The sequence below is a fragment of the Sorex fumeus genome, unplaced genomic scaffold (genome assembly GCF_029834395.1).
Source record: "Sorex fumeus unplaced genomic scaffold, SorFum_2.1 ptg000155l, whole genome shotgun sequence".
Lineage (NCBI taxonomy): Eukaryota > Metazoa > Chordata > Mammalia > Eulipotyphla > Soricidae > Sorex > Sorex fumeus.
In genome coordinates this window covers 217331-269124 of record NW_026606212.1, presented here as the reverse complement: position 1 = coordinate 269124, position 51794 = coordinate 217331, and the positions used below count along the sequence as shown (strand labels likewise).

Genomic DNA, 51794 nt, shown 5'->3' with positions numbered 1-51794 from the left:
AAAGTACGACGACGAACCACTCAAGGATGGCTACAACTTGCACAAAAAGGCAGCTGGGACCAAGAAGTGCTGCTCGGTGTGGGGTGCCGCAAACTTCATGCCCTGTGGGAATGAGACAGTCCAGGGGCTCCTGCACCGGGACTTCCTTGTGGGTGTGTGTCCACAGGCATCCCGAAGGCTGGCTGGACACTTGCACCATTACTCACGGGAGCCAGACACAGAAATAGCCCACAGGGTCTTCAAACTAGTGGGAGGGTTAAAAGGAATGTGGTCTAGGTCGGAGGAATAGTACAGGGGAAAATGCTTGCCTTGCTTTCAGATTACCCATGTTCTGTTCCGCAAGAGCCCCTGAGCACAGAGTCAGGAATATCCCTGAGCACAGAGCCAGAAGTGAGCCCGACTACAGAGCCCGGAATGATCCCTGAGCACTCTGGCGCCCAAACAACCAAAATACAGATTCCCAGGCCCAGCCTGGACCTATTCAACCAGAATAGATCAAAGCGAGCCTGGGGCCCTTTGCAGCGGGCACGCAAGCCCCTGGAACGGGCCATGCAGACCCAGATTTGGGGGTTGTACCCCAAAAAAGACAGGCGGGTGGCTAGAGAGTAGAGGAGTGTCACAGCATCGGGGACCCTGCACCTCGGAGCTGCCAGATGGCTTTTGTAAGAAGTGTTAGAGGCCCACGGTGGTGTCCCCAGCCAGAGGTTGAGTCATCCCCAGAGTTCTGGGCTTTGGGGGGAGTAACGGGGAAGAGCCAGAAGCTGCCGAGGCTGCGGTCTCGGGTCAGCACGACAGAACCAGGTCAGAGGCAACCCTAAGCCTCAGGGGGAGGAAGGTGGGGTCAGGACTGGTGGCCCCCGCCCATCCCCCAGTCGGGGCTCACTGCACAGTGCTCCCCCTAGCAGTTGGCCCCCCACCCACAGCTCCAAGTCACAAGCTCCCATCCAGAGTCTGACCAGGTTGACAGGCAGAGAGAGCACAGTGGTTCGAGGGGCTTGCTCTGCTTGCAGCCCGCCAGGGTTTGATCCCTGCCTCCGTATGTGGTCCTCGAGCCCGGCAGGAGTGATCCCTGAGCACAGGGCCAAAGACAAGCCCTGAGTAATGCTGGGAGTGGCCCCCAAACAAAACCGAATCTGGGGGCAGCCCCTTCCTTGACCCAGAGCAGAGGAGGCGCCACGGGGGGGGGGGGGGGGACAGACGCCATCTGCCCTGCCCGCGACCATTGGACAGGCCACATTGACTGGTCTTTTTTTTTTTTTTTTTTTTGCTTTTTGGGTCACACCGGCGATGCACAGGGGTTACTCCTGGCTCTTCGCTCAGGAATTCCTCCTGGCGGTGCTCCGGGGACCATATGGGATGCTGGGAATCAAACCCGGGTCAGCCGCGTGCAAGACAAACGCCCTACCTGCTGTGCTAATGCTCCAGCCCCCCTCACTGATCTTTCTGTCCTCACAGCACCATCTTGTCCCTCGGCGGCCCCCCGCCCCCGTCACTCCCCCTCCACGAATCCCAAAACACTTCAGGGAGGGAAAAAAATGCAGCAAGACCGGGCAGCTCTGTTTAATAATTTAATAATTTATTAAATAGGATACATATCTCAATTCAATAATTTATTAAATAGGATACACACCTCAATATAATAATTTATTAAATAGGTTCCCAGGCCCCTCCAATAAATCTGATCAATTGATCAATTAACCTGGTGGTCTGAGCGGCTGAGGCTGCTGCCGTCGCTGGAAAGCCTTTGAAGCCTTCGAAGTCTTACTCAGCTGAGTCTGCAGCTTCTTCCCTGGGTGAGGCTCCTGGGAGACGGCCCTCAGCCGGGAGTCGTCTTCCCACACGACAGGGATGTTCCTGCAGGTCCCCCTCCTCTCTGCAGTGGATCGCACACACATCACCAGCTGCTTCAGCACGGACAGCACCAACCACTTCTTACCCAGGGAGTTCATGGACGTGTTCACGCTCTTTTCCTGGACTTCCCCAACCTGGAGTCGCCCTAGCACGTCGATGATCTCGTCCACGTCGTGGTTACGTGGTAAGGACTTGAGCACAGTGGGCTTGATGTACTGGACGAAGGGCAGGAAGCTGCTGGGCTCCACGCTGCCCACGCTGGGCTTGACGCAGTTTGGCAGTGGGGGGCGGGTGCTGGGGCACGGCTGCCGGAGGTCTGGGAGCTTCTCCTCCCGGCTCTGTGGGGTACGAAGAGAAACGGGGGAGCGTGAGGCCCATGGCCACCCAGGAGGAGACCCTCCGACGGCTGGAGTCTCCCTCTGAATGGCCCCAAGCTCCCCATGCAGTGTGCCCGAGGGGCTATGATCGCCTTGCCCCCAGGGCCAGCCCCGGTCAGTGCAGAGCAGAGCCCGCCCTCTCAGGCCGTTCCCAGGGGTTCAGGGGTGTGAGAGGCCAGGAGAGGGCTGGAGCCAAGGCCTGACAGCGTTTGCCCCGGGGCCCACCCATACCCGCCCTGGCTCTCCCCGGGGACTACAAGTTTGGGGCTCACTGTGACCGTGCCAGCAGCTGCCTGCTGACATGCAGAGCAGAGCGGGGGCTCAGGGGTGAGGGCCTGCAGAGAAGTTCCCCTCCCAGGAACCCAGGAGAGACCTCCCCTCCCCTCTTGGATTCAGGCGATGCACCCCAAGAGCCTCCACCCTCGTCCCAGCCCCGGAAGCACAAACACAAGCGCTAAACTCACGGAATCCCCCAAAATACCCCCACAGGCTCCCCAGGTTCACACGAGCACTCTCGAGTCCCACCCAGGCTGGACCCTGGTTTCAACAAGGGGCTGGGTGTGGTGTGCTGTGACTGTGGGGGACCTCAGGGGACCGCCCCATGTCTGGGGGATTCATTCACCAGCTGCTCGGTCCCTCCCAAAGGGGTCAGTAGCCCTGCTTGAGGGGGGTTGGTGGCCTCAGGTGCAGTGAGGGAAGCGGGGGACTTTCTGCTTGCCTTCAGGAGGCAGGCTCGGGCCAGGGGCCGATGCGCAGAGGGGCAGAGCACTTTCTGTTATGCAGAAGCCCCAGGTTTGAGGGTTTGATCCTGACACCCCAGAGGAGCCCTGGAGCCTCCAACAGCAAAATCCGTCAAGGAGCCGTTTGGGCTCTGGCCCCGGATTCCTGCTCAGACGGGGAGGGTGAGGGTGGGTCCCGCAGGCACTCACGTAGTTGGCATAAAGCGTTGACGCCGAGTTCCACAGCCAGCAGAGCAGCTTCTGCTGGTGGTCCTCTGAAAGGGGCTGCAGGGGCGCCGCGTGGGCCGAGAGCGGGGTCCCCGAGATGCAGAGCAGGATCAGGACAGGAACGGCGGCGCCTGCAGAGAGACGGGCTGTGAACCCACAGCCCAGAGCCTGCCTTGCAGGGGCCTCCCCTCGGCCCCGCGTCGCTGAGGGAGGAGGCGCAGCGGTAGCCGTGGGGGGGGCCATGGAGAGCGTCGGGCCTGCCTGGCACCTCTGAGGCCCCTGAAGTACAGGCCATGGTGGCCGGAGCCTTATAAAGGGCCCGCGTGAGGAAGGAGGGTCGGCTGTTCCGTCGCGGTGAAGTCACCACACGGCTTTTCTCCAGAAAAACGTTTTCAGATTTCTTCCACCTCAGGCCGGTGGGGGAAACGGCTGGAAGGAAATGCAGAAACTCTGAGGTTACCCTCAGGCCGAGCGGGGCCTGACTCAGGGCGATGCGCAGAGATGTGCTCAGGAAGGCTACGCGTCTTCACCGCTTCTTCCTGGAAAGAACTTATTGATCTGACGACAAGAAATCTCGACGCCCAGACCTCACAGCACGGCCGCCTGTTGTGAGGGTCCGCGCCCCGCAGGGAATTTCTGGGGAGGGTCCCAGAGAAACACGTGTGGGCGTGCAGCAAGCTTGAGGTTTGCGGAGTGCATTATCTCTGGAAAGTTCTGCAGCTTGTTCGTGTGAACGCACAGGGATGGTTCTGATAACCAGGGCAAAGTGGGTGAGTCAAAGGCCTTATCGCCACCCCCTTGGGCCGAAGGCATCACTGGAGTCTCCAGCTGGGATCAGGAACGGCCCCTGGCTGTCCGCGTCACTCCCTCCCCCCCCTCCCCCCGGGCCAGGCTCTAGGGCTTCACAGAGATGACAGGGGCGCAGAGTGAGGGTCTCATGTGAAAGCAGCTGATGCCACGGGGGTGACAAGTGAGTGTAGGGGGACAGTTAAGCTGGAACAAGGTCCCAGAGAGGGAAAGTCTTGGCAGCTGGGGCCAAGGAGGGTGCAGAGACTTCCGGGGCCTTGCCTTCGCTCCCATGAGCAGCTCCCTGAGACTGGGCTGCGGGGACAAGTGGTCTGAGGCATTCTCCAAAGGGACAGGGCGGCTCAGAGAATGGGCCTTAGGGGCCCAGGAAGGGGCAGGCCCATCGGGAGGGGTGTGGCTGTCCTGGCGAGGGGAGAGAGGCTTGGGCGGTCCAGTGCTGGCTGTGGATGGATGGACATGAGAGTCCGTGAGAGCGGCTGGCCGAGCAGAGAACAGGAGTACGGTGGGGGGAGGGATCCGGTTTCTGGTGGGAGTCGTGGGGGACAGGTGGCACTGCGGACAGAGGGTGACAGAGGTGATGAAGTTCAAACACAGCAGGCAGCTCGGGGGTGCAGGGGCTCTGCCGGCCAAGGACATGGACATGGCCGCTCAAAAGGCCACCTCAGTGGACACTGGGCTGCGTCGGAATCTTGAGGACTGTTGCGCTGACGATCAGGACTGCCTGAGGCTCCACGCGCAGGGAGGGAGAGTAGCGCTGGGTGGACACGCTGTCGTGGACCCAGATGGAATGCGGGTTTTTGGAGGGAGGTGCTGGCGGCAGCGTGGCCGCGCAGGGGCACAGGCTGGAGACACCAGGTGTGTCGGCGTGAGGCCACAGGACCTCGAGTAGGGGTGTTTGATGCCATTGCCAAAGGGGGATATGGAGGAGCAAGGCAGGGTGTCCAGAGCCTGGGGCCCCGAGCACAGAGCCTCAGGACGTGGCCTTGGGATCCAAGGGGCTGGGGACCCCGGCCGATGCCCCTGCTTCCGGGCGCCAGCGAGCGAATGAGCTGGAAATCGTATCTGGGCACCCTGACCATCACATGATCTGAACAGGCCCGCCTGGGGCCACACCCTGTCATTCTGAGGGGCTACTCTAGGTGGGGTGTTCGGGACTTGTTCCCTCTTGTGGCACCTGGGGGACCATGGCAGGTGGGACCCGGGGCTTCCGCACGAAGAGCACATCTCAGCCCGTGAGCATCTCCCCAGGCCCAACGGGACTTCCCGCTTTCTCCAGGCTGGCCCCCTCCGCTTGGCACCCAGCTTGCTGTATCCATCCCAACATCATGCCAGATGCAGCTTATGGTGGTTTTTGTGGTTTTAATTTGGCGGGAGTGGGCGAGAGGTATCACTGTGAACTCATAGATATTTGTTTCATTGTTTTTTATTTTTATTTATTTATTTTTTTTGCTTTTGGGGTCACACCTGGCAATGCACAGGGGTTACTCCTGGCTCTGAACTCAGGAATTACTCCTGGTGATGCTCGGGGGACCATACAGGATGCTGGGAATCGAACCCAGGTTGGCCACGTGTAAGGCAAATGCCCTACCCGCTGTGCCATCGCTGCAGCACCTTATTTCATTCTTTAAAAATAATTCTGTCTTATTTCCAGTCTTAGATAATTTTTCTAACAATTATAAAAATGTTGGTACCGGAGAGAGTATGGCGGGGTGGGGTTCTTGCCTTGCATGTGACTGGTCCAGGTTCGATCCCCGGCATACCATATGGTGAAAAAACATACCTAGACTGGGCGAAAGTGCCTCACAGATCTGAGAGACGACTCGTGAGCTCATTATGGAAAGTGATGAACTCAGCGTTATGAACTAGACATAGACAAAGAAAGACTAAGTTTCATTTCACCAAAATGTCCAGCATTATCTCCTTATCTCCCGAGAGGGCCTTATCTCCACTCCCTTGGCCTGAAGTCACCACCGACTCTCCAGTGAGGCTTGGAATGGCCCAGCTTGTTCCCGTGGAAAGTGAAAAGACAAGCGACTGAATGGAAGGAAATATTTGCCAATAATTCCTAACACGGGACCAGAGTGATAGTACTGTGGTGAGGGCATGTGCTTTGCATGCAGATGACGTAGATCAACCCCCAGCATCCCTTATGGTCCCCGATTACTACCAGTAGTAATTCCTCAGTCCCAGAGCCACGAGTAACCTCTGAGAATTGCTGGGTGTGGACCCCCCAAAAAAGCCTAAGACAAGAGGCTAGCACCTACAGCATATAAAAGATTACCATAACTCAGTAATTTTATCTGACATCGCTAAAAGATTTGAGTATACATTTCTCCAAAGAAGACGCTTACATGACCAATAAGCACCCGAGAAACTTCTCAATAATCATAAAATAAAACCCACAGTGCGAGTCTCTCCTGTTACTAAAATGGCTATATATGTTTGTTTTTGGGCCACATCTGGTGGTGTGTACTCAGGGATCCCTGCTGGATAGTGTTCATGGGGGACATATAGGGTGCCAGGGATGGGACCTGGTAATATATATGTAGCACTGTCCTCCCGTTGTTCACCGATTTGCTTGAACGGGCCCAGTAACATCTCCACTGTGAGACTTCTTGTTACTGTGTTTGGCATATCGAATATGTCACGGGGAGCTTGCCAGGCTTTGCCGTGTGGGAGAGATACTCTCGGTAGCTTGCCAGGCTCTCCGAGAGGGGCTGAGGAATCGAACCTGAGCCAGCTGTATACAAGGCAAATGCCCTATCCGCTGTGCTATATGTACGGTCACAGTCACGGTCTTCCTGTTGTTCATCGATTTTCTCAGCAGGCCCAGTAACGTCTCCATCGTGAGACTTGTTACTGTGTTTGGCATATCGAATATGTCACGGGTAGCTTGCCAGGCTTTGCCGTGTGGGAGAGATACTCTCGGTAGCTTGCTGGGCTCTCTGAGAGGGGCGGAGGAATCAAACCCGGCTCGGCCCTACCTGCTGTGCTATCTCTTAATATATATATATATATATTAAAGGTAAAGGCCCTCCCGTTGATCGTCGATTTGCTCAAGCGGGCCCAGTAATGTCTCCATTGGAGACTTTGTTGTTACTGTGTCTGGCATATCGAATACTCTTGGTAGCTTGCCGGGCTCTCCGAGAGGGGCGGAGGAATCGAACTCGGGTTGGCCATGTTGGCCGCTTGTAAGGCGAACGCCCTACCCGCTGTGCTATCGCTCCATTAAAAAATAATTTAAAAAAACACTAGGTGTTGGGGCTGGAGCAATAGCACAGCGGGTAGGGCGTTTGCCTTGCACGCAGCTGACCTGGGTTCGATTCCCAGCAACCCATATGGTCCCCCAAGCACCGCCAGGAGTAATTCCTGAGTGTATGAACCAGGAGTAATTCCTCTGCATAGCCGGGTGTGACCCAAAAAGCAAAACAAACAAACAAACAAACAACCCCCCCCCCAAAAACCTAGGTGTTGGAGGGCTGGATCGATACCACTGTAGGTAGGGTTTTACTTTATATGTGGCTGACCTGGGTTCAATTCCTCTGCCCCTCTTGGAGGGTCCGGCAAGCTACCGAGAGTATCTCTCCTGCACGGCAAAGCCTGGCAAGCTACCCCTGACATATTTGATATGCCAAACACAGTAGCAACAAGTCTCACAATTTGTTGTGAGACGTTACTGGTGCCCGCTTGAGCAAAATCGATGAACAACGGGAGGACAGTGCAGTGCTACTTGATGTTGGCAAAGACCTGAAAACACTGGAAGCTGTGGTGTCTGAAAGAATGAGAAATAATGGTGCATCTTTGTGAAGGTCTGAGTTTTTAAAACATTCCTCAGAGTGACTGGTCGCTCTGACATGTCCCGTTTCCCCAGGAGTGTCCCGGGAAGAAAGGAAAGAGCCCGCACCTACAACGAGAGTGTTGCAGCAGCATCATTTTGGGTCGATTCCAATGAACTTATGTACAGGACGTGGCCCAGCCACTGTGGGTAAGGTTGTGTCCATGAAACTCAAGGAAGTCTCCTCCCACCCCCGACCCCAGCTCAGGCTGGAAACGCTGCTGCAGGGAGGGGCCGAGGCCCAGGCCACTGCTAGCTGGGCTCCATTCGTATCAAACGACTGGGGGTGAGGGGTGGGGTGCCCAGAGAGGCAGGCGGCTGAGTGTTCCGGAGGCCGTGCCCGCGACACGGTGATGAACTGCAACTAGGCCGGCAGTCGTGCTTCATAGCGGCTGCTGTGAATGAGCGAAGCACCCCTCGACTCTACCCTGTCAGTGGGTGGGTCGGTCGCATGGGCTGTGCAGCAGATGCGGCCGGCAGAGAGCCCCCTGGCCCCGACGCCCCCGGGTGCCCCTTTGGGGCTCCGGCGTGGGGCCTGGGTAATGGCACTGCAGGGCGCGGGCGATGCTCCCGAGGGAACGGCCGTGCGGACAGTTCTCAGAAGCCAGCCCCGACTGGAACGGGCCTCGACGCGCGCACGCACCCCCCCTGCAGGGATTTAACCCGGGTGCTCAGAGGGGCGCCTGCAGGAGGGACGGGAGCGAGCAGCACTGAGCACGCGGCGTGCACGCGCGGCGGGGGCCGGCTCGCGCCCGTCCGGAAGTCGCGAGCCCAGCTGCGCCTGCGCCGTCCCGCCTCCCCACGTACACGCATGCGCCGTCCCGCACTGGCGCCGGCGCCGCATCTCATCTGCGCCTGCGCGGCCCCGCCCCCACCCGCGAGTTGCCCGGCAACCGGCTGGACGCGGCGCCGGCGCGCGCGCCATGGAGAGACCGGGCTGCACCGTGAGCGAGGCGGTGCAGGAGCACCTCCAGCAGCTGTGTCTGCACGACTTCCCCTGCGGCACGGGCAGCTGGGTGCGGAGACCCGGGGCTGGCGGCTGGCGGGGGCTGACTGGGGTCCCGGGGCCGAGCTCGGGCACGCCCGGGTGCTGGAGGTGGAAGAGGCAACCGCGCCTAGCAAGATCAGGTCCCGGGGCTGAGGACGTGGACCGTGGACCCTGCGGCGGCGGCCCGAGAGCTGACCCAGGGGCCTCCGACGTGTCGGCCGGTGCACGGCCCCGTCCTGAGCTGCGCAGACGCCAGGCTCCTTTTGGGGTGGAAAGCGCTTCCTGGGGTCCGAGCGTGCCCAGCCCTAGCTGACCCTGGACAGGAGCCTGAGGCTGGGGGGCAGGGAGCGGGGTCTTCCTGTCCTGCACGCCGGGCGCGCAGCCCAGCCCCTCGCCCCGCTCCGGTTCACGCCCGGCTGGGGAGCTGAGGTGGTTCAGGAAAGCCGAAGGGAAGCGTCGGTCGCGGGATACGGGCAGCCAGCGGGAAGAGCACGGCCTCCATCTAGAGGCCCCTCCGGAGGCAGCCCAGGTGTTGAGAGTAGGCGGGGTCCTGCCGGGCTGCGGCCCCCGGGTGAGAAGGTCCTTTGGCCTGGCCCGTGTGGCCTGCCCTGGCTGCACCGCGTCTCTGCTCTGAGCTGAGAATTCTCTTCCTCCCGCCTCAGAACAGGTCCCGCTTCCTCCCTCGGATTGGGCAGCGACGGCCAGGTCCCCAGGAGGAGCCGTTGCACGCCCTGCTGGACCTGGCCAGCAGCCCGCTCTCGCCCTGGGCCCTGCCCGAAGGCGCCAGCAACGAGGACCGCTTTCTGAAGGAGCTGGCCATCCGGAAGCCCAGGAAAATCAAGGACAGCTTTTTCTACTCCTACTTCACGTCCCTGCGCATGGTGGACAAGAAGGCGAGAGCCGGCCGGGGTCCCGAGAGAGTCCGTGTCCCCAAGGGCCTTAGGAGTTTGGGTGCAGACACTGCGTGAGGCTGGCGAGTGTGGGGAGGTCAGATCCATCTGTGGCCCTGGACTCTCACCTCCAACAGCTGACCGCTGGTTGCCCCGGTTCCGTAAGAGGTCTTGGCCCCGTCTACTCTGGCTGGCTTAACCGCGTGAGCCCTTGGGGTTCCTGACTTTTTTGGGGCGCATTGGCCCAGGAGCAACCGGCTGAGAGGGGCTTTCTGCCCTTGGCACCTCCCAGTGCACCGAGGGGCACAGGCCTGGTCTGGCACCCACAGTGCCCTGCAGTGCTGAGGGCACGGGTGCGGGGTTCCCCCTGGAGGAGGCGTCTTGTGCTCGGGAGCCCTGCTTCCGGTCCCAGAGCTCCCAGCTCCCCTTCCTGCCCTCCAGGTGAGCCTGGTGGACAAAGGGCTCCTGAGATTCCTGAGGCTGGAGGAGCTGATCCTGAGCGCCAACCAGATCCAGGACCTGGACAGCGCGCACCTGCCTCCCACGCTCAGGGTACGGAGCAGGAACTGCCCAGGCAACGGGCCACAGCGGGAGGGAGGGCCCCGGGGCCTGCAGTGGCTGGCCCCAGCGTCCCTGGGGCGCGGGAGGCTGTGGGAGTCAGATCCTGTGGGGGTGGCAGAGTTTTTGGCAAGTGCATGGTGGCGATGGTGGCAGTGCTGTGCGTGTCATTGTGCCGTGGCACTGTGGTCCTGAAATGCTCAGAGCGGGGGGTGGGGGGGCTGGGGATAGGGCAGGGGTGAGCCCGAGCACAGCTGGTGAGAACCCCCCAAAAAGATGAATTTATATATAAAAAAAGTTTATTTTAAGCTTTTTTTCCTTCTTACTTTTTATTTTTTTTTGTTTTTGGGCCACACCTGGCAGTGCTCAGGGATCATATGTGGTGCCGAGGATCAAACTTGGGTCACTCATGTGGAGAGCCAACGTTCTACCCATTGTACTATGGTTCTGGCCCCTCTTTTGCTTCTAAAAAATACATATATGTACAAAACACTGTCACTGCCTTCCTGCTGTTCATCGAGTTGCTTGAGCGGGCACCAGTAACATCTCCATTGTGAGACTTGTTCTTACTGTTTTTGGCATATCGAATACACCACGGGGAGCTTGCCAGGCTCTGCCGTGCGGGCGAGATACTCTCGGTAGCTTGCCGGGCTCTCTGAGAGGGGCGGAGGAATCGATCTCGGGTCGGCCATGTTTGCCGCTTGCAAGGCAAATGCTCTACTGCTGTGCTATCACTTCAGCCCATATATACATGTATATATATGTGTGTGTATACACACACACACACATACATATACATATATATACATTTTGTTGTTGTTAATTTTGGTTTTTGGGGTCACACCTGGCAATGCTCAGGGGTTCCTCCTGGCTCTGCACTCAGAAATTACTCCTGGTGGTGCTCGGGTCCCCCTGGCATATGGGATGCCAGGGATCGAACCCTGGTGGGCTGTTTGCAAGGCAAACACCTAACTCTCCAGCCCCAATAAAACACTTTTTAAAAAAGACCAGGGCCATGGCGACGGCACAGAGGGCTGGAGCACATGCTTTGCACGTGGGAGCCCAGGTGTGATCCCCAGCAGCACGGGAACCCCCATGCCTGGGGCAGAGTGGCTTAATGATCAAACTCCTACCAGGTGATCTTCCCACTGAGGGGTCCCCAGAGCGACCCCTGTGGTGCTGGCCCCGCCAGGCGCCCCCCGGGGAGTTAACCCTGATTTCCAGGAATTGATGGTCCCGGAACCGTGGCTCAGGCAGAGGCTGGTTCGTGCCCTTGGTCTGTCCAGGAGCCCCTGGGCTCTCCTGAGACCCACGCCCTCCCCAGAACTCCCCTGCCTCCAGCCCTGTCCACCCCTCCCGCTTCAGATGTTTTCACTTTGACGCCTGAGATACTGGCTGGGCAGTGCCAGGGATTGACCGCAGCCCCCGCCCCCTGCAAGGCCCGGGCTCCCACCCTCCCGTTCTGAATGTCCAGGAAAAAAGGGAGAAACTCCCATCAGCTCGCGGTCAGCGGGGCGAGGGGGCGCGAGGACCGAGGCTGGTGGTGCCCGCAGGTACTGGAGCTGTACGGGAACCGGCTGCGGAGCCTGGAGTGTCTGTGCGCGCACCCCCCGCCCCGCCTGCAGCACCTGGGCGCTGGCCACAACCAGCTGCTGGGCCCTGCCGAGAGCCTCTTCCTCACTGCGGAGCACTGGTGACCCGGGCCCCGGGGAGGCAGGGGTGGGCTGGTGAGGGGCCCCACCCCAGAGGAACGACCAGGCGTGTCTGCCCAGTGCCAGGCAGGCGGGGTGGGGGCCCGCGGGAGACCCCCGCTGATGGGTTGGTGTGGGACACTGAGTCCCTGTAGCGAGGGAGGGGGACAAGCCCCCTGAGACCCAGGAGCCCCGTGTCCTTGGGACAGGCAGCACCTGTGGCCCTGCCCGAGTGCTCTGAGGTTCCACCCAGGGAAATCCCCAAATGCCGAGCCTGGTACCCTGCGCTCAGGCCCTCAGACACCCCCTTCCACCTGCCCCCTGGACCATATCTTATGCTGAAGGCGCGATGGGGGGACCCTTCCCCTGGGCTGGTGGCGAGGGGGGAGTTCTCAGAGCGGGGGTCCGTGCTGGGGAGCAGGCCGGGATTCGAGCACCTCGCCTGACCTGCGCAGAGCAGAGGCCGGGAAACATTTCTGAGCCCCAGGCCCAGGGCACCCGCTGGTCCCCGTTTTCACCCTCCTCTGCCCCCCATGTACTCCCCCACCTGCCAGTCTGTCTCTCCTGGTGAGGAACCTTCTGGACACTGAGCTCAGCTGCTCAAGGGACACTCGGGGTTTCCCTGGGAAGAACCGGGCTGTGGAGGAAGTTGGGGCAAAGGGCTCCCCGAGGGCCCCACCCACCTCAGCATCTGGCCACGGTTGGCCGGGACAGGGCCTGGCAGAGCCCTGATGCCTGGACTGTTCCCCGTGCCCTGATGGCTGGACTGTCCCCGGGCCCTGATGGCTGGACTGTCCCCGGGCCTGACTGCTGAGCCGTCCCCGGGCCCTGACCACCAGGCCGTCCCCTGGGCCCTGACCGCCGGACCGTCCCCTGGGCCCTGACTGCCGGGCGGCCCCGCTCCCCCAGGCCCAGCCTCGTCTCCCTGGACCTGAGCTTCAACAACCTGACGGACCTGCACGCCATGACGGCCGCGCTCCGCACGCTCAGGCAGCTCCGGCTGCTGCTGCTGTTGGGCAACCCGCTGGCCCTCGTGGCGCATTACCGCGGCTTCACCATCGACAGCCTGGCGCCGCTCTGCGTGCTGGATGACCTCACCGTGACGGCCAGTGAGAAGCATCAGTTCCGGGGGCTCAGCCGCGAGGCAGGTGAGGGGACGTGTGGGTGTGGGGCCCAGGGCCCTCGTGGCCCATAGGAACTGGGTGGAGATTTTTCTCTTTTTAGTTTAATTTTATTTTTATAAAGTTGTTTGCAGTATTCGATTACATTCAATATTTGGACACCAATCCCACCACCATTACATCTTCCCACCACCATATTTGGGATGTTTCCATCCTGAACCCCAAATCCTGCCTCCAAAGCAGAACTGAAATAATTTATTTTGTATTGCTTGTCATGAATAATCTGCTAAGAATGATCCACAAAAGGTTTCTTAGAGGAAAGTGTGTGAAGATTGTTGTATTTCACTCAGGGGCCATTAAGCCCTGGAGCGACAGCACGGCGGTAAGGCGTTTGCCTGGCGAGCAGCCAGCCCGGTGAGCTGGGTTCGATTTCTCTGCCCCTCTCGGAGAGCCTGGCAAGCTACAGAGAGCATCTCGCCTGCATGGCAGAGCCTGGCAAACTACCCGTGACGTATTTGATATGCCAAACACAGTAACAACAAGTCTCACAATGGAGACGTTACTGGGCCCACTCGAGCAAATCGATGAACAACGGGAGGACAGTGACAGGACAGTGTATTTGTGTTACTACACTTGATCTTAGCCAAAAGGCCGAGATAAGAGATTACTAACCTGTTAAAGGTTTAGGCGTGTGTGCGTGCAGAGATTATATACATACACACACACACATATGGGCAGAGCCTGGCAAGCTCCCTGTGGCGTATTTGATACACCAAAAACAGTAATGATAACAGGTCTCATTCTCCTGACCCTGAAAGAGCCTCCAATCATTGGGAAACATGAGTAAGGAGAGGCTGCTAAAATCTCAGGCTGGAAGGGGCTGGAGCGATAGCACAGCGGGTAGGGTGTTTGCCTTGCATGCAGCCAACCCGGGTTCGATTCCCAGCATCCCATATGGTCCCCCGAGCACCGCCAGGAGTAATTCCTGAGTGCATGAGCCAGGAATAATCCCTGTGCATCGCCAGGTGTGACCCAAAAAGCAATAAATAAATAAATAAATAAATAAAAACAAAATAAAATCTCAGGCTGGAAGGAAGAGAGATGTGACTGGTGCCTGCTCGAATAAATCGATGAACACCGGGAAGACAGTAAGACAGTGATGCAGTGATGTATATATGTATCTGTGTGTGTGTGTATTTGCGCCTAAGATTGGTTGCCTTCTACTTTAAACCCCATCAAATGTGGTGTGCCACTCTTGGAATATCAGTGGTGTAGAGTATGAGGGTCACTCCTGGGTGAGGCCCATCCGAGCATGTGGAGAGCAGCCGTGAGCCTGGCGGCGGTTGAGTCCTGGAAGTTTTTGGCTGCCGGGCCTGGCTCTGTTGGGGCGGGGCAGGGGACTCACCTGTGGGTGACGATTTATTCACAGTGGAGGCTTGTGCATCCCGAGTCCCCTTATGGTCGAGTGTCAGAACACAGATGGCAATGGCCTTTCCGCTGTGGGTCAGGTGTGGCTGAGGGCAGTGACTCTGGTGCCTGAGAGATGGCATGCAAAGGCAAGCGGCCGGTGGGTGTGGATCTTCCACCGCCGGGCTGGGAACCCATGTCAGTTAGACAGACTCGGTGTCCTAGAGTTCTGGAAGGCTCCAACGTCCTCCCTGCCCCCGCAGACCTCCTGGAGAACAAGGCACAGATCACGGTGACCATCAACAGCTTGCGCGGCGTGCTGGACTCCTCCATCTGGGACCCAGAGCCCGGCCCTGACGGGCCCTTCATCGCCTACAACTATTATGTGACCTACGACTTTGTGGAGGATGAAGAAAGCATGAAGAAGGAGGAGTTTGAGAGTGTGCTGGCCGAGGTGTGCCTGTAGGCTGCCTGGCCCATGAGGGTGTGGGGGCCCCTCAGTCCAGAGCTCCCTCCGCTGACCCCCTGCCAGTTATGCTCCCAACTCTTCCTCCACCTGACCCCCTAGAAATGGGAGGGGCCGGAGCGATAGGACAGTCGGGAGGGCATTTGCCTTGCACACGGCTGACTCAAGTTCAATTCCCGGCATCCCATATAGTCTCCTGAGCATCTCCAGGAGTGATCCCTGAGTGCAGGGCCAGGAGAAACCCCTGAGCATCGCTGGGTGTGACCCAAAAAGCAATAAAAAATAAAAAGGGAGTGAACGGCCTAGCAGGGGCCAACGAGGGGGCTGCAGCCCCCACCCCGAGGGGAACAGCCCCCATGGAGAAGCTGGTGCCTGTACTTCACCTCGAGTTTGGCTGGAAGCAGACAGGGCTCTGGCTCCCTGTGCCCTGGTCCTCGCAGCATCGTGGGCCCTTTCTGCCAAGCCGCAAGACGGGGGTGAGCAGGATCTTCCCTCCTCCACCAGATCGTCAGGCCACCTTCCATGGACCATTTCAGCGAGGAGTTTGGTGACGACGAGGAGGTGGAGGCTGGCGAGAGCCTGCAGGACGACGAGTGGGTTTCCCAGGGCACGGCCATGGAGGAATCTGACATGTCCCGAGAGTCCTCCGGCAACCAGAGCACCGTGAGGACGCGGAACTCGGAGGAAAATGAGCTGGCCAAGCTGCGGCCCCTGGTGGATCTCCGGGTGGTCCCGTCGCATGGGTGAGGAGGGGGCTGTGTGTGGAGCACGCTTGGCCTGGGAGGGCGCGGCACAGTTCCCTTTGGGCAGCGGCAGTTGTGAGGAGCAGGTCTGGGGCCCACCCAGCGCCCCCGCCAAGCACCATAAGCACTGCTTGATGTGGCCCCCAAATCTCTCCCAGGTGCATTGAGTGACTAGGATCAAACCCGGGGACTCACACATGCCCCATTGGAATCTGACACATCTCCTGAAGTGTGGGGCCATCTGCGGTGTCAGGGGACCCGGCAGGGCCACTGCCGTGACATTGGTTCTGCAGTGTGGGTCTGGTCTTAGGGCCCTGACAGTTGGGGGGGGGGGGTCACCACTGGTGCTGTGCTGGAGCTCAAACTCAAGGTTTCGCGTGTCAGGCATGTGTTCTACCAATGAAGTGCTCACCCCGAGAGCTTCAGTCTGCTTATAGATCTTGGAAATCATTTGAACTTGGAGCCCAGAGTCTCCTGGTAAGCTTTTATATTCCCTCTACAATTGCTTTTGCCATCAAAACTCCTCTGATGTGACGGCCAGTGGGGGTAGAAAAGGGGGGGGAGTTCTCCATGGACTGTGCATGGAGATGACAATGACAATGACAGCCAGATTGTCTGTTCAGGATGTGGCAACTCCAGTAAGTTTTGAGTTTGGGGGTCACACTCAGTGGTGGTCAGGGGCTGCTCCCAGCTTGATGCTTCGGGGACCCTGTGGTGCTGGAGATGGAGCTTGGGGGTCCCGGATTGCCTTTAAGGCAGCTCCATACCCCTTGTGTGTTTTCTTTGTTCTTTTGGCTTTTGGGCCACAGAGCAGTGATCAGGGCTTACTTCTGGTTCTGTGCTCAGGAGGTCCCTCCTGGCAGGGCTTAGGGAACGATTTGGGGTCCCAGGTTGGCCTGGCCAGGAGAGTGGGCCTTAACCCTTTGCTCTCTCAATTTCTCGCTTCCCACACAACTGATGCTGTTCGCCTGCCCTGGACGAGGCCATTCTTTTTTCTTTTTTGGATTTTGGGCCACACCCAGCAACACTCAGAGGTAACTCCTGGCTCTGTGCTCAGGAATTACTCGAGGTGGTGCTCAGGGGACCATGTGGGTAGCCGGGTTTTGATGCGGGCTGGCTGCCCCTGCCGTCCTATCCTCCGATCCCATGCACGGGTTTCACCTCTATCGTCTTGCAGCCTGGACGTGCTGTTCTCGCTTTCCTTCCAGGGTGTGTCCAACCTGTCGCTGGTGAAGTAGCCCCTTGTTTGTCACTGGAGTTGTCACTCAGAAGGTGCCAGTCTGGGGTGGTGGGCTCGGTGCGACGAGCGGAGCGTCTAGTGGGCCTTCATGCTCACGTTTTCTCTCATTGGCTTTGGGCCCCACGTCGCCGTGTGCAGCCCCCATGCTGGGGCATTCAGCTTCCTGTAGCTGTGTCCCCCAGCCCCCCTCCTGGGCCAGCCCCAGAACCTGTCTTCCCGCTGCCTGTTTTTTGTTTTTGCGACCTGTCTCCCACGCGCACAGTGGTGGCCTGTGGCCGGCCCTCTCCTGAGGCCCCGTGTCCACCGTCACATCTGGGCCACTGTGTGTCTGCTGGCTGGTTTTCTGGTGCTGCTTCTGCCCCCCAGATGTGCCCAGATCAGCAAGCTCCTGCCCTTGCTTTTGTCAGCAGTGACCGGGGCTCGCAGTGCCCAGGGATTGTACCTACATGCACGGCCTGCCTGGTGTGAGCAGAGTGTCCCATTGTGGTCCTGCTCCCCTAAGCGTGCTTCTGTGCACGGGGGTCCCTGACCTCAGTCCAAGACTCTTGATGGCCACCAATGACTTCTGGGAACGTGCAGTGAAACGACATTTTTCCACCAATGACTTCTGGGAACGTGCAGTGAAACGACATTTTTCCACCTCTGTTTTCTTCCTTCCCTTCCCTCTCCCTTCCCTCTCCCTTCCCTCTCCCTTCCCTTCCCTCTCCCTTCCCTCTCCCTTCCCTTCCCTCTCCCTTCCCTTCCCTCTCCCTTCCCTCTCCCTCCCCCTCCCCCTCCCCCCTCCCCTCCCTCCTTCCCTCCATTCCTTCCTTTTCTTGTTTTGGGTCACACCCGGCAATGTACAGTGGTTACTCCTGGCTCTGCATTCAGGAATTACTACTGGCAGTGCTTGGGGGACCATATGGGATGCAGGGGATTGACCTTGGGTTGGGCCCTTGACACCGTTTTCGGATTCGCTCTTGGTGGGTCTCTCTGGTCACCTGATGCTCACAGTCCTGCCTACCCCAGGACAGTGCTCTTCAGCACCGCCCGCAAGCCCTACAGCGACGTCATCACCTACAGCTACCAGATGCAGCACAATGTCAAGGGGCTGGCGTCTCTCAAGACCTTCCTGCTGTCGGGGACCACCATCACCATCGTGGAGGAGAAGGTGAGACCCCCTGCATGCTCAGCGTCCCCGGAAAGGCCCAGCTGACTCCAGCGCACTCCGTCACGCCACTGCACTGCCCCTAGATTCTCTCCTGGCATCTAGTGTCACCTCCCTCCAGCCCCATGTCTTTAAAAAGAAGCAAAGGGGGCAAGAAAGGAAGTAAGGAGAAAAGCAAGAAGGAGAAGGAGAAAGACAAGAAGAAGGAGGAGAAGAAGGAGAAGGGCAAAGGGCACAGACAGTCGGTGAAGGTAGGGGGTGTCTGTCGATGGGGTGGCACTGCTGGCCACTGCTGGGCCTCGACCACATCTATCCCCCCCCCACCCCAGGAACCGGCATCCAAGAAGACAAAGGTGGTTTCCAAGGAGCTCCACCAGGATGCCCCCATCCTGAAAGTGCTGGGCAGAGCCCACATCTCCCTGGAGCCCCTGGTGGCTGGGGACTCCACCGTGTCCATGGTGCTCAACTTAGGGGTGATCCGCACCCTGGAATCTGACAGGCTGACCTTTATGAGGGTACAGTGGCCTCCGAGCCTGCCGCAAGCCCCCACATGGGCAGCCCCATAGCACACAGGCAGTGGGGGTGGGTGGGTGGCCTCCAGCCCAGGGGTCAGGCGTCTTGCCAGGTCCTGCCCGGCCTTCCTGCAGATGGAAGCCCCCAGAATCGCCCCAGACACCCCCCACTCCAACAAGCCTGTCTCTGTGGTTCTCTCAGGCTCTCAAGATGAAGAGTAAGAAATCCCGGCGAGGTGAGAGCCGCTGATGGGGTGGGGGTCGGGGGCAGATGGGTATGTGATGGTGGCGTTTGCTGCTGTTTGCTGAGTGGGAATTGAACCCAGAGTCTCTGGCAGCAAAGCCTCAGCCAAATGTGTTCATTCCCCGAAGCACTGGAGCAGGCCAAGTCTAGATCCAGGCAACAGCTACGTGAATAGCCGTCTCCAGAGGGCGGGGCTCAGGGCTCGCTCACAGTAGTGGGATGGAAAGACCCCCTCCACCCTTGGCCCTGGGCAGGAGACGGGCAGGGTCCATGATGTGGGGTACCCATCTGGGGGTGACTAGACAGCTGGGAGCAGGGCAGTGGGGAGAGGTCAGCCCTGGGAGCGCCGGGCACATGGGGCGCTGGCTCTCTCCATGTAAAGGGTTAATTCTCTGCATTTTTATCTCAGTGAAAGAAATTTCACTAAAAATAGTATAGGGCGGGACTGGAGTGATAGCACAGCGGGTAGGGTGTTTGCCTTGCACGCAGCCGACCCGGGTTCGATTCCCAGCATCCCATATGGTCCCCCAAGCACCGCCAGGAGTAATTCCTGAGTGCATTGTCGGGTGTGACCCAAAAAGCAAAAAAAAAAAAAGTATAGGGCAAGAAAATTGCAGCAGAGACGTGGGAGGTCCTGGAGGCAGCAGACTGCCAAGAGGGTCTGCCTGGAGTGGGGGGGGCACAGGCCAGGGGGCTGCTCTGGGAATAGCCGCCCCTCCTCTTCTCCCCACAGCTGTGCCTGAATGGCCTGGTTGCGGCAGGGGGTGCCCCTTGGTGATCCTGGTTGGTGGGTGCAGGGCTGGTTCTGGTCGGTGGTCCCATTGGTGGTGGGGGGGGAGGGGGCATGTCCGAGACAGCCATTGGCGAAGCCTGAGCTGGTTCTGGGTGCCACTTGTCTGTCTTTCAGAGAAGGGGAAGTCTACAGTGACAGAGTTCGACGAGAACTACCGGCCTGAGCCACTCACCGTGGAGGTGCAGATCCAGCTGAACCAGTACCGCTCGGCCGAGGAGGCGCTGCGCACTGTCACCTCCGTGTAGGCACAAAGAAAGGCTCTTCCTGCTGCCTGGCCCTGCGTGCTTGCCCCGTCGCGTGGAGTGGGGGGTACTGCTGGGAGGTCCGGGGGGGCGAGGCGGCGTGGCCTCTGCAGACCACGCCCACAATCCCCGGCCCCCTGCCCCTGCCCCGGGAGAGGGGCCCAAGGTGGGTCCATCCTTGCCCTGACACCCAGCGGGCTTCGGGAGTATGGGTGTCACCCGTAGGGCCCCGCTTCCCCCCAGAGGGGCCAAGTAGTGGCTGAAGCCCCCGGGAAGGAAACAGGGTTTGGGGGGAAGCGGCGCGTGGGGGAGCAGAGTAATGAGGCAGGGAGTGGGCAGCCTGGCCACTTCAGCACTGGGCTCCACCTGCCCAGCGCTTCCCTCCTCTCGGTTATCCATTTCTGAGGGGTGCAGGGGCCACCTTGGCAACGATGTCAATTGCTCGTTTTGCGGCCACCCAGGCGGTGCGCAGGGAGCGAAGTGTGGTTCTGTGCCGGGGGGCCAGGCAGCCCTGGGATCAAAGCTCGGACTCGGCCCTGCTAGGCTCCCTCTGGCCCCTCAGTTTTGACCATCTACTTAAACCTCCGTTGGTGGGCCTCGGACGCCCATCCTAAGCCTTGGCAAGCCCTCTCCAGGCTCTCCACGCCTGCCCTTGACCCTGCCTTCTATGCTCCAAGCTCTGGCTCCATCTGCCTGGCACACTGCCCCCTGCTTTTGAGGTTTGACCCCTCACCTCATTCAGCTCGTGTGCAGATATGGTGACTACACTAAACCACTCCCCAGTCAGTTACTAGCCTGAGTCAGGAGTGAGGACATCCTACAAAGGGGCTCACTCAGGGTTTCTCCAGCTGCACTGCAGTGTGGGTGGCCACTGCCTGTTCCCTGCCCATTGCATGCTAAAGGGAGGGGATGGGGTCTTTGTCCACTCCCCGATGTGCTGGGATCCGGCCCAGGAGCTCCTGGTGGGAAACATTATCCACCAGGCCCCACCCAAGAGGAACCTGGAGATCAGTCCTTCATCCTGCTCTCCATGTTCACGGCCCCCCACTACTCACCTATGCTGGGGGCACTGGGCACCAGGATCACCGTCTTGCACCTCCACAGCTGTGGAGGATGCATCATCCTTCCCCACTGACGTCTTGGGCATCTGCCTGATGAGTCTGGGGGTGCAGCGTCTCAGCCCCCACGTGCGCACTGACATTGAGGCTTGAGGTGTGGGGGAGCAGCTGCTCTGGAATGGATTCAAGTACTGATTTGTAGTGTGAGGAGAAGCTGAGGTGGGATCCTGGTGACTTAGTGTCACCTCTCCCAGCTGTGCTAACTGATGCAAAACACAGGTTGCTGGGTTGCTTAGGGGGAGCGCTGCTTTGCCTTCAGCCCCTTGATGAAAGGAAAACCATCAAACCTGGCTTCCGGTGTCAAACGGGAACCATGAAGACTACCATGGGAGGAGCATTTTTCGAACCCCCTGGGGGGCTGCCAGTCAGGAGGGACACTAAGCAGAGCCCCATTAAGACACACACCAACATGTCTTTTTTTCAAAAAAACAATTATTCAGTTTCAACAGCTACTAGCAAGGAGGAGAGAACACGGTGCTGAGTAAGGCCTGTTGAGAGCACCAGGTCCGCTCTGGTTGTCCCCAGATACTGTGGCCGCTGGGCTCCTGGATCTGAGTGGACTCACAGGGCAGGAAAGGAAACCAAATACTAAAAGAAACCTAACAGGAAAGGTTCCCCTGTTCTCAAAAAACGGTTCTGGAGGGAGCAAACAGTAAGTCAGTGTGAGTCAGATTGGAAACTAAAGTTAGAACAGCCACCAAACTTTGGGACAGGACTACCGAGAGCCCGCTCTGGCCCAGCAACGGGAGGGGAGGGTGGGAGGGCAGCTGTGAGTCGCTGAACAAAGTGCGGTGCCCTCGGGCGAAGAACAGGTGCAGTATAAGCCTGAGATGTGGGGAAGGGGCCAGGCTGCCACGGCTCAAAGGCCTCAGGCCTGCAGCGTCCTCTGCAGGCAGCTGCCACCGTGGGGGAAGGTGGGGTCCGCCTTGCTTCCCACTCAGACACGGGCGGCGGCTCCGACCCTCAATCCTCTCGTAGGTAGGCATCGTGCTCCGCCTCAGCCCTCTCATCCGCTTCCTCCTGAGCTTTCTGACGGAGCTCCTCTGTCTGTGCTTCGGCCAACTTGGTCTCCGCCTTCTGGGAGAGCTGGCGGACCTCCTGCACCTGTGACTTCACCAGCTGGATGTGATTCCTGGCAGTTATAGAGGCCTGATCTGCTCCTGCCAAAAGACGGGACAGTGAAGCTGAGCAGTTGCCCAGGGACGCAGCCCAAGTGGAGGGCACGAGGCAGTGCTGGGATGAGTGGCCCCTGGAAGCCACTTTCCTCCCCTCCTTTCTCAGCCTTCTTTCTACCTCCACACTCTTCACTCTCAAACCCCAGTCCTTCCCCCAGCATCAGCAGCTGTCACGGTCACTAAGTGCAATTCCTAGCGTGTATTTTTTTTTCTTCACAGAGTTAGATAAAGAATTTAATACAATTTTCGGTTGTTTCGGGGGTCCATGTCTAATAACCCTTTGATCACATGCAAGTGACTTATCCGTTGTACTATTCCTCAGGCCCCAATTTAAGCACCTCCCCCCCTGCATTATCCTTCTGGCACTGTTGAAATTTTTTTTTCTTTTTGGAACACACTGGCAATGCACAGGAGTTACTGCTGGCTCACCACTCAGTAATTATTTCTGGCAATGCTCGGGGGACCAAATGGGATGCTGGAATCAAACCCGGTCGGCTGTGTGCAAGGCAAACGTCTTACCCACTGTGCTATTGCTTCAGCCCTAAATATGTATTTTTTACAGAGCCGAGGAAAGAACCAGGATTTCATACATGTATGATCAGCTCTTTATTACTGAGATACATCTCAGACCCTTTTATTTTTTAAATAACATATATATATATATATATTTTTTTTTTTTGCTCTTTTTTTTTGTTTTTGGGCCACACCCAGCAATGCTCAGGTGTTACACCTGGCTCTGTACTCAGGAATCACCCCTGGTGGGCTCAAAGGACCACCATATGGAATGCTGGAGGTCAAACTTAGATTGGCAGTGTGCAAGGCAAGCGCCCTACCCACTGTACTCTCTCCAGCCACTAGAATGTTCTAGATTACTGATATAGCACCTTGCATATATAGCTGCTGATAAAAGGACTGATGTCTGGCTAGAGAAATGGCATAAAGTGCCGAAGCCCAAGCTTTGCAGATTGGCGGTCCAGGATCCATCTCTAGCACAGACTGGTCCCTCAGTCACCATGTTGGGAACAGCCCCTGGACACTCATAGGGTTTGACCCAAACACCCACCCCCCAAAAACTAATGTCTCAATAACTTTGTAGGTAAGCCTGTATTTTATAGTTTTTTAAATAACTATGTGTTCTCTTCACAATTCAAGTCTACAGTGAAGAATGGTACTACCTCTCCAACCCCAAGTATTTTACCATTTAGAGCCACAGCTGTGGGGTTTGGGGAACCTTAGGTAGTGCCAGGGACTGAACCCGGGTCAGCCGTGCGCAGAGCCAAATGCGAGTGCTTTACGCACTGTGCTCCCTCTGACCGAGAGAGCTTGTATTTAACATACTGATTTTCCAATAAAAGCCAAACTGTATTTGCTGTGAGTTCTTAGAGAGGATACCAGTACAGATAAGCTGTTGCATGAGTTTTTTTCCTCAGATACAATACTTGAAACTTTGCAGTTCAAGTGCAACAGATGAAAACTGTTGCTTTTACACTGGTGCAGAGACTGAAGAATGAACCATTGGGAGCAAAAACTTTAGAACATTTGCCAGCTGGCTGAACTCCAGTTTGGCTGCTTGCGGACTAGTACAGCACCTTGGGTGAATCAATTAACCTCTCCCCCAGTTTCATCCCCTGCAAAGCGCAAATGTTAATAACATCTACTTTAAGAGAATTCTCTGTAAGCTCGCCACCAGGCCTGAAATAATGGTAACTATAATGTGTCCTGGTTTTACCACTATGCACAGGTCTCACTTTCCCCACTTGTACAAAGGTTCACACAAATTCTAAGTCTCATCCAACCTGTCATTCCAAGCCTAATTCTTCACAAGTTATCTGGAATTTTATTTTATTTATTTTGGCTTTTTGGGTCACACCTGGCGATGCTCAGGGATTACTCTGGCTCTGCACTCGGGAATCACACCTGATGGTGCTCGGGGGACCATATGGGATGCTGGGAACCGAACTCTGGTCAGCCACGTGCAAGGCAAACGCTCTACCCGCTGTGCTATAGCTTCAGCCCCTATCTGGAACTTTAATGTTTAATTCAATTTTTCCAACTATTGGGGCTGGAGAGATAGTATGTAACTGTTAAAGGCACTTGCCTTGCACATGGCTAACCCAGGTTCAATCCCTGAGCACTGCACGGTGTGCAGAACAGAAAACTGTACTTCCCAATGATAAGCTTTTTCCTCCATTTTCTTTTTAAAAACGTAGGAGTATTGCTATTTATTCAGCCACTGATTAAGCTGATTGAATTGGGTATGAACACTTTTTTTTTTTAACTGAACCATCTTGAGATACAGATACAAAGCTTTCATGTTTGAGATTCAGCCATACAATGATCATTTTTTCCTCCATTTTCTAAATAGTACCGAGTCTGTTGGTCTGGTCTACAGGGGAATTTTTCATAATCTGCAAATACAATTCTGGTTAGAAATGACAACATACTTTCACAAAGTCAGAGCCGGAGTGGGGTTCTTGACCCGCACCCAAAGCCTCGTTCTACAGCCAAGCCCCAAACGGCACCTCCATAATAAAAGTGTTCACCTGTCTGGTAGGCAGCTTCCGCGGCCATCTCGGAAAGACTCACGGCAGTCATCCAAGAGGTCTCCAGTTTCAAGTACTCTTGCTGCTTTGAAGTCATCTGTAAATTAACCAAAATGTTTCAGACAGCCTCTAGAGGTTAAGCACATCTAAAGAGATTTCCTCAAATAGATTAAGAGAACAATTATGGGGGGAGGGGGTGCCTTAATAAAAGATCCGGCAATGCAGTAAGGCAATACTTAATACTTTTTTTGTTTACCTCAACTCTGGCTCCTATGATCACCTGCCACACTTCATCTTCTTCCTGTGAATTCATTTTCCCAAGTAAACTTGTATATTGCCGATAGAGAGAAATTAAGGTATAGACAGCCTATAAACACAGAATAATTACGAGTAAATTATCTGAGGCATATTAGGATTGAGACACCTCAAAGAAATAAAAATCCCTTTACAGAAAACTGGCTTCTCCTTCCCCTACCCTCGCTGAAATTTAACCGTTGTGTATCGCAGAGGAATTGTTCCAGAGCATGAGAATCTCTGCTTTCAACACATCAACTTTCATGTCTTTAAAAGTTTGCTAGCAATTCAGATATAGAAAGAAAACACAACACAGAGTTTGAAACTCAGGAGGGTAAGGAAAACAAGCTACTGGAACACAGAAGTAAAAGAAAATGAGATTTGTAACTGGCTTTGGTAACCCATGTTCTATTAAGTCATTTCAGTGGCTTTCAAACTATATTAGTGGAGAAACAGTATAGAGCTTCCCAAACTTAACCCAACCCAAGGACATTTACCTTAGTATAATCTGTGATGGCCTCGATCAGAGCATATGTGGTCTGAGAGAGAAATGTAGAGGTGCTATCTGTTACCAAGGACACTGCCCTCCTCATTAACGCATCGTTACTGAGAGACTGAGGGTCTGATTTCTGAAAGACAAGAACATTTTGGCCTGTTCACTCGCTTTTTAAGCCTGTGTTCTCTCTTGAACACATATTCCTCTTTCTCTCCCCTCACATCTCTCTAAATTTCTTCTTCTTTTAATGAATCACTGTGAGATGGAAACTTTTGCGATTATGTTTCAGTCATACAATGATCGAGGACCCACCCCTCATCTCTAAATTTCTTTCAGAAAAACTTATCTTGCTTCACTAGAAGGGAGAAAAAAACATGTTAGTGCTTTTCCTTCTTCGACAAAGTATCTGGATCCTGTTATTTCTCTGTATTGTAGGTAGATAGGAAGAGGGGCCCTGGTAATGTACTTTTGGGAAATAATAAAACTTAAAGAGGTTGCCTAGCCCTGAAGTAGCCCAAAGGCATGAAGACCACATCCCTTTGAAATACAAATCCTAAGCTCCTTGGAGAGGAGAAACGGAGGCACTACCCAGATACAGAAATCCAAGGCTCCCCTCAAAAGGAGAAGCTCAACAACAATCTGAGATTACGAAGAGATCATTGATGGTACAAGGCTTTCCTGTGACAAGGCCCAATTAACTTGGATACATATACAAGCAAGCAAACAAACAAAAAGACCCAAGAGCAACCACTGCTGGTTGTGGGGAGAAAGAAACTCATTCACTGCTGAGGGAATGTCAGTCTTTTAGGAAAACAGTGTTCCTAAAAAATCTAAGGATTAAGCTTCCATCTGACTCTGCAACCCCACTTCCCAGGATACTCCTAGAATCCAAACACAAAGTGGAAAAGGCATTTGGACATATGTTCCTTGTAGCATTATCCACAGTAGCCAAAATCTGGAAAGAACCCAACCAAGAAGAGATGACTGAATAAAGAAACTGGTACATGCACACAATGAAATATTACTCAGTCATAATAAAATATAAAAGTCATGCAGTTTGCTGTTATACAGAGGGACCTGTAAAGAGCACTCTGAGGGAAATCAGAGCGAGACACACAAACAGGATGATCTCTCTCAACTGCGGGGTTAGAAGGAAACATAATCGGATAACAAATACCCAAAGACAGTGAAAACTGGTAGCAGGAAGAAGCGTCTGAGGGAGCTGGGAGGTAGGACAGGAATGGGACAAGGACCATGATGGAGTGAAAATCAGCCAGGAGGAGGTGGTGCTGAAAGGGGTAAATATGCAATTCTATCGGCAACAGCACTGTAAAACGCAATGCAAAAACATGTATTTTGAAAAGCGTCTCTCAGCGAGGTAGACTGGCGGTGAGAGGCAAATGGGGTAAACTGGTGGAGGGAAGTAGGCACTGGCGGAAGTTCCGGTGCTGAAATAATGCATGCCTGAAGCCGATCATGAATGACTCTGTAAACACAAGGTGACTAAAAAAATTTAAAACGCAAAAATGAAACTTGGATATGTGTAGATAACTCCAAGGAAAATCCATTCTGAGTAGTTATATATAATCTCCTAAATGTCATCTGTTTTTTTTCCCCCGCTCTGGAGAAGCCCATGTTCTCTCTTTTTTTTTGGGGGGGGGGGGGGCTTTTTGGGTCTCACCCGGCAATGCACAGGGTTTACTCCTGGCTCTGCACTCAGGAATTACTTCTGGCAGTGCTTAGGGGACCATATGGGATGCTGGGAATCGAACCCGGGTTGGCCATGCAAGGCAAACGCCCTACCCGCTGCGCTATCGCTCCAGCCTCCCATGTTCTCTCTTTGAACACAAATTTCCTCTTTGCCCTCATATCTTTCAGTAAAACTCTCTAACTCTCTCTCTCTCTCTCTCTTTCTCTCGCATGCACACGCACGCGCGCGCGCACACACACGAACGCTTTCATTCAAAAGGTAAAACTTAAAAACATCTAAAGATTCCTATAAATTCAATTTTGCTCTTGGAGCCCGTGTTTGTCTTTGAACACATATCTCGCCTGTTCATCTATGTTTCTCACCTACTTCCACTGTGGACAAGTCTGTGTTCTCAAATGTACTTATTTCTCCCTCTTTCTCCACTCACATCTTTCTAGAGTTTCAATTAAAAACTTGCTTGCGTCACCAAATAATAATAAATAAGGTTTCCATCCAATTCCATTGCTATGTTTAGAAACAAGTTTCTGGTTTTAAGTTAAAAAGTGCTGCTTATTGTTAAATTTCTATTTTATTTTGACCAGTAAAGGTAATACAAGGAAATAATTTCAGAGTGTACTTTATACCTATTTTCATTCCTTATTCTCTTTTCCCAAAAGTTTATAGAAGGGGCTAGTAATTAAATCAGTAAGCTCCATGAAGTCCTGCTTGTTACTGCTGAGCCAGATATTGCTGTTCCTGTCTCACGGTACAGAACCCAGGCTTAAGAACATATGAACTGAAAAAGGACAAATCCAAAAGTGATTCTGGGAGGTGTGGGCTGCCCTAACCATGGCTGAAAATGACCTAGTACTCAAACAAGGCTTTTAAGGATCACATTCATCAAAAGACAGGTATGATAGTTGAAGTGAGACACAAAAAGAATCTAAGATGATGACATTTATGACAGAGGACTCGCACATGTCGTGACACACATGTGTCAGTAGTAATATTTTGCCTCAAAATGGGGTTTGCTGCTTTCTTATTTAGCTCTTCCTGAAAAAGCATGTAACCAGTGATTCTACTGGACATCTTTCCTAAAACTGAACACTTGGGATTTACTTCTCCCAAAACCTTTATCCATCCCACCCCAAACGGTAATCACATTCTTTCAGTTTTTTTTTGGGGGGGGGAGGAGGTGGTGCGGAGGAGGGGTTGGGGCCACACCAGACTGTGGGTAAGGCTTACTCCTGGCTTTGTGCTCAGGAGTCATTTGTGGCAGGGCTGAGGGGACCATTCGGAGAGCTGGGGAACATGGAAGACAAGCACCTTACTTGCTGTACAGCACCAAAGTGACATCACCTAAATCCATCAGCTGCATCTATGACCACATCTGGCCCACTTCTCTTCACCTCTGCTCCCCACTAGTTCAAGTCAGGACTCCAGCAAGTCTCTGACTCGCCTTTGTAGCTCCGCACAGCAACCTTAAAAATCTTCCTCCTGGGCCAGAGGGATAGTACAGCCAGGAGGGCAGTTGCTGGCATGTGATGGCCCTGGCTCAAATCCCAGCACCCCAGACCGTCTCCTGAGGAGTGCTCTCCCTGAGCACTGCGGAGTATGGTCAAGTATTAAAATTCTTCGTGCCTTCTTTTTGTAAATAAGACTCAGAAGCTTTACAAAGTACGAAACACAGTCGGACCCTGAACTCCCTCGGCCTCACCTATTACTCTCTCTTTTCCTCATTCTCTCCAATCTGAATCTCCTGATGTGCATTCATTCAAGCGGTCCTCCCGCTCACCGGGTGTGACCCAAAAAGGGAAAAAAAAACCCCACGCTGCTAGAAAATTTTCCCACGAGCAGCTTCTCTTTGGCTCAAGAGACACAAGGGGAGCCCTGCCAGGCACATGGAGGTCCGTTAAGCGGGTGACTAATGACATCATTTTCGGTCGTGGCCTCCCCCTCACTCCATGTTCATGCTTTCTGCACAGCAGCGTCACCGGGTGTTTTTAGATCTGCAATTTGGGGGGGCTATGGGCTACACTGGGCGGTGCTCAGGGGTCACCTCTGGCGGGGCTCACCCCTGACGGACCTCGGGGGTCACCCCTGGCGGGGCTCGGGGTCACTCGTGACAGACCTCGGGGTCACTCCTGGCGGACCTCGGGGTCACTCCTGGCGGGGCCCGGGAGTCACTCCTGAGGGGGCTCGGGGTCACTCCTGACGGATCTCGGGGTCACTCCTGGCGGGGCCCGGGGGTCACTCCTGGCGGGGCTCGGGAGTCACTCCTGAGGGGGCTCGGGGTCACTCCTGATGGACCTCGGGGTCACCCCTGGCGGGGCTCGGGGGTCACTCCTGAGGGGGTTCGGGGTCACTTCTGACAGACCTCGGGAGTCACCCCTGACGGACCTCGGGGTCACCCCTGGCGGACCTCGGGGTCACTCCTGACGGAACTCGGGGTCACCCCTGGCGGGGCTCGGGGGGTCACTCCTGACGGACCTCGGGGGTCACCCCTGGCGGGGCTCAGGGTCACTCCTGACGGACCTCGAGGTCACTCCTGACGGATCTCGGGGTCACTCCTGGAGGGGCTCGGGGTCACCCCTGGCGGGGCTCGGGGTCACTCCTGACGGACCTCGGGGTCACTCCTGGAGGGGCTCGGGATCACCCCTGGCGGGGCTCGGGGTCACTCCTGACGGACCTCGGGGTCACTCCTGGAGGGGCTCGGGATCACCCCTGGCGGCGCTCGGGGTCACTCCTGACAGACCTCGGGGTCACTCCTGGCGGACCTCGGGGGTCACCCCTGGCGGGGCTCGGGAGTCACTCCTGAGGGGGCTCGGGGTCACTCCTGACGGACCTCGGGGTCACTCCTGGAGGGGCTCGGGATCACCCCTGGCGGGGCTCGGGGTCACTCCTGACGGACCTCGGGGTCACCCCTGGCGGGGTTCGGGGGTCACTCCTGGCGGCGCTCGGGGTCACTCCTGACAGACCTCGGGGTCACTCCTGGCGGACCTCGGGGGTCACCCCTGGCGGGGCTCGGGAGTCACTCCTGAGGGGGCTCGGGGTCACTCCTGAGGGGGCTCGGGGTCACTCCTGACGGACCTCGGGGTCACTCCTGGCGGGGCCCGGGGGTCACTCCTGGCGGGGCCCGGGAGTCACTCCTGAGGGGGCTCGGGGTCACTCCTGACGGACCTCGGGGTCACTCCTGAGGGGGCTCGGGGTCACTTCTGACGGACCTCGGGAGTCACCCCTGACGGACCTCGGGGGTCACCCCTGGCGGGGCTCGGGGTCACCCCTGACGGACCTCGGGGTCACCCCTGGCGGACTTCGGCGTCACTCCCGGCGGTGCGCAGGGGGCATACGCGGTGCCGGGGACCGAACCCCAGTCGCAAACGCCCTCCCCGCCGTACCACCGCCGCGGCCCCGTTCATCTGACTGTTCATCTGCTTCTCTGCTCCGGGGGACGCGCGCTCCGGGACTCGGGCTCTCCGGCCGGCTTTACCTGCGCGATGGGCACCGCACACAGGGCCACGCCGAGCCCCACGGCCGCCGGCCGGTGCCACGGCCTCAGCAACTCCGAGAGGCGGCGCTTCCTGCAGCTGGCCACGGCCGGCCCCGGTCGGCACCTGCGGAGACGAGGCCGTGAGCCCGCGCGCGGAGCCGGCGGCGGCTCCCGCCCACACGGACCCGCGGGTACCTGAAGTAGGAGGCGACGCTCCGCCACAGCCAACGCCTCAGCGCCGCCATCCCGCGGCCCGCGGACGCCGCGCGCAGGCGCCGGAAGTGACGCCACTTCGCGAGCAGGGGCGGGGCCGGGGCGCTGGCCCCGCCCCGAGGAGCCGCGGGATTGGGCGGCCGGGAGGGGGCGGGGCTCAGGGTAACGGCCCGTCAACCGCCTCGCCCCGCGCCAACCGCCGGGGCTGCCCGCGCGACCCCGCGGCCGGGCGCCGGGCGGGGCGGGGGCGCGGGGCGCCGGGCGGGGTCGTTCTCCGGCTCGCGGGGCGGGCGCGGCGCGCGGCGGGGCCGGCCGGGGCGCTGTCACTTCAGCACCAGGAAGTAGGTGGTCCAGCCGGCCAGCAGCAGCGCCCCGAGGAGCACCGTGTAGCTGAGGAGCACGAAGGCCAGCAGCTCCCGCAGCAGCTGCAGCACGTGGACGGTGGAGGCCGGCATCGCCCTGCGCTGGGGTCCCGGAGCTGCGGGCCGGGGGCGCCGGGAGAGCCCTGAGTCGCGGGGCCGGCTCTGCCCTGCCCTGCCCTGCCCTGCCCTGCCCAGCCCGCCGCCCGGACCCCGCTCTGCCACAACACTCGTTGTCCCCAGCCCCGTGGCCGCCGTGCCCACCCCCCACCCAGGACGGGCTCCTGCCCCACTGCCCCTCGCCCAACTCCTGCGTTTCCGCTGAGGGCTGCAGCGGGAGGCTCCCCGCGCCCCGCCGGCCGCAGACCCCGCGCGAGGGCTCTGCCCGGGTGGGCATCCTGCGAGCCTGGCCCGCGGCCTCCGCAGAGGCACCCGGCCCTTCCCGTCCCCGCGGCGCCCACTCCGGAAAGTTTCCCCGCTCACCGCTCGCCGTCTCCGCAGGCTGAGGACCTCCCTGAGCCGCTGCCCTCCACTGCTAGGTGTGGTCTGGAGCCCAACCACAGTCTGCACGTGGTCCCCGCGCTGCCCAAGCGCCGCCCAGCGCCTCGCAGGGGCTGAGCCAGCGGCACCCGGGGGGCTACTTCGAGTCCCTTCTTGTCTTGCTTTTTCTGAAGCCTGCCACGGGCTCGCCCAGTCAAGCTCACGTCATCGTGATCGACAGTCCCACAACGACCGTCCCCGGAAAGCAAACAGTGCTGTGTTAGCGTGCGCGTCCGCCCGAGAGTCCCGAGGGCTCGCCGTCCAGCTGCGCAGTTGCTCTCTCCAGCTTCCTTCCCCTGGTACCCGCTCCCAACCTGGACTCCTTCAAGCAGGAGGCAGAAAGAGCCAGAAGGGACCCGCGCGAGAGAAGGGCCCTTCCCCACATAACCACTGAGGGGAAACGCCGGCTCCGGGTGCCTCTCAAGAGTTCGCGTCCTGTGTTTGCCGGTAACCACTGGTTTCTGACCTTTCAGAAAGCAGGCAGTGGGGACAGCAACCCCTTTATCAGCCTCATCATGCAGAAGCAAATGGCTCCTTAATTTGATCAGGCGCTCTTGTTATCAAATCATCCTCCGGCCGCAGCCTGCCGAAGACAGGCGCAGAGCATTATCGAGCCGCTCAGGAAGCCAGTGGGTAGTAATTGCTCCCCCAGAGACAACCGGCCACGGGCAGGGCTTCTGGGTAAGAGGCCGTGGCTGAGGTCTGGAGCCTCATCCTATAGCAAGGGGCCATTAACACAGGCTGGCTCCCATCCCCTCCGCCCAGCCTTCAAGGGGATGCATCACCGTAGCTGCTGGCCACCACCCAATCGGGGTACTTTATTAGCACCACAGTAAGTGAAGCTGAGAAACGGGATCTGAAGTTCACGTGTATGCACTGAAGCCAGAGAATCTGAGAATTGTATCATTTTCTGTAATGACTGGCTGCATGTCACCACCAAACAGCATGACCGAATATAACACGATTCCATTGCTAACAACTGCGGCTTATGTGGTGTCCTCGTTCTAGGACCCACATCTTGCTCACACTCCATCTTCTGGAATGCTTTTTTTCCTGCTCATCTTTTCAAAAGTTTAAAAAAATTGTTTTAAACCCAGGTGTCCTAAATGTAAACACTTTCTCCTAGTCACAGGTCACTCTTAACCAATAACTGAGAGAGAACAAAGATAGTTGAGAATATGATGATGAAATCGTAATCCAGTTCCACTGAGGGCTAAGCTGGAATGGGCCAGAACGCATTGAGAAGCCCTTCCTTCTCAGTTCCGTCCAAGAATGAAAGGTGCTGTTTTTCATTTTATCTTTTTTGGGGCTCTATGTCAGGGATCACTTCTGGCAGGGCTTGGGGGAGGGGGGGTGGGCGTATGTGGTACCAGGGATAAAACCGTGTGCAGAGCCAGTGTGCAGAGCCAGTGCCCTGCTCACCCTACTAGTTCTCCAGTCTAAGGTGAATTTTTGTTTGGGGGCCACAGAAAGTTCTGCTCCGCACCACTCGGAGGGGATTCAGGACGCTGGGGATCAAACGAGGGTATGCAAGGCAAGCACCCCGCCACTGACTATCCTCCCCACCCCCTCGGTGAGACTTCTGATGCTCTCCCTCCTAGCTGTTACTTTTCTGTCCCACATATGCAGTACAGTTCAAATACTGATTTCTCTGATGGCTGAAATCCAAGCATATAGTAACAAGCAAATGGCGTCTATATATAATGCTCCCTCTATGGAATTTTGTTTGTTTTGGGTTACACCTGGCAGTGTAACCCAAAAAAGCTCAGGGCTTACTCCTGGCTCTGAGCTCAGAGACCACTCCTGGCTGTTCTCCCATTTTAAGTTACCCCACTTGTGCCCCAAATCAATTATCCAACCCACCATCCACGGTTTGTTTTCAGAGACCATCAATGAAAGTCCACAGCTTGGAACATTCACAACTGGTGCTTTCTTTACTCAGTGGGTTCTCGTCTCCTCAAAGAGAAATGCAGAAGCAGAAGCAGGGCTGAGGGACAGTCTGACCTCATAGTCTGACTCCAGAGGAACTTCTGCGCTGAGTGCTGGGCTCTTCAGAGGCAGCTTCCTCCGCATGCCCTAGAAAAGCTTTTCCATGAGGGACTCAATCCAGGTGGAGCCGTTCATCAGTTTGGTGGTGGCGATCACGTACTCGGTGCCTCCGTCCTCCAGCTGGGAGAGGAAGCGCAGGGCGGCGATCTCGGCAAAGGTGACACCCCCCAGGAAGAAAACCAGAGTCACTCGGTTTTCTCCTGGCTGACCTGCAGGGTAAACATTTCAGAATCACTTACCACGCCACGCGGGCTTCTCGTGCTCTAGAGGCATTGATAGGGTCGGGAGATGGCTGCAAGGGCTGGAGCTCAGGCAACCCGCCGGAGATGCAGGGCCGGCCTGCAGCCACACATCCCCTCCCTGGCGTGAACCTACGTTTCTTCTGCAGGCCCGTGGGCAGCGGTTGCCGCTCCTCGAAGTGGGGGCCCGGGAGGATGCGCAGAACTTCCTCGATGCTGCGCCAACCAGGCCGAGAGAGCAGCTGGGCCAGCCGCACGCTGAGCGGGGCATAGCCGCTGTACACGTATGAGATGTCCGTGGGGTTCTGCGGAGGATTCGAGAGGGACACCTGGAGTCAACCAACTCCTCTCTGCCTAATGAATGGGCCATGGGAATTTTTTTTTTTTTTTGGCGGAGGCCATACCCTGCGGTGCTCAGGGCTCCCTCCTGGTGCTGCACTCAGGGAACACAACCTGGGTCGGCCACATTAAAGGCAAATGTCCTCCACGCTGCCGTCCTGGATTTGACTTTGGGGAGGAACACAGTGTGCTCCAGCCTACCCCGCTGAGCCCTGCCATCTCCACCCTCTACCCAATTCCCAATCTCTCTCTTCTCTCCTTCTCTCTCTCCCCCCCACCCCCACCCCTACAGCTTTATGCATCAGACCTGGTGGTGCAGAGCTGACGCATGGCTCTGCCCTCACCTCTCCTGGCCCTGAGTCCTTCTGTCTCAAACCAATCTCAGAAAGCTGCTTGGTGCCCCTGTGTGCTGGAAGGTGCCAGTGCCCGGCAGCCCGTGCAGAGGGCAGGGGCGTGGCCAAACCCCAGCACCGCTGGGTCTGAACATTCAACGGTCTGCCCGGGAAAGATTCCATCCGACCCCCACAGAAGAAAAACTGTTCATCGATTTGGTGAGAAACTTCTCCTATGGAAACTTGGCCCACTGCGGGGAGGGAATGTGGAGAGCTCTAAGCCCAGCCAAGCTACTCTCAGGCATTCTTCCGGGGGCCGAGGCCCCAGGGCACAGCCACGCCCAAATCTCCCAAGGGTGAGAGTGACAGCCCCTAGCATCACAGTGACCCCCAGTCTGAAACCCCCCATCTCTCACAGAGACTCTGAGTCCAGCAGCCCCAACTGCCCACGGTGAGTCAGTTGTGTTGGTCCCCAATCCTCTTACTTGAGGCTGGCCTTTTCGCTGACCAGAGGCTTCCTTGAGTCCTGACCAGCCTCCCCCGCCCTGAGGCCGAAGTGGACAAGGGCCCCCGCTTCCCACCCCCAGCCCCCATCTTCAAAAAGTGTCCCCCAACAAGCCCCACTCAGTCCTGGCTTCTGCAAGGGCAGCGCCTTCCCACCAGCAGGATGCCACACCACTGGGGAAATGTGTGTGTGTGTCTATGTACGTGTCTGTGTGTATGTTGGCGCGCGTGCATGTGCGTGAAGGCTCGGCTCGCCTATTAGATGGCGTGCATGTGACTGCGTGTGCTCGAAGACTCGGCTCACCTGCTCATTCACATCGTCCATCCAGAGGCGCAGGGTCTTCCGGATGGTGGGGTAGCTGTTCCTGCCCCCCTGTTGGGGCCGCAGCAGCCCGGCCTTCTCCAGGTTCTGTAACGTCAGGATGTGCTCGTAGCCGTATGTCTGCAAGAGAAGTTGGGGAGCCTGCTAGATCTCCCACTTCCGAAGAGGGAGCGAACATTTTCACTCTCATTTTGATACTATTGTTTTTGAGTCATACCTGGCAGCATGCAAGATGAGTGCCTTACCCCTTTCTAGCTCTTAGTTTTTTTTTTTTTTTTCTTTTCGGGTCACACCCGGCGATGCTCAGGGGTTACTCCTGGCTTTGCACTCAAAAATCACTCCTGGCAGTGCTCAGGGGACCATATGGGATGCTGGGAATCGAACCAGGGTCGGCTGCGTGCAAGGCAAACACCCTACCCACTGTGCTATTGCTCCAGCCCTATTCTAGCTCTTTGGACCCCACATTTTCACTTCAAAGTCAAAATGCATGGGCCCATCGTAAGGTAGATGACAGTGTACTGAAATAACTGAGTAAGAAAAGGAGGCCAACCACACCTCCTGCCATGCTATTTTCCAGATGTCTCCTTTGTTTTGTTTGCTTCTGCACGCCCCCCCATGCTCAGGGATCAGTGCTGGTGGGGCTCAGGGGACCCATATGCGTGGATCAGTGCTGGTGGGCTCAGGGGACCCATATGCATGCTGGGGATCAAGCCCAGGTGGGCCACGTGCAAGGCCAACTGCTTTTTTGGGTCTCACCCGGCGATGCACAGGGGTTACTCCTGGCTCTGCACTCAGGAATAACTCCTGGCGGTGCTCAGGGGACCATATGGGATGCTGGGAATCGAACCCGGGTCGGTCACGTGCAAGGCAAACGCCCTATCCGCTGTGCTATCGCTCCAGCCCCAACAAGGCCAACTGCTTTTTTAAAAAATTTCTCCCTTGGCAAATGAGTCACTTAGAAACACTGACCTGGAGAATTTCTCTTTTGTAATAATCCAGAACCTTCTGCTTGAGCCCACTGTTGCACACCGACTGCAGGCAAATGAGCCTGAGCACCTTGATGAGCGGATGCTTCTGGGCGATGCAGTCCTCGATATAACTGTTGACCTAGAGTCATGGCAGGTTTGTGCGTGAGCACCGGGACTGGGCCTGCAGGCCTGGGCGTTCCCAGGTCCTCAGAGGCCAGATCAAAGAGAGGCTGGAGATTGGCTCACGCTCCTGCCCACACTCCCTGGACAACCTAAGCTCCAGGGGCTGCGGGCGGGTGCAACTGTCCCACTTGTCAGCGACACCTGAGCAGCATCAGTAAAGTAGCAGGGACTGTGGGGAATTTGGGCGCTTGCTTGCTGCAAGTGAGAATGCGGGATTTATTGACAGGCAGACAGGAAAAGGGACCATATAACCCACGCTCTTAAATTATCCGTGATGGGCTTCAATAGTCTTGGGCTTGTTTCCCAGCCCAAGACTCCCAGCTACCCCACATGCAGGGTCTTGTTTCTCTGAGGACAGCGAACAGCAATGGAACACACACACACACACACACACATACACACACACACACACACACACACACACCCGGTCAACAGAAACCTATCCCTTGGCAGAATCTCTTTCCGCACATTTTGCTCTGCCCTGGCAGGTATTTAGGCCAGACACGGAAATTCAAGTGATTCCTTTCCTACCTCGAGTTCTGTTTGCCAATCTGGTTAACTATCGGCTAAAACGGTTTTAGTGTTCACATACCTTATCGGTGTCTATTCCGGACATAAACTCCTGCTCCACGGTTAACTTATCAAAGAAGTCTTCAGATGCTGAAACATAATTAACACACGAGCATCTCAGAAGTGGGAGAAATGCTCATTTCTCCCGGAGGCATGCAAAGTAGCAAGCAAGCACCAAGTTTAAGTCATCACCGGGAAGGCACCTTCCAGAACAGTGAGGCTGACGGCCTGTGCCCCGAGGTGCGCCTAGACACAGAGCCCCGGGGCCTGGGCCCTAGCAGCTCCCCCTTCACACTAATTAAAGCAATTTCCCAAGGGCATTTTACTTTGGTTCGTTTGGGGGCCACCCCCGGTGGTGCTCAGGGATCACTCCTGGCAGGCTTTGGAGACCATATGGGACTCCGGGATCCAACCCGGGCCGGCTGTGTGCCAGGCACTGCAGTACCGCTGCAAGTTCAGCTCCTTGCAACATCCGACTGAAACCAACCTCAGCAAGTAGTGCCAGGTCTGGCGAAGCAGTGCTGGCGCCACCCGGAGCCTGGGAGAGCCCTGCTGCACCACCTGACCCCGCAGAACCCAACAGTCACACTCGGAACATTTCTGCGAGGACACAGCGGCTGGCACAGGGAACAATGCACAAGTGAAACAGTAGCCGGGGCCCCCAGAAGTAGCAGGGAGCCAGTGACACACCGTGAGCCTGAGCCCGGGACAGGGCACTCACTCGTCACGTCCTTGATGAGCTCGGCGATGGAGGTGTGGTTGGCCAGGGAGCCCCGCGCCGCCTGCATGTGGGGTAGCTGGGAGACGAACTGCTTGATCTCGCCCACCGTCTTGGCGTTGTGCCTTTCCTGAGGGAGGGGAGAAGGTCACGAGAGAACTGGGAACAGCACTCAGGGCCTCGCACACTCAGGGCCTTGCACACACACACACACACACATACACACACACACACTCTCACAGCGTGCCCCAGTCACAGCCCCAGCAGTGCTGGGAATGGCACCCAAGACCACACACACACACACACACACACACACACACACACACACACACACACACACACTGTGCCTCAGCCCCAGCCCTGGCTGCCAAGAGTGCATTTTTAAGAGTTTGGGTCTTTGGGTTGCCCAGGGCATGTTTGAATCATGTGCAAAGCAGTGCCCCGGGCTTCCTCCTGGCCTGGCACTCAGGGATCACTCCTGGCCTACACCGGGACCACATGGAATGCTGGGGAGTGAACCCAGGTCAGCTGCATGCAAGGTAAGCGCCTGGCCCGTTGTGCTATCCCTCCGGCTCCCCCAAATTAATTTTTAGTGTGAGAAACGGACACAAAACGAATTAGGCTATAACCAGATTCCACAGCCACAGGAAAATAGAAAAGGCAGTTTGGTGGGTCCAGGGACTGCAACAGCCACATCCTGCAGCACTGGGAGACCATGTGGACAGGGAGGGAGCCCAGGGCCCACGCAGGCCACACCTGACACTGCATGGTCCCTGCCAGGGATGTGGAGCTCAGCAAACTGCCTTGAAGCCACAAAAGCTAACGCTCGTATAGCCTGAGACCTCAACAATAGCAAATCAAGTGTGAAACGTTTCCTGGGCCCAAGCTATACAGTGGGGGAGGCGCTTGCTCAGTGCCCGGCCTCCCCACAGAACCCCGAGGCCTGCCAGGAGCCAGCCCTGAGCACTGGCAGTGGGAAGGGAGGGAACTGGACAGCACGGCGAGCTCGGAGCTGGCACAGTGAATGCCCGACACTTCTTATCCATAGCTTTATAAGTCACGGTGAGGAAATAAAAAATTGAGGAACAAAACCCAAGTGAGACAAAAGCAGCTTCAGAAATACAACAACCATGGGGTCAGAGTGACAGAACAGTGGTGAGGTGCTCGCCTTGCATGCGGCCAGCCTGGGTTCGATCCCCAGCATCCCATGTGGTTGCCTCAGCCCACCAGAAGTGATCCCTGAGCGCAGAGCCAGGGGTTAGCCCTGAGCACCTCTGGGTGCGCCACCCCTCAAAAAAAAAAAACCCCAAAGAAATACAAATACTGACATAGTGGAGATAACTCCTAAAAGAGATGAAATCAGGAAATCCATCCTTCAAGGGAAAAAGTGATTTTTAAAAACTTCCCCAGAGTTAAAAAATTCAGCTTCTATCATTTTACTGATTCAGGTTTCAAAAGTGACCTGAACCCAGAATAAAGAGCAGCAGGAGGGCGCGAGGTGCTAAGGAAGCTGGGGGCCGGGGACTGTGCTCTCATTATCACCCGCCGTTCCAGCCTGCTCGGGCTGATCCCGGATTCCCTAGATGCAGGAGCTAGCGGAGATGCCGCCACCGCCAGCGGCTGGGAGGAGGAGGGAGGGACAGGGAGTGCGGACGGTGACTGGCAAAGGACCTGACACCAGGAGAGAGCCTGGCACCACCTTTCCCCAGGCGCCCGCAGCTCGCCTGCCGCCTGGACCCAGGCCCCAGTCACCTCAAAGGCGGCCGAGATGACCTTGGCCTTCTTGCTGAGCACGGCGCCCACGGCATTGAAGTTGCGGTCACGGATCTCGGCGTAGAGCTCCTCGGCTGAGTTCAGCGGCAGCTTCTTGGCCTCTGTGGGCAGGTCCTGCCCATCACCCTGCCTCTTTGGGGCGAATTTCTCGGGCGGCAGCTTTACATGACCTGCACGGGAGGGGACACCCCATGTGAGACTCCTGAGACTTCCTATCAGGGGAGAGCACTGGGCTTTGAGTCACTAGCTGCGCACGAGTGCAGGACTTTTGACACACGGCTTCCCTGGCCTGGCCCGTGGGCCGCCTCCTGCCACTGCCAGCCCAAACCGAACTCAGGATGGGGCCACCCGAGGAAACATGCCCCAGGGCGGCCCACTGTCTGTCCTGCTGGCGCGTGCAAGTGCATGCAGTCTACACCGACATCTCAACAAGCCAAGAGGAGCCCAGGATGGGGCTGGAGTGATAGCACAGCAGGGAGGGTGTTTGCCTTGCACCGGGCAGACCCTGGTTCGATTCCCAACATCCCATATGGCCCCCTGAGCACCGCCAGGAGTAACTCCTGAGTGCAGCGCCAGGAGCAACCCCTGTACATTGCCGAGTGTGACCCCTGTCACTGTCCTCCCATTGTTCATCGATTTTGCTCAAGCGGGCCCAGTAACGTCTCCATTTTGAGACTTGTTACTGTGTTTGACATATCGAACACGTCACGGGTAGCTTGCCAGGCTTTGCCGTGCGGGCAAGATACTCTCCGAAAAAGAAAAAGAAAAAGAAAAACAAGATCCCAGGAATCACCTCAGCATGGAAGTGTGCATGACGGCGGGAGACAGCTCCGAAGGCTTCTTTCCTTTCTTTTTCCTTTCTCTGATATTTGGGCTACACCTGTCAGTGCTCAAGGCTTATTCCTGGCTCTGTGCTCTGGGCTTATTCTTGGCAGTGACTGGGGGAACCATATGCGGTCCTGGGGACCAAACTCACCCTAATTGCTGCACTGCCTCTAGCTCCAAGTTGGTTCCTTTTAAAAAAACATCTCCTCCAGTTTCAACACAAATCCCGACGTGTCTACACACCATCAGCTCCCCTGCTGTGGGTCCAGAGAGACGGGTCATCGGGGGCAGCTCACGCTCAAGTCCAGCTGTCCTCCTCTGAGCACTGCCCCGTGTGGGCCCTGAGCACTGTGGGGTGGGTACTGAGAATCATAAAGCAACAACAAGAACTCCTGCATCGGAGAATGTGGGGAGAGAAAGGGACCGACGGAAGAAAAATACTTCTCGGTGCTTTCCAAATCCTAAGCCCCTCCGAACAGCCCGGGCGCCAGCGTCTGGAGACAGCACGCCACGGTGGCTGCAGGATCCGGGGCCTGAGCACATGCTGAGATACACGAGGTCGGCAAGACCTCGCATTCCAGCTCAAAGTAGAGGGGCAGCCGCTGGCCCAGGCAGCCTGCACGCAGCTCCTGCACGGGCCTGCCATCGCCCTCGGTCCAGCCACGGGCGCAGAGCTGGGGGGTTATGGGGAAGCCCAATTTCCCCTTATTTTTCAGATTTCTCTTGTTTCTTTTTTGGGGGGTCACACCCAGCGATACACAGGAGTTACTCCTGGCTCTGCACTCAGGAATTACTCCTGGCGGTGCTCAGGGGACCATATGGGATGCTGGGAATCGAACCCGGGCTGAGCCGCGTGCAAGGCAAACGCCCTACCCGCTCTGCTATCACTCCAGCCCTCTCCCTTAATTAAATGTTTGAGCAGCAGGAAGTGTGTGATGTGAAGAGACTGTGAGTTCCTGAAACTCCTTCCTCCCGGAGGCACCCCTCGAGCCCCATCTCTCACACCTCCGCACCCCCAACCCCTCTGCCAGATCCCCCGAGAGACTTGCAGAAGCACCAGGAGGTGGGGACCCCTCGCCGGGGTGCTCCCGTGCCAGTGACAGCTCGGAGCAGGAGTCGGGGGAGGGGCTGTGTGTGTGGCATCACCCCCCAGCCGCTGCCAGGCACAGCCCTGGTGGCTCCAGGGCCACAGACTGGCCCCACAGAGCAGAAAATCACCGAGATCAGCCCCACGGCCCCTTGGGCACTGCTTACGACTGTCCCCAGAAAAGGAAACAACTTAAGAGGTTATCCTTCGGAACAACTGGTAAAAAACAAACCGGAAACACCTCCATAATCATTAAAGAGCAGGAAAACGCGTTGTTGTGTGGAAATGCCTCCACATGTGGTCCTGCTCTGCTTCCGTGGCCGCCGTCACTGAGCCACACATTCACCACTGCAGACACACACACACACACACACACACACACACACACACACACACACACAAGCCATCGCAATCCACTCTGCAATAACAAGCTTGGCACACTGGACAGACAGCACTGTCCGGACTCGGCCAGCACTCAGCGGCTGCAGGGCTCTGTGTCCCCAGAGAGACCCCATGCAGTTAGCTGCATCCCCGTCCTTCCAGACCGGGGCTCCATCCCCAAGGCTGTTTCCCCAGCCCACGACCAGGGCCACTCCTGAAGGCGCCGGAGTTACCCCTCTTGCGGCCTGGGGCTCCCTGTTCTGAAGAAAAAACACAAATCAGACTGGGGGAAACTTCTCAGACTGTATCCCAGCAGGAGCTACTCCCGGCTCAGTGCTCACTGGACTGAGTGAGGAGTGTGGATGGAACTGAGCGCTGGCTGTGCGCCTGGCACTAGCCCCGTGAGCTTTCCTAGCCCCCACTCAGATCTGAAATGCTACAGAATCTAACATCCAGGGCCAAACCCCCCTGACCTTGGACCCAGGCACCCCTCAGAAACGCTCTATTCCTCACGCCTCCCTGGGCGGCCCCGAGCAGCGGGGCTGCACACCGCATGGCCCTCTGCACAAGGCCTTCGCCTCGGTTTCCCCGATGGTGTCCTGGCTCGAGCTCGCTTTAACCTTGGGCTGAAAGTCAGTGCCTGACATTTTCAAGTATTCTGACTTACACACAAAGGCCGCACCTTCGAAAACTTTTGAGATTGATTTTACTCAGCTAACCTATTAGTAACTGATGTCACTTCACTTACTGTTCTGGATGCCATAAATTTCATCGATGAGTCCCTCGTATGTCAGCTGAGTCGCAAGGGGCGTTAATAAATCCACATTTCGATCAAGCAACAAGAGGTTATCAAAAACAGGAAATATGGAATTCTGGCTTCCTGTAAACTCTCTCTTCATCCTGATCATCATATTGGCCACTTGCTGGAAACAAAGTACAGAACCAGGCAGAGCCTTTTTAGCAATGGGCGGATTTTAAAATGAAGCTAAAAAGAGTCCAGCAATCCAAAATTTAAAAATAAGACGGAAAAAAATCGAACAATAAAATAAAACAAGACATGCCTGAGACAGTATGGTGGGTAGGATGCTTGCCTTGCAGGTGGCTGACCCAGGTTCAATTCCTGGCACCACATACGATCCCTCAAACCCTGCCAGGAGTGAGCCCCGAGCACTGCTGGGTATGGAGAGGGTGGGAGGAGGGAGAGTGCGAGAGAGGGAGGGAGAGTAGGGATGGAAAAGAAAAGATAAAGAACAGAAAAGAGAAAAGGAAAGAGGGCCGGGAGACAGCAGAGAGGCCAGGGGTCACTCCTTGTGCGCAGACAGCCTCAGTTTGGTGGCCCGAGCACAGAGCCAAGAGCACTGCGAGGTGGAGCCCCAATCCCCACCCGCAGGAGAGAGGCCTCCCTCCCCGCCCCGGCTCACCCTGGCGCACTCGCCCTTGCCGAAGATCTGGGGGATGGTCCCGTACAGGGCCTGCAGTGTCATCAGGCCCTTGGCCGCGTGGTACAGGCTCGTCTGGTCGCTGTCCAGGTAGCACTCCTGTGGGAGAGGGCCAGGCACGTGGGCACAGGCTCTGCGAGTCAGCACCGAGGCCCCAAGGCAGCGCCTCTACTGGGGGCGAGCATTACTGGGCGGGCCAGGAAAGGCAGGCCTCTGCATGCCCGCGTGACCACACAGCAGAACACGCTGGGCTTGCAGAAGGGCAGACAGCCTCTCCCACAAACAGCAGCGAGTGTCACAGGGGACAGGAGGAGGGCAGCCACGGTCTCGGAGAAGGGCCACAAGGTCCATTTAACACACAGACAAAAAGAAACATCTTTGGCCCAGAAAGAGGAAAGAGCACACACGCGCCCCCAGCCGGGCGGTTCAGCAGGTCTGACAGAGCACACACGGTCCCCAGCGGGGCCTCAAGATCACTCCTGCGCCTCAATCCCTTCATCCAGCAAGTGCAGAGAGCAGAGGAGGGAAACCACGCAACGCGCTTCACCTGCACTCCACCTGATGCGGCGGCACTGCTGGTGCCCATCACGGGACTCTCTATTTTTTTCCTTTTTGGGTCACACCCGGCAATGCACAGGGGTTACTCCTGGCTCATGCACTCAGGGACTACTCCTAGTGGTGCTCGGGGGACCATAAGGGATGCTGGGAATTGAACCTGGGTTGGCCGCATGCAAGGCAAACGCCCCACCCGCTGTGCTATTGCTCCAGCCCCTCATCGTGGAATCTTTGACCCTTTCTAAGGAAGCGGCCAACAGGCGTGCACCCCAAAGGCATGAGGACGAGGGGTGCAGACTGGGGGCGGGGTGCAGAGGGAGACCTCCCAGAGAGCCTGGCCCAGAGTGAGCACAGTATCGCCAAAGGTCCCGTAGGATGTCTCTGTCACGTCTGGGGTTCCAAGTCTGGGACACTTCTGTCCAAAACATCCTGGTCGGGATGTCCAAAGAGTCCTCAGAAAAGGACCAGAAATTCCTCATTGGAGCAGAGCAGAGAGGAAGATTCAGGGGAAGGAAAGCATTAGGGGGCATCTTTCGAACTGCTCAGAGGCCCAGGAAACTGTTCAGAGCGGGAACTGTGTCTGCCTGCGGACAGCAAAGCTGGTTCCTGCCCGGCCCTGCCCAGCCCCGAGCACCCAAACAAAACATTCATTTTAAAAAATGGTTTATTACTACAGAGACACCTCAAACAACTCCCACCTGGCGAGGCTCAGGGGATACCCCGGCTCTGCACTCAGGAATTATTCTGGTGGTGCTTTGGGGACCATATGGCTCAGCAGAACCGTGAGTCAACACAGGACGCCGAGGGCCGGAGTCTGCAAAGCCCCTGAGGGAGCCCCGGCAGGTCTGGTCACGCCAGGCATTTCCTCTCAGCTGCCGACTGTCTCGTAGAGGGACAGTGAACAGACAGACGGACGAGCCCGTCCCTGCACACAGATCCCGACCCCTGGCATCCTCTACTCCATGGAGCTGACTGCGGGGGGCTCCATGTGTGTGTGTGTGTGTGTGTGGGCAGGGGGTCGGACACGAGCAGCAGACTCCTTTCTGTGAGGACTGGAAGGTCCCCCATATTCACACGAGGAAGCCTCAGAGACAGACCTTGGTGAGGGCTCTGGGGCCCTTGGCAAACTCCACCTGGGCCGGGTGAACCCCTCAGCGCCTTGAGCCCAATCTGACTGCTCACATGACACACGCCAGGGTGCCCAAGTTCTGGGGTCCCTCAAGCAGACTACCCGGAGTGAGGGCCACTGCGAGCAGCTCAGGTGAGCAGAGCCGTGGCTACCCCCGCTGGGATGCCGGCTCGGAGGCCATCGTGGATCAGGGTGGGAGAGAAGGCGTGAATGCAGCATCCACGGGGGGATGTGGGGCCCTTGGCTCTGAGCTATCTCAGGTATGTCTGTTGGGATGGCCCCACCACGCCCGCACAGGGCCAGGAGCGACCCTGGGTGTGACCGAGACAGCCCCGACCCTCAGCTGGGGTGACCAAGCCACTTCCTCAAAGCTTCCGCATTGCTGACTGGGAAAAGGAGCAGAGAGGCTGCTCCCGGACCTGCAATGGTTCGGATGGAAGGCAAACCCCAAGTCCTGTCACCACACAAGGCCGGGCAGGCCCCTGTCCTGTCACCACACAGGGGCAGGCAGGCCCATATCCTATTACTACACAGGGGCATGCAGGCCTGTGTCCTGTCACCACACAAGGGCATGCAAGCCCCTCCCTGCTCCATGACTGGGGTGGGGAGAGACCATCGGGGGAGCCCAGGAATGTTCTGGATTCCACAGGCCAAAGCCCAGGGACGTGAGCAAACCCACGGGGAGCTGGGTGACAGCAGCCTAGAACCCAAGCGAGCTCCGGGTTCTTTCTCTTAAGGTGCTGCTGAGACCAACATGCTGAGGTTTCGAAAGGGGGCCTGGAAATCTGGTGATGCACCTGCGTTCTCGAAAGGTCGTGTCTTGAGACCAGCAGCAGCAGTACCACAAATCAACTCACATGCCCAGGGAATGCAGGGAAACGCGGTCGCGTCTCAAACACACCTGCACAAGCTTCCAATGGCAGAGGGCGCAGAGGGCGCAGAGAGGCACCGGGAGCGTTGGAGCCGTGCACGGGTTCAGGCTGACTCCCTGGCTTGGCACTGGGGGTCACACAAGGCGGGGCTTGGAGGACCATATGGGGTGCCAGGGAACGAACCCGGGTCTGCCAGGGGCAAGGCAAGTGCCCTACCCACCTTACTATCTCTCTGGCCCTGGTACGCCGTTTTTAGAGGACATTATCAAGCTGATGTGTTTCCCCCTTGCATCTTCCCCTTCATTCCGGTACTTATTTTCCCTTTCCCTCCCTTTCTCGCTGAGGCTGAGGGTCGCACACTCTAGGTGCTGGTTACCCACTTGGGGGCGGGGGATCTCACTCGGGCTGCCAGAACTCCAGCCATGCCCAATTTTCCCTATTTACAGTGAATAATATGCCATAGGAAAAACATCTGGTTGAAAACTCACATAAATCAATGCTTTTGGGTCTACAGATTCTTTTAAGGGACTAAGCATGGAGAAACCTCACCGCACAGAAGAAAGAGCCAGAGTTCTGGCCCGGGTGCCCCTAAGAGCCAAGCTGACACTTTGAAAGAGAAATATTTCAGAAGTGCTCCCTGTCATAAAGATAGTAAACAAAACATATAAAATCATATTTGCAAACAAAAAACCACCTTTCAGAAAAAGACAACATTTAAAAAAGAAAAACTCCGGGGGTCCAGATAGATACTTCAGTGCGAAGGTGCTTCCCTGGCATCAACGAGTCAAATATGGACCCCTGAGGACCCTCAAGAGTAATCCCTGAGCATCACCAGGTGAGGCCCCAAGCAAAAACCAAAGCAAAGCAAACAAATAAATATGTGCTGAAAATAACCAGTAGGAAACAGGCTGGGACGGGCGTGTGGGAGAAACAGAATTTCCTGCACACCCTGCACCCAGCCCTGAGGTCACACTGCAGAACCTCAAGAGTTTGAATGAAAAATGTAGGCAATTGTATTTCTAGAAAATGAGAATGTAAGATTAGAGTCTTCAGGTCTTGCCAAGACTCAATCAAGGGGAAAGGCTGTCACGAAAACAAAATCCCTCACAAATGGCTAACTGGAAAAACGCAGTGACAGACCTGCCTATTTCTGGCTGGAGCAGCCCTGCCTTCCACTTTCGAAGCTTCCTCCACAGTCAGTCAAGTCAGGGTGGGACGGGCACAAAGACAAACATCGACCAGCAGCAGAGAAACACCAGAAATAAACACATTTAAGGACAATTGATTTTTGAGAATTCAGTAAGGGCAATCACAATTTTAAGCGAATTCGTTGAAACAGGAGGGTCTCCATAAGCAAGAGGAGCAGCGGCCCGAGAGACAGCACAGGGGAAGGCGCTGGTCTTGCACGCAGCCAACCTGGGTTCTATCCCTGGCAGCACATATGGTCCCCGAGCATGGGCAGGAGTGATCCTTGAGCACAGAACCAGGAGTAAACCTTGAGCACTGCTGGGTGTGGCCCAACTCCCGTCTCTCCCCAAAAGGAAGAAACTGGAGGCTTCCAGGAATCACTGAAATGCCAGTGTCAGTGTCACCATCACAAACGAGGCAGAAACGAGCGTCAAGTTCAAAGGGCAAACACTGAACTTACTCGGAAGGCGCCCTCCGACTCCATGGAGAGAAGGTCCCCGTCGAAGGGAATGAGGTCCAGGCTGTACTCGTCCCTGTGGATGAAGGAGCCCAGGACGCCCAGGTCCTTCAGCCGCTGCTCACACAGCAGGCTACGCCGGGGCACAAACAAGATGTGGAAATCTCTTGTGGGGCCACGTCTGTCTTCACTGCAAGAGAAGGACCGTGCGTTGGCCCGAGGCCCTGAGGCAAGGACTGCTCCCCAGGGCCCCACCTGCGCCTGACACACAGTGGGCTCTAAAGAGACGCTTATGAGCTACCCCCCACCACTGACTCGGCCCAAGATTCTAGTTTTCTTGCTCTCTTGATTTTGATGCTTTGTCTGGAAACCGCTGACCTGTGCTCTGCCAAGGGGCAGTGTTGCTTTCACTTGGACCATTGATGGGACATGAAAACTCTCAGGGTTGGGGCTGGAGCAACAGCACAGCGGGTAGGGCGTTTGCCTTGCACGCGGCCGACCCTGGTTGGATTCCTAGGTCCCAGCATCCCATATGGTCCCTTGAGCACCACCGGGGGTAATTCCTGAGTACAGAGCCAGGAGTAACCCCTGTACATTGCCGGGTGTCACCCAAAAAGAGGGAAAAAAAAAGCCTCTCAGGGTTATTGCAACGGCCATCTGTTTCTTGCAGAAAAAACATGTTTTTATTTAATCAAGCAATGTGTTGGCTTGTCTATAGGAAAATAAAAGGTTGCTCCACACCGCACCCGATCTTGTGCAAACAGCCCGCATGCTTTTAAGTCCTTAGGGGCCACGTCGATCAAACGTAATGCAGACTGGGCTGGTGCACTTCCTCCATAGATGCTGCAGCATTAAATTTTAATCAGTTTCTCCTGACTTTGCTTATAAAATTTGAGCATATGGTATTCAGTAATTGAAAAGCTGTTTTTCTTTTTTTTTTTTTTTTTCTTTTTGGGTCACACCCGGCAATGCACAGGGGTTACTCCTGGCTCTGAGCTCAGGAATTACCCCTGGCGGTGCTCAGGGGACCATATGGGATGCTGGGAATCAAACCTGGGTTGGTCGCATGCAAGGAAAACGCCCTACCCGCTGTGCTATTGCTCCAGCCCCAGCTGTTTTTCTTTTTATAAAGAAATTTGGGTCCTTCTACTGAGACAGGATGCAGCTTTCTACTGTCCTGAGAGAGGGCGTTTATGTGGTTAGCCTGCCTCCCCAACCCCCAATACACAAAATTTCCCATTCTTTATTTACAGTTTTTGGGTCACACCTGCAGGTGCTCAGGGCTAACTCCTGGCTATAGGCTCAGAAGTCACTCCCGGGAGACTTGGGGACCGCACTGGGTTCCGAGGATCTATCCTTGGCTGACTGCAGAGTATCCTGCTCCTGACCCCCCACTCTCCTCCGACACACTCTCACATCTGTCCAAAGATCCACTTCCCAAAGCGCTGGCAAGCAAAGGTGTCCTGATGAGCACTCAAACCACTAGAGGAATGATTCCGTATGGACCCAGCATCAGCTCTGAGATACCTAAGCACATTTTCAGCAATTATATCCATCAGTTCTAGCCGGGGTCTGACGAAAAAAATGATATTTTTGACATCGGCTGCTGGCAAGCGGCTTCCTTTGAGTGTGAACATTTTCTCCACCTCATGTTCCTAGGAAAGCACACATACAAATGGTTAACAGAACCCCTATAGCTTAGCAGCCGACCCAAACTCGGACATCACTGCAGGCAGCCGGCCCGGGTTGGATTGCCGGCCTCCCGCACCGTCCCCAAACACCACCAAGAGTCAATCGTGAGTGCAGAGCCAGGGGTAAGCCTGAGCACTGCCTGGGGTAGCCCAAACAAAACAGACCAACAACAAAAACTCAGGTGTTGTAACACTCCCGCTCCAAAGCACAGTATACTTTAGTGTTGAGTCAGAGAGTGCAGGGGTTAAGGTACATGCCTGACACATGACTGCCAACTTCGCCCCCTGGCACCACAAGGGTCTCAAGCATTGCCATGTGCATCCCAAGAGAGGCCACTGGAGTGGCCTGGGCGACCCCTGCCACCACAGCACCAAGCATCATCGAACTGCTAAGAATCAGCACCAGGAGGTGCCCTGGGGCAGTGCTCAGGAGACCAGGGGCCAGGGAGAAAGTAGAGCGGGGAAGGTGCTTGCTTTGCATTCAGCTGACCCGGGGTTCTATCCCCAGCACCCCATACTGTCCACTGAGCACTGCCAGGAGTGATCCTGAGTGCGAAGCCAGGAGTAAGTCCTGAGCACTGCCTGGCACGAGCCTCCAAATAAAATTCAAAACCACTTTAGTACAAAAATTTAGATTCCCCAAAGCCAGGTGTATAAATTCAGGCTGAAGTAACCAATCCTGTGTCTGAAAAACTTTGAGCCACATGAAGTAACAATCAGAAGACATGCCGCTCCGTCGAGGAGAAGGGGGGGGAGCACACCCACCCTTGAAAGGTCCACTGAAGGCTCCTATGCTGCCCGAGCCCCTGAGCTGCCTGTGCCCATGTAGCCGAGCCAATGCGGTGCCCGCAGCTCTCCTTGACATGGGGGCTTTTGTGCTTTCCTGTCTAATCTCGGGATGTGTGTAGGGGCTCTCTCTGCCTTTGGAGAAGCCCACGGTCTCTCTTGAAATGTTTCTCTCTCTCTCCGCTCGTCCTCTTCCTAAAAGTCACCAAATAAAAGGTTTTTTCCTTCAAATAAATAAACAAAAGGTCCACAGAAGATAAAACATTTACCACTCATAACAGCGTCAGTGATTCTAAAAGCCAGACAGAGCTGCACACCAGTTACTCCAGAAGTGGAACATCACATTACTCTTGCTAGAGTCCAGAATGGCAGTTTCAAAAAAAAAAATAATAACCAAAACCCTTTTACCTTTAGAAGTGAGTACTGTGCAATCAAGCCAAACGGTCCTGTGAGATACTCATCCCAAACTATTGCCTGCGGGAGGGAGAAGCATCCCGTTATTTGAGTGAAAGGAATTTCAATAACGGCCAGCAGCAAACAACAGCCATTTGCAAACTCTGGACAAACAAAGCTTGCAGTGAGCAACAGCTGACACACTCATATTCCGTGGCCTGAAGAAAAACAGCATCAGGGCAAGGGTGCGACTGGCCACGGACGCACAGTCACTGTCCTCCACAAAGAGTGTGTCTGCAGGGTCCTGGGGTCAGACTGGGGTCATGAACCCCGCGGGTGAACTGCCAAGGAGACCGTGGAGGAGCAGGCAGCTGGGAAAGTGGCTCCAGGGTCGCAGGCGGCGACACCCGCACGCGGGACAGCGGGGAGGGCCTGGACGCGGGGCTGCGCTCGTCCTGCCAGACGGACTCGAGTCGCCCCGTTTTCCCTCCCAGGACTCGAGTCGCCCCGTTTCCCTCCCAGGGCCGGGCCGCAGGGCGGGAGCGCAACGCCCCCTCTTTCCGGCTGCACTGGGGGGCGCCCCCGGTTCCAGAGGCCGCCGCCCGCCCGGCCCTCACCTTGCTGCCCGCGCACTTGTCCAGGAACTCGCGCAGCTCCCGCCGCACCGCCTCCCGCAGCACGTTCAGATTCACGCGCCCGTAGCACAGGTGCGCGGCCATGGCGCCGCCCGCCCCGCCGCCACGTGACGCGCCGGTCACGTGAACGGCGTGACGTCACAGAGCCGCCGGAAGTTGGAAGCGTCCGGCGGCCCCGCGCCTCTTTCCGGTCCGGGCTTCCGCCTCTTGGTTCCGCCCAGCCCCGACCATCCCGCCCGGGTCCGAGGGTCTCGCGTGGCCCCGGCGCGGCCCGTGAGCGCCCGGGAGCCGAGACTGGCGTTAGAGTCGGCAGTGGTGGTGCTAAGATGTCGGGGCGACCCCTCCCTGGGCAGCCCCTGGACACCGCCGCGTGGGGCCAGAACGTTGGTTTTGTTTGTCTCTTTGGTTGAGATAAAATAAAGAGAAGGGACCCAAGGACAGCGCCGCGGTTCGGCCGACCCGGGTTCGATCCCCAGCGTCCCATAGGGTCCCCCAAGCACCGCCAGGCGTAATTCCCGAGTGCAGAGCCAGGAGTAACCCCTGAGCACCCCTCATGTGACCCAAAAAGCAAAATAAATAAAT

At 56.5% G+C, this 51794-nt stretch overlaps 4 protein-coding genes across 5 annotated transcripts; 1 reads left to right on the top strand and 3 right to left on the bottom strand.

Annotated features, from left to right (window-relative positions):
- Positions 1 to 8740: 8740 nt before the first annotated feature.
- On the top strand, positions 8741 to 19862 carry LRRC43 (leucine rich repeat containing 43). Its single transcript, XM_056107176.1, has 13 exons — positions 8741 to 8833; positions 9468 to 9698; positions 10137 to 10247; positions 11807 to 11946; positions 12854 to 13092; positions 14736 to 14926; positions 15443 to 15681; positions 17930 to 18071; positions 18155 to 18218; positions 18264 to 18313; positions 18413 to 18583; positions 18783 to 18816; positions 19732 to 19862. The coding sequence occupies exons 1-13, from the start codon at positions 8741 to 8743 to the stop codon at positions 19860 to 19862; spliced, it is 1836 nt and encodes a 611-aa protein (XP_055963151.1).
- A 1544-nt stretch (positions 19863 to 21406) lies between these two features.
- On the bottom strand, positions 21407 to 30975 carry DIABLO (diablo IAP-binding mitochondrial protein). Of its 2 annotated transcripts, XM_056107200.1 has the most exons (6): positions 30861 to 30975; positions 30666 to 30789; positions 25487 to 25618; positions 24952 to 25062; positions 24696 to 24792; positions 21409 to 22137 (listed from the first exon to the last, which is right to left on the bottom strand). In XM_056107200.1, exons 1-6 carry the CDS (start codon positions 30908 to 30910, stop codon positions 21941 to 21943), a joined length of 711 nt encoding a protein of 236 aa, XP_055963175.1. In that variant the 5' UTR covers positions 30911 to 30975; the 3' UTR covers positions 21409 to 21940. The 2 variants fall into 2 exon arrangements, with proteins under 2 accessions (XP_055963176.1, XP_055963175.1); XM_056107201.1 differs by lacking the exon at positions 30666 to 30789 and having other exon boundaries at positions 21407 to 22137; positions 30861 to 30943.
- A 168-nt stretch (positions 30976 to 31143) lies between these two features.
- LOC130016517 (uncharacterized) lies at positions 31144 to 31421 on the bottom strand. Its single transcript, XM_056107239.1, has one exon. It carries the CDS (start codon positions 31331 to 31333, stop codon positions 31202 to 31204), a length of 132 nt encoding a protein of 43 aa, XP_055963214.1. The 5' UTR covers positions 31334 to 31421; the 3' UTR covers positions 31144 to 31201.
- Positions 31422 to 33694: 2273 nt separating this feature from the next.
- Positions 33695 to 51339, bottom strand: LOC130016447 (vacuolar protein sorting-associated protein 33A). Its single transcript, XM_056107167.1, has 13 exons — positions 51195 to 51339; positions 50593 to 50658; positions 49235 to 49362; positions 47711 to 47897; positions 43489 to 43605; positions 42816 to 42990; positions 39754 to 39944; positions 38005 to 38131; positions 37306 to 37373; positions 36532 to 36669; positions 35545 to 35682; positions 34202 to 34370; positions 33695 to 34035 (listed from the first exon to the last, which is right to left on the bottom strand). Exons 1-13 carry the CDS (start codon positions 51294 to 51296, stop codon positions 33854 to 33856), a joined length of 1788 nt encoding a protein of 595 aa, XP_055963142.1. The 5' UTR covers positions 51297 to 51339; the 3' UTR covers positions 33695 to 33853.
- Positions 51340 to 51794: the final 455 nt, after the last annotated feature.

Coding starts and splice junctions, on each gene's coding strand:
- LOC130016517 (XM_056107239.1), bottom strand. CDS start 31,333: ATGCCGGCCTCCACCGTCCACGTGCTGCAGCTGCTGCGGGAGCTGCTG.
- LRRC43 (XM_056107176.1), top strand. CDS start 8,741: ATGGAGAGACCGGGCTGCACCGTGAGCGAGGCGGTGCAGGAGCACCTC. Junction 18,314..18,412: donor GCAAAGGGCACAGACAGTCG/GTGAAGGTAGGG, acceptor CCGGCATCCAAG/AAGACAAAGGTGGTTTCCAA. Junction 18,817..19,731: donor GAGTAAGAAATCCCGGCGAG/GTGAGAGCCGCT, acceptor TCTGTCTTTCAG/AGAAGGGGAAGTCTACAGTG.
- DIABLO (XM_056107200.1), bottom strand. CDS start 30,910: ATGGCGGCGCTGAGGCGTTGGCTGTGGCGGAGCGTCGCCTCCTACTTC. Junction 25,619..30,665: donor GTGCGGTGCCCATCGCGCAG/GTAAAGCCGGCC, acceptor CTTGTCTTTCAG/AAATCAGACCCTCAGTCTCT. Junction 25,063..25,486: donor CCATCACAGATTATACTAAG/GTAAATGTCCTT, acceptor CTGTGTTTATAG/GCTGTCTATACCTTAATTTC.
- LOC130016447 (XM_056107167.1), bottom strand. CDS start 51,296: ATGGCCGCGCACCTGTGCTACGGGCGCGTGAATCTGAACGTGCTGCGG. Junction 49,363..50,592: donor CACAGTACTCACTTCTAAAG/GTAAAAGGGTTT, acceptor GTGCTTTCCTAG/GAACATGAGGTGGAGAAAAT. Junction 38,132..39,753: donor TCATCTCGGCCGCCTTTGAG/GTGACTGGGGCC, acceptor CCCCTCCCTCAG/GAAAGGCACAACGCCAAGAC.